Source organism: Cebus imitator, unplaced genomic scaffold (genome assembly GCF_001604975.1).
Source record: "Cebus imitator isolate Cc_AM_T3 unplaced genomic scaffold, Cebus_imitator-1.0 Scaffold35, whole genome shotgun sequence".
In the NCBI taxonomy this organism is placed as follows: Eukaryota; Metazoa; Chordata; class Mammalia; order Primates; family Cebidae; genus Cebus; species Cebus imitator.
This window is the reverse complement of record NW_016107350.1, coordinates 5,922,755-5,981,194: the sequence shown is the minus strand read 5'-3', so window position 1 is coordinate 5,981,194 and position 58,440 is coordinate 5,922,755. Positions and strand designations below refer to the sequence as shown.

The 58,440-nt window shown below is 36.9% G+C and overlaps 1 long non-coding RNA gene across 1 annotated transcript; it reads right to left on the bottom strand.

The window, feature by feature from the left end:
• Window positions 1-43,924: 43,924 nt before the first annotated feature.
• LOC108301510 lies at window positions 43,925-50,506 on the bottom strand. Its single transcript, XR_001823906.1, has 3 exons — window positions 50,317-50,506; window positions 44,986-45,133; window positions 43,925-44,051 (listed from the first exon to the last, which is right to left on the bottom strand). It is a non-coding gene; the product is annotated as an uncharacterized LOC108301510 (long non-coding RNA).
• Between the last annotated feature and the right edge of the window lie 7,934 nt (window positions 50,507-58,440).

The following is a 58,440-nucleotide window of genomic DNA, read 5'->3' as shown; positions in this document are numbered from 1 at the left end:
ATGGAGTCTTACTCTGTCACCCAGGCTGGAGAGCAGTGGCATGATCTCAGCTCACTGCAACCTCTGCCTCCCTGGTTCAAGATATTCTCCTGACTCAGCCTCCCAAGTAGCTGGGATTACAGGCACCTGCCACTATGCCCAGCTAAGTTTTTGTATTTTTAGTAGAGATGGGGTTTCACCATGTTGGCCAGGTTGGTCTCAAACTCCTAACCTTGTGATTTGGCCACCTTGGCTTCCCGAAGTGCTGGGATTACAGGTGTGAGCCACCATGCCCAGCCTTATTTTTTTTTTTTTTTCCATCTACTTAAGTTAGATACAATTTGGTCTTATATTTCAGGTTTCTGGGGAGAGCAACTTAGATTATGATGATATTAGACCTTTCTTTTTTGTAGTGTAGGAATTAAAAGCTAAAATTTTATTGTAAAGGCACTATATGCCACAATATTAATAAGTTGCCTTTTAATTTTATTTAGTTCAAAATATTTTAAAATTCCTCATGCTATTTCTTCTATTTCTATTTTATTTGGAATTATGTTGTTTAACATCCCAATACTAGGGATTTTCCAAATATCTTTATGAAATAAATTTTATTATTGTAAGAGAACATGTTGTATACAATATCAAACTTCCAAATTGAAACTCATTTTATTACTAATTATTATCTCTCTTGGTGAAAGTACCATGTGCATTTGAAAATAATATTTATTCTGAAGTTGTTGAATGTTCTATAAATGTCAATTAAAGCAAGTCAACTGATTGTATTATATTCTACGTCATTATTGTCTATAGGCTATGAATTACTAGAGGTGTTTGAAACCCCACCTAAAACTGTGAATTTGCTAGTTATATTTTCAATTCTGTCTTTTTTTTACTTTATATATTTAGAAACTCTGTTATAAATGTTATAAACTTTTAGGATTATTATGTCTTCTTGATTAATGATTAACCTCATTATTATGCAATTTCCTTCATTATCTGTGATACTATGTTTAGAGTATCTTTTTCCAGATATTAATACAGCTATCCAGTTTATTATGAATAATTTTGTACTATTATGTCATTTTCTTCTTTTTATTTTAGCCTATCTTAATCTCTAAATTAAAATGAGCTTCTTTTAGACAGCATAAAGTTAATTTTTATTTTTTAAATCCACTTTGAAAAGTTCTTTTAATTAGAATATTTGTTGCATTTACACTTAATGTATCATATAATTGGATTTTAAAGAATCAACTGGTTATTTGTTTTTTATCTGCTTGATTTTCCTTTTCCCCCTATTTTTGTCTTCTTTAGACAAAAAAAAAAAAATTGAGTATATTGTTTTATCTCCAATTGGCTGTTAACCTCCTACTGAGTTTTAAATTTTAGTAGCTGCTCTTGGGTTAATCATGTTCATCTTATCTCAACATAATCTGACTTCAAATATTAACATAGCTCTTCACATATAAGAAGCATACAATATTATACTGTCATTTATTCTCTTTATTCTTGTATAAATTGTATTTTATATTTTAGTTCTATGCATGCTATATATCCAACGATACATTATTATTTTTCTTTTCATTTTTCCTTTAAATAAAATTTTAAAAAATTTCCTTCATCCTCACCTTCAAATATCCCATATTTAGAGCTATTTTTTTCCAGGATTCCATCTGGTGTTATTTTTCTTTTACAAGAACTTCATTTAACATTTTGCATAGTGCAGATTTATTGGCACTAAATTTTCTTATAGATTCACCAATCATGTTTGGATTGACTAATGCTTTTCTTCAGTAGTTTTCCCCAAATAAAAGTTTGCATGCTCAAAACTACACAACTAAAACATTAATTTTTGAGGACTTACAGTTTGTCCTTGGCTTACACTTTTTTTTTTTTTTTTTTAAGGATCTTATAACTATCACTCCATTGTTATCTGTTCTTGAATATTATGGAGTTGTAAGAGCCTGATGCCATTTTCCCTTTACAAGTGGCTGTATATATACTTTTTTTAATTTTTAAGTTCTGCAACTTAAGTAATATATATTCCAGTGTTGACAAGTGTAGGTGAATATTTCCTTTATAATGATGTTCTTTGGAGGAGTTTCTTGGCATCTTTAATTTTAGAAAATGTTCCTAAATTATAATTATTATAGTAGTTGAATTTCACTTCAGAAACTCCAGCTATCCATATATTGAATCAAATTTTTGCTTTTTTTCTATTATTTTCTCTTAATTTTTGTAAAAAAGTATTTATTTTCAACACATTTTGTTTACTTGTCTCATTTCTAGCTTCTGAATCTCTTATTGTCCTTTCTCAATTTCAACTATGTTTGCTTCAATTTTACTTCCTTTCTGTGGCAATTTTACGTTTCTTATATATTTTTTCGGAATAGAGTGCTGTGAGTTCAGTTTCAGCTATCTGCTATCTTCAAACTCATATAAGTTCTTAGATTTATGCTTTGTGTTCTTACTTTTTAGAATTGATTGCTTTATACTTCACTAAAAAAACAAAACCAGTGCTTTCAATTGTCCTTTCCTACATAACAACCTTTATGTGGTGAGTAGTTTCTTATCTATTACTAATCATGCTCTTCTGCTTTCTTTATTCATACAACACTCTTATATTGATATTTAATTGGCTCCTCTTAGTTACTCATTATTGAATGGACTGGGTCTCCTAGAGCAGCTATTGGTTGCAAGGGCTTGTTATAGAGTAGGGGACAAGGAAGTATTTCAGGCTAATTGGTGTTCTTGAGCGGAGGGTCTCTTCTTTCCAGCTGCTGAACAGAGAGGTTGAAGTCTAAAAATACGGTTTGCTTATGTCATTCTTTGTATAGCATGAACCTCCATGCATTTGTAAAATACAACAGCTCTGGGGGGAAGGGTCCCCTTTCTATATCTATTTTGTAGATATGACACTTAGCTTTTGCACTGTGCTGCTTCCACTTCAGGGAATATAGTCCTGTGAATTTGTTAGAGACCTGTTAGCACTGGTCTTTCTCGTCAGCTGCTCTCTGCTTCCTACCATACATCTCCTGCAGACTCTTGACTTGGAATCCGTCTGTAGTTTTGCCAACCATTGAATTTGCATATATTTTTCAAATTACTAGGGGCATACAGGGGAAAGGCTGATTTTAAGCAGTCATGTATAGATAATTCCTTTTAAAATTTTTGTTACCAGGGGATTTCACATTACAAAAGAAATAATGGATAACAATTTAAAATCTGAAAACAATGCTGAAACATCACAGTGTATTTTTACTAATTCTTTCATCCTTCGACCTTTCCTCATATGCTTATTTAAGTCTCTGAATTATGTCACCAAATTTAGTGGTATTAAAGCCCCAGCAGCTCACAGAACTGAGTTAACTATGAAATCTTGAGACTGAAGTTGAAAGTTCTACACTGTCACAAACACTGCAGGTTGTCTTCTTGTATTGGACTATTTTTTTTCAGGCACATTTCAGGAAGAGATGTTACTGTCAAGGTGTTAGTGAGCTTTTTCTTTTTGTTTTCAAAACCCCCACAGCACATTTACATCCATTTGATTATTACAGAACAGCAGCTGAATGTCAAATGTTTCCGAAGCCTTATTTTTTATTTTAGAAATATTTGAAGATGGGGCTATGGGTGACTGATTAGCTTTGGTAGTGAGGGTTTTCTCCCTGGCTTGAAAACAGAAGATCACCTTATTGCTATGTCCTTATAAGGCAAAGACAGAAGAAGAAAGAAAGCTATGAGATGTCTCTTCATATAAAGGCATTAATCTCAGCATGGGGGCTCCAACCTCATGACATCACTTAAACTTAATTACCTCCCAATGGCCTCAGCTCCAAATACAATCATAATCGGAGTAAGGGCTTCAACATATAAATTTAGGGGAAACACAATTTAGTCCATAGCACATAATGAGCTAGAGTCCGCGGACATCACTTCATAAAACAGGCTGGCTAAAAGAAACACATTTGAGAGTTCCTGGTTCAAAGCTCCTGTGTGGGAAGAATTAGCTAGCTAATGTAAAGTCTAATTGTTGTGAACAAAATCTGCATAATTTGAAGATATTTGAAAATAGCTGTATTCATGTACTTTAAGTCTTATAATAATCCCGGACCTTTTCTCCTTCTTTATGCATATATTCATATGGCCCCTCTGAAAACATATTTCCCATTGAAGGCATTTTTCTAATTTAAGGTTGTCTTTGTGTGTGGGAATTGAAAGACACATCAGTGACTGGGTCATGGATTTTGAATGGAAATTGGATGCCTCTCATTTCCATGGTGATTAACAGAGTCCAATTTCCAGCCCATTAAATATAACTTACATTCAGCAGCTGAAACCAGAGCTACATTTCAGTTAACTGTAGTTCTGCTAGAAAGAACACAAATATGGTAGTGCCTAGTAAGACTTGGCTAGTTAAAACACTTGATGATACGACAGTTTCTTACTTTCCTCATATCTACCCCACCGCTTTCTCACTGTGCACATCAACCTCTTCAGTTAAGAGGATATGCAGTGAGCCTCAAAGGTTGATAACCAAGATAAAACATGACCATGGTCTTCATTTTCCTGCTCACTTACCACAGATTCTTTGTCCACCAGCTTTTAATTAATAAGTGGCAAAATATTTGGTGGTTTTGTTTTCTATTTGAAAGTCACCATGACTCATAAGAAATTATGAAATACTCATTTGGACTAGGATAAGGTAAACTTTTAATTTTTACAAAGTCCATCCAAGTTTACCAAAATAATAAGGACATTATTTCTGGTTGTAATTGGTGATGCCAGAGGGGTAAATTTGAACTAGAAACCTGCTTTCCTTTGGAGAAAAAAAAAAGATTGATTTTGTGTGTGAGAGGGAAGGGAAGATACAGGAGGGTAATTAGAGGTTCTTAACTGGGTGAAACCACACAGTACTAGAGAGTTTCGTTTATCTAACTAGATTTCCAAGGCTGAAACTCCACAATGCTTATAAACTTTAAAGCTTAAGCTTCAGCACATTCTTCAAACTAGTCCAGAGACATTAGAAAATGTGTTATATCTATCCAGTTTAATGATCTCAGTATATACCTAATATTTTATAGGAAAATGTCATGTAACTTATTGTACAATAACAGTAACTCTGTGAAGTAACTTGTTCCCATTTTACAACTAAGCTCAAAGATGTAAAGAGGGCAATTATAAATTTTGTACCTTAAACCCAGATCATGTGATCAACATCCAATTCCTGGTAACGGTATCTTACCCATTTACCTGATGTTCTGTTCATTCATTAGTGTTTTTTTCATGATTCCCATTCAATTACTCCTGCTTAGCTCACAGAGAGATATTACAAATCATGTATTCCAAACCTCATTTATGTTATAAATGATGAAACTAAACTCCAATAGAATTCTTAAAGGCCTAAGTGTACACAGGCAGTTAGTCACAGATTTGAGAACAAAACAGAGAAGAGACCTGATGTCCTGTTCAGTAGTGTCTTCCTCTCTCTCTCTCTCTCTCTCTCTCTCTGTGTGTGTGTGTGTGTGTATGTGTTCATCCTGGGCAATTGAGAAACAGAACTGGGAAGATAATGAAGAATGAACCACTTCATTGTACGTAAAAATATTTCCTGAAATATATAAACAAGAAATAATTTTTTTTTTACTTCAGTTCTCTCTTTGGGTAAAACTTTGTTCTTGTTTTTTGAATTTTGAATAAGAATCTTACTTGTTCTTATCAGGAGTGGTTCAATTTATGAGCAGTTGTTGTCTTTAGCAGGGTTCATTCTACCGAAAAAACAACAGGTCCTGACAGTGACAGCTTTGCAATGTAAAGAGGACATTTTCAGCCTCCATTTTTAAAAGACTTGTAATTGATATGGTTTGAATCTGTGTCCCCACCCAAATCTCATGTTGAATTGTAATGCCCAAAGTTGGAGGTGGGGCCTGGTGGGAGGTGATTGGATCAGGGGGGTGGTTTCTCATGAATGGGTTAGCACCATACCCTTGGTGTTGGTTTCATGAAAGTGAGTGAGTTCTCATGAGATCTGATTGTTCAAAAGTGTGCAGCACCTCCCCACTTTCTCCCTGGCTCATTCTGCTATGAGAAGTATTGCTTTGTCTTCCTTTTCTGCCATAATTGAAAGCTTCCCAAGGCCTCCCCAGAAGCAGAATCTGCCTTACTTCTGTAAAGCCTGAAGAACTGTGAGCCAATTAAACCTTTTTCTTTTTTAATTTATAAATTACCCAATCTTGGGTATTTCTTTACAGCAGTATGAGATTTGACAAATAACTCATGAACTACTCAAAACAGGAAACTGAATTTTTTTAGAGCAGTGCTCAAAAGATAAGGAAAATTTTCTCCTTAGGATACTTGTATTTTATATTTCTCTTAAGATTTCTTCCTGCTTCATTTTTGACTCTACAAAAGACTGCCTAATTTATGTGTCAAAGTGTACTGGTGGTAATGATCTGCCCCGAGTATAGATAAGAAGGCAATGCATTATTTGCAGAGAATATAAATAATAATATAATTGACTATAATCAGTATGATTTGTATGAACACCATGAATTGGCATTTGGGAACAATTACAGTTATTTTATGTTTTTGATGTGGATAAAATACTCCCTTGCACTAGGGTGAGTAATATCCACTATTTGTGGTTCCCTCAATATACCACTGCTTAAGAAATAATTATCAGTTTTCATGTGGATGTACCTCAACCATTTTGAGTTTCACGAAGCTTTTATTTTTCTCTGGAAAATTCATCAGAAAGTCTCCTGGAAATAGTATTCCCTGAGTTTTTCCACTTTCAAGTTTTAGCCAAATTAAAGATAAGTTGGCTAAGTGTAAAAATCTTTTACTCGCATTTTGCTCCTTTATGGAATAGAGACTTGCTGTTAGAGCCTAATGATAATCTGAACATTTAGGCGTTTTTGCTTGGATATACAATGATTTTTATTTTTTTAATGTGGGTAATTTTAATTTTTATGTTTTTCAAGTAATACATTAGTTTTTGAGCAGTTTTAAGTTCACAGAAAAATTGAGAGGAAAGTACAGAGAACTCCCATCTACACTTTCACACACTCCCTCCTTATTTTCTGTATTATTAACATCTTGCAGTGTTACAGTTGTTATAATTGCACAAATATTGATAAATTATTTTCACACTACAGACCGTAGCTCACATTGAACTTCACTCTTGACGTTATACATTCTATGGGTATGGACAAATGTATAAAAGCATACATCAACCACTACAGCATCACACAGAAGACTGTCTCTGTCCTAAAAACACTTTGTGCTCTTTGTATTCCTCCCTCTCTCCCCTCTAACTCCTGGAAAAATTGCTTATGACAACCACTGATTTTTTGCTGTGTCCATGGTTTTGCTTTCTTCAGAATGAAACATAGTTGGAATCATTCAGTATGATTGACTTTTTTTTCTTTCATTGACTTCTTTCATTTAGCATTATGCATTTAAGGTTTCTCCATATCTTTCAAGCTGTGGAGACAAAAGTGACTTCATCTTGAATGTTAATCAGCCATGTTTACCTCTGATTAGCCACAGTCCCATGAATGCCTCCTGATTCCTACTTTATTTAGTTTGCCTAGTGTAAGAACCAAGTAACCTTTTTTTTATTGCAAAAGTATAGTCCATGACACACATAGTATTCTTGCCTGTTTTGAAGAGTGCCTTTAACTGTCATGCTAGAGTACATACACCCTTTTTTATCTATATAAGCCCCGGCTTTGGGAAGTGCAGAGATCTACTTGTCTTGCATCTACTCAATACCATGCTTCTGCCTGCAATTTCCATTAATAAATCAAACAATACCAACAAACTGGATTCATCTGCCTCCATCTTTGGTTTCTTGGTACCATTGGCATTTAGGAGTCATTTGCGTAGATGGTCCTTTTCTATAATACATATCTTCATATCTAATTTCTTTCTGTGATAGATACATTATATTGTCTGGTTGTATTACTGATTATGTATCCATTCACTGAATTAAAGGTATTTTCATTTTATCCAAATTCAGGCAAATATGAATAAAGCTGCTATAAACATCTGTGTGCAGGCTTTTGTGTTGACATAAATTTTTAACTAATTTGGATAAATATAAAAAACTCAATTGCTGGATCAAATGATAAGATGTTTAGTTTTTGTAAGAAATTGCCAATTTCTGCCAAATTAGCTATACCATTTTGCTTTCCCATCAGCAATGTAGCTGAGTTCCCATGGTTCTACATCGTTGTCAGCAGTTTGGGTTGTCAGTGTTTTGGATTTTGGCCATTCCAATATGTTCACTGTGGTTTCTCATTGTTTTAGTTTGCCATTCTGTAATAACACATGACCTTGAGCATCTTCTCATATGCTTATTTGAGATCTATGCAATTTATTTGGCAAGTTTTTTGTTCAGATTGTTTTTTTTAGATGGAGTCTCACCCTGTTGCCAAGCTAGTGTACAGCGATGTGATATCAGCTCACTGCAATCTCTGCCTCCCAGGTTTAAGCGACTCTCCTTCCTCAGCCTCCCAAGTAGCTGAGGTTACAGGCACACACCCCCACATCCAGCTAATTTTTGTATGTTTAATAGCAATGGGTTTTCACCATGTTGGCCAGCATGGCCTCTATCTCCTGACCTCATGATCTGCCCGCCTCAGCCTCCCAAAGTGCTGGGATTACAGGAGTGAGCCACCAGCCCAGATCTTTTGTTTATTTAAAATTTATTTTCCTCATTGTTGAATTTTAAGATTTCTTTGTATATTTTATATAGCTGACTTTTATCAGATACATGTTTTGCAAAGATCTTCTCCGGTCTGCACCTTGTTTTTTAATTCTCTTAAGGGTATCTTTTTTGGAACAGAAGTTTTAATTTTAATGAAGTACAGCTTGTCAATTTTTCATTCATGGTTTGAGCTTTTTACATTTTGTCTGAAAATGCATTAGCAAACCCAAGGTCACAGATTTTTTTCAATATTATCATCTAGAAGTTTTTCAGTTTTGCATTTTACATTTGAGTATGTGATGAATTTTGAGTTACTTATTGTGAAAGGTGTAACACCTGTGTCTAGATTTTTTATTGTACATGTGGATATTCTATTGTTTTAGCAATATCTGTTGGGAAAGTCCTCTTTCTTCATTGAATTGCCTGTGCTCTATTGTCTAATATTAGTTGACTATATTTGTGTGATTTCATTTCTGGGCTCTTTGTTCTGCTCTATTGATTTGTTTGCTTGTTCTTTCACTAGCATCATACTGTCTTGATTTTTGCAGCTTTATAATAGGTATTAAAGCCGGGCACGGTGGCTCACGCCTGTAATTCCAGCACTTTGGGAGGCCGAGGCGGGTGGATCATGAGGTCAAGAGATCGAGACCATCCTGGTCAACATGGTGAAACCCCGTCTCTACTAAAAAACTACAAAAAATTAGCTGGGCATGGTGGTGCGTGCCTGTAATCCCAGCTACTCAGGAGGCTGAGGCAGGAGAATTGCCTGAACCCAGGAGGCGGAGGTTGCGGTGAGCCGAGATCGCGCCATTGCACTCCAGCCTGGGTAACAAGAGCGAAACTCCGTCTAAAAAAAAAAAAAAAAAGGCATTAAAATTGAGTAATGCCAATTATTTCCTTTTGTTTTTCTTCTATATGCGGTAAACTATTCTAGGTCTTTTTTTCCATATAAACTTTATTTATTTATTTATTTATTGAGACAGAGTCTTGCTCTGTCACCCAGGCTGAATTACAATGGCTTGATCTTGGCTCACTGTAATCTTCACTTTCTGGGTTCAAACAATTCTCCTGCCTCATCCGCCCAAGTAGCTGGGACTACAGGGATATACCACCATATCTTGCCAATTTTTGTATTTTTAGTAGAGGCAGGATTTCACTATGTTGGCCAGGCTTGTCTTGAACTTCTGACCTCAGGTGATCCATCTGCCTTGGCCTCCCAAAGTTCTAGGTGTGAGCCAATAATCTGGCTTCCATATAAACTTTAGAATTAGCTTCTCTATAGTCACAAACTACCTTACTAAAATTTTTATTGGGATTGCATTGAATCTGTAGATGAAGTTGGGAAGAACTGATATTATGACAAAATCGAATATTCCTAGCCATGTACAGGGATATATCTCCCTATTTATTTGTATCATCAGTTCATTTTTTAAAAATGTCTAATAATTTTCCTTTTAAAAATTTCAGAATTTTTTAGTTATATAGTCTGTCTTTTAAATATTTAGATTAGTGCTTATTTTTGTTATTTTAAGAATATTCCACTAAGCAATACTTTTTAGTATGAGTCTGTTCCAATGTTTTGCTTTTAGCTTTTGGGGATTTTTATTAAACATGTATTGAAGTATTTTGACTATCTTCCATAGTGTCACTTTATCTTGAATACATTTTTATTCCTCTCATTTATTTTTATTTATTTATTTACTTATTTTATTTTGAGACAGGGTTTCATGCCCGTCACCCAAGCTGGGGTGCAGTGACATGATCTCGGCTCACTGCAACCTCTGTCCCCTGGGTTTAAGCGCTTCTCCCGCCTCAGCCTCCAGAGTAGCTGGAATTACTGGAGGGCTAATCTTTGTGTTTTTAGTAGAGATGGAGTTTTGCCATGTTAGCCAGGCTGGTCTCAAACTCCTGGGTTCAAGCTAGCCACCCGCCTCAGCCTCCCAAAGTGCTGGGATTACAAGCATGAGGCACCACACCTGGCCTCCTCTCACCTATTTAAATTTTAAACATTATTCTTTCCATCTTAGGTAACTATTAAGACACTATCCATTATGTTTACTTGCTCCTGTATTATATTTTTTCTAGCTTTTCCTGGACTTCTTAAAATTTTATGGTTTCCTTTTTCCCTTAGTTTTGTACCCCTTCTTTTCTAGTCATCATTTAGACCAATCATCTCATTTTTAATTTGTAAAACTAATTCTGATTTGTGTGATTTTCTCATACCCCTTATTATCTTCTTAATGTCAAACACTCATTTAAAAATGTGGTTACCATTTTTAAGTTTTATGTAGGTTTGTTTCTTTTAAAAGTGTCCGTAAAAACTTGATGCATTACACCTGGTGTTTGTATATAGAATCTGATTGTCATACTTTTCTTAAAAATTTTAAGTAACATAAATTTTTCTGTACCTTTAAGCATGGAAAAAGACAAGCCAATTTTTCCATCTTCATTGATCTAAAACTCTCTTCTACAGTTTTCATTAAATGATCAAAAAAAAGGAAAAAATGTGCTCCCTGCTTCTTGAGACCTGCCTTCTCTGCATCCTCTCTCACTTCTGTCTTCATCTTTCATTTCCTTTATTCTGGATATTTCACATTATTCTCCCTTCAGTGTTGAGCACTGTTCTGGAAGAAAGCTTCAGATTGTGAGTTTCAAAAGTACCCAGAGCCCAAAGCGCTTTCAGAACTTACTAGGATCCCCTTCCGTTCCATTTGCCACCTGGATTCTTATGACCCTAGCCACCATTCCGAGCCAGTTTTTAGAGATGCCTGTGCACACTTAGCGAAAGATGGCTTCTCTTCTCACCCCCATGAGACACCTCAGACGCTCACAGCATGCAGGTCTTGTAGCTGCCCTGCCCTGCTCTGCTCCTGCCTATTCACATATCATTATTGAGTTTTATCATAGATACTTTCTTTTGGGTTTCTGGTTTTGCTCTATTCCTTGCTCTCCCTATTTTAATTTTACGAAGTTTCAGAAACTCTGCCACCCTTTCCACCACCTTTCCGGGATTCATCTATAGACTACAATATTTTCCAAATGCTACATGGCTTAATTTGGATAGCTCCCCTCAATAAATTGCATTCTTTTCTCAGGATACAGCATTTGTTCATTCACTCATTCAGTGAATATTTCTTGAGTGCCAGGCATTTTTAGGCGCAATAAATGTAGGAGAAATCAAGATTTGTAAAGCTTACATTCTCATTGTCAGAGAAAGCTTACATTCTCATTGTCAAGAAAATAATTACGCACCAACATAATATGTCAGACGGTGATAAAAACTATGAAGAAAACAATAAAATTGGGTATTCAGGATTAAGAATACAGGGAGGAAGGAAGCTTCTTATTTCAAACAGAATAGGTAGGAAAAATATTTTTAAGATTTTACATGTAAACAGAGACTTGAAAAAATAACAGAATGAGTCCTATGACAACTTGGGTGCACAGCAAATATAAATTTCAGAATGAAAAAAACAAAAAAGGAATCCAAGAGTCCCTAAGACCGATGCATTTTTGGAGAGTGGTGAAACAGCAAAAATTCCAGTAAGGATGAAGAGGAACACGTGAGAATCAGAGCGGTGGGAGAAAAGCCCATAGATGCCATCTGAAAACTATGCAAGGTCTCATCAGTCACTGCAAGGCTTTGGGATTCTTTTTTGAAGGAGGTGGGAAGCTACTGTACAGACTTTGTGGATTCAAAACATGATTTGGCTTATGTATTAAAGAAGCATTTTCAATTTTTGAAGAATACATTTTAAAAAGCAAGGGCAGAAGCATATGGAACAGGGAGACCAGTTACCGATCTACAGCAATAATGTAGAGAGGATAAAGATTAGAGGAAGGCAGAAGGTGAAAACAGAAGAGATAACAAGTGGTGAGACTGGGTATGTTTTTAAAGTAGCTAGTGAAAGTTTAAGACAATGGTCTTTGATATGGTTGGCTGTTTCCTTACCCAAATCTTATCTTGCATTGTAGCTTCCACAATTGTCGTGTGTCATGGAAGGAATGCAGTAGGAGGTAATTGAATCATGGGGACAGGTCTTTCCTATGTTATTCTCACAATAGTGAATAAGTCTCATGAGATCTGATGGTTTATAAAGGGGAGTTTCCCTGCACAAGTTCTGTTCTCATGTCTGCTGCCATGGGATATGCGGCTTTCACCTTCTGCCATGACCATGAGGTCTCCCCAGCCATGTGGAACTGTGAGTCCATTAAACCTCTTTCTTTTGCAAATTGCCCAGTCTTGGGTATGTCTTTATCAGCAGAGCAAAAATGGACTAATACAATTAATTGAAACCAGGAGTGGGGCGCTGCTGAAAAGATGTCCCAAAATATGGAAGCAACTTTGGAACTAGGTAACACGCAGAAGTTGGAACAGTTTGGATGGCTCGGAAGACAAGAAAATGTGGGAAAGTTTGGAATTTCATAGAAACTTGTTTAATGCCTTGGTGCAAAATGTCCATAGTGATATGGAAATCAAGTCTAAGCTGAAGTGGCCTCAGATGGAAACGAGAAACTTGTTGGGAACTTGAGCAAAGATAACTCCTGTTATGTGTTAGCAAAGAGACTGGCAGCATTTTTCCCCATTGTGGAGATTTGTGGAACTTTGAGCTTGAGAGAGATAATTTAGGGTATCTGGTCGAAGAAATTCGTAAGAAGCAAAGTATTTGAGAGGTGAATCGGGTGCTGTTAAAGGCTTTCATATTTATAAGGGAAGCAAAGAATTAAAGTTCAAAAAATTTGCAGCCCAATAATGCAATATAAAATAAAATCCAATTTTTTGAGGAGAAATTCAAGCCAGCTGTGGAAATTTGCATAAGTAACGAGCAGCTGAGTATTAATCCCAAAGACTATATGGAAAATATCTCCAAGGCATGTCAGGGATCTTCACTCAGGCCCTCCCATCACAAGCCCAGTGGCCTAAGAGGAAAAAATTGTTTGACGGGCTGGGCTCAGGGCCTCTGTGCTGTGATCAGCCTAGAAACTTGGTGCCCTGAGTCCCAGCTGCCCTAGCCATGGATGAAAGGAGCTAATGTAGAGCTGGATCCACGGTTTCAGAGGGTGCAAGCCCCAAGCCTTGGCAGCTTCCATGTGTGGACTTCTGTGGGTGCACAGAAGTCAAGAATTAAGGTTTGGAAACCTCTGCCTAGATTTCAGAGGATGTATAAAAATGCCTGAATATCCAGGCAGAAGTTTGCTGCAGGTTGGGGCACTCCTGGAGAACCTCTGCTAAAGCAGTGCAGAAGGAAAATGTGGGGTTGAAGTACCCACACAGAGTCCCCACTAGGGAGCTGCCTAGTAGAACTGTGAGAAGAGGGCTACTGTCCTCCAGACACCAGAATGTTAGGTGCACTTACAGCTTACACCTTGTGCCTGGAAAAGCTGCAAACACTAATGCCCTCCCATGAGAGCAGCCAGGAGGAAGGTTGTACCTGCAAAGCCACAGGGGCAGAGCTGCCCAAGACCATGGGAACCCATTTCTTCCATCTGTGTGACTTGGATGTGACATATGGTGTCAAATGAGATCATTTTGGAGCTTTAAGATTTGACTGCCTTGCTGGATTTGGGGCTTCTATGGGGACTTTAGTCCCTTTGTTTTGTCAATTTCCCTCTTTTGGAATGTACATATCTATCCAATGCCTGTACCCCATTGTATCTAGGAAGCAGCTAACTTCCTTTTGATTTTAGAGGGTCATAGACAAAAGGGACTTGACTTGTCTCAGATGATAGTTTGGTCTGTTGATTTCTGAGCTAATGCAGAAATAAGTTAAGACTTTGGGGCACTGTTGGGAAGGCATGATTGGTTTTGAAATGTGAGGGCATGAGATTTGGGAGGGACCAGGTGGAATAATATGGTTTGGCTGTGTCCCCACACAAATCTCATCTTGCATTGTAACTCCCATAATCCTCTTGTTTCATAGGAGGGACACAATGGGAGATAATTGAATCATGGGGGCAGGTCATTCCTGTGCTATTTTCATGAAAGAGAATAAGTCTCATGAGATATGATGATTTTATAAAAAGGAGTTTTCCTGTGCAAGTTCTTTTCTTTTGCCTGCTGCCATGGTTATGCACCTTTCGCCTTCTGCCATGATTGGGAGGCCTCCCCAGCCATATGGAACTGTGAGTCTAAGAGAAGTTTAACTCTTTCTTTTGCAAATTGCTCAGTTTGGGGTATGTCTTTATCAGCAGCATGAAAACAGACTAATACAATCTTCATCTGAGAGGTAGAGCTGACTGTTGCACATTCATACCCAAATTTTAAACAAATAATTTTCAGTCTCTGTTTTGATGCCCATTAGTGGGAATTGATCACCCAATTCCCACAAAATAATAAAAAAGTTATTGCTCAATTTAACTTGAATCATTCAATATCCATTTGGAAGATAAATGAATAAGCAGCCTGACAACTCTCACCTCATCCTCTTTACTTTCTTCTCAAATGTTTTCATGTCAGTGATGTTCAGGAGCCTCTAATGTTTCAACTTCCAAAAGGCTCTTTCCCCATTCCCCGATCAAGCAGATTCTCCTTTGTCTTTTTCCTTGCTCCCCTGTCTTTGCTATAAAATGGGGAAGACGGGAGTATTGTACACAGGAAAGTGGTGGAAGAAAGTGAACAAAATAGCTTTTCTTCATCCGGTGGCTAGATGTAGAACGGTCACATTTATTCCTTTCTTTTCTCCCTCCCTCTTTCTCTTTTCTTTGTCTCTATTTTCCCTTCCCTTTCTTTCTTTTTCTTTTTTTTTTTTAATTTTATTTTATTTTAGGTTCTGGGTACATGTGCAGGTCATACAGCGTTGTTGCATAGGTACATAGTATATTTGGCATTTCTCCCCATATTATCCCCCCCCACCCTTCCCACTTCCCTTTGTCCCTCCTCTAGCCACCCCCTCAACTGAGTCCACATGTTCTCATTGTTCCACACGCGCCTACAAGTGAGAACCTGCAGTGTTTGGTTTTCTGTTCTTATGTCAGTTCACTGAGAATGATGGTTTCCAGATTCATCCAAGTCCCTACAAAGACATGAACTCATTGTTTTTTATGGCTGCATAGTATTCCATGCTGTATACGTGCCACATTTTCTTTGTCCAGTCTATCATTGATGGGCATTTGGGTTGGTTCCAGGTCTTTGCTATGGTAAACAGGGCTGTAATGAACATAGGTGTGCATGTGTCTTTATAGTAGAATGAGTTATAGTTCTTTGGGTATATACCCAGTAATGAGATTGCTGGGTCAAATAGAATTTCTATTTCTAGATCCTTGAGAAATTGCTACACTGTCTTCCACAATGGTTGAACTAATTTACATTCCCACCAACTGTGTGAAAATGTTCCTATTTCTCATATCCTCTCCAGCATCTGTTGTCTCCAGATTTTTTAATGATCACCTTTCTAACTGATGTGAGATGGTATCTCAAAGTGGTTTTGATTTGCATTTCTCTAATGACCAGTGATGATGATCATTTTTTCATGTTTGTTGGCCTCATATATGTCTTCTTTTGAAAAGTGTCTGTTCATATCCTTCACCCATTTTTGAATGGGGTTGTTTGTTTTTCTCTTGTATATCTGTTTTAGTTCTTTGTAGATTCTGGATATTAGCCCTTTGTCAGATGGGTAGACTACAAAAATTTTTTCCCATTCTGTTGGTTGCTGGTTCACTCTAATGATGGTTTCTTTTGCTGCACAGAAGCTCTGAATTTTAATTAGATCCAATTTGTCTGTTTTGGCTTTTGTTGCCATTGCTTTTGGTGTTTTAGTCATGAAGTTCTTGCTTATGCCTATGTCCTGGATGGTTTTGCCTACGTTTTCTTCCAGTGTTTTTATGATGTTAGGGTTTATGTTTAAATCTTTAATCCATATGGAGTTAATTTTAGTGTAAGGTGTCAGGGAGGGTTCCAGTTTCTGCTTTCTGCACATTGCTAGCCAGTTTTCCCAACACCATTTATTAAACAAGGAGTCCTTTCCTCAATGCTTATTTTTGTCATGTTTGTCAAAGATCAGATGATTGTAGATGTGTGGTATTGCTTCAGAGGCCTCTATTCTGTTCCATTGATCTATGTCTCTGTTTTGGTACCAGTACCATGCTGTTTCGATTACTGTAGCCTTGTAGTATAGTTTGAAGTCTGGCAGTGTGATTCCTCTGGCTTTGTTCTTTTTGCTTAGGATTGTCTTGGCTATGCTTCCCTTCCTTTTCCTTCCTTCCTTCTTTTCTTTTTTTTTTTTCTCTCTCTCTCTCTTTCTTTCTTTTTCTCTCTTTCTTTCTTTCTGTCATCACATTGTTTCTTGGTGGCAAAATGAAACAATCTGTGGAAGTTTAACAACTTGAGAAAATAAAATATATTTTTACTCTCTCAAAATCACTCCATATATGGACTTCTGAGAGAAAAAAAAGTGGGACTCTGAAATGCTAGGTCAATGACACTTCATAAAATGTGAATTTTAAAAAATGAGGGAACATATGTAACTCTAACGAACTGATGTCTCTGTTCTCCTTCTGTTCTGTTTCCAACCGCCATATATTAAATGTGTTATTAACAAGCTCTAAGGTGAGAGAACAGATAGTTTTAGAAGCATGAGTGGGAGCAGGGTGGCATCTTTGTCCTTCAGACCATCAAATCGTAGAGAGGACAAAGGAATTAAGAAACAGAAAGGGGTCATTTCTGAAAGCTGGGACCTCTACATGGAAAATACTACTTTTCTCCTGTACAATTTTGAAAGCAGGGAACACCTTCAAGTGTGATATGACACAGCATGGAAAAAAAGGGGTTGGGGATTGTTCAATAAATTATCTCCAGAAAGGAATGCAGAACTGAGTGTTCAGACCAGAGGCCTAGTAGAGTAGAAAAGTGAAATCATTATGGAGGATATGAAGCTGATACAGCTGGTTGACATCAATATGGGACCTTCTCTGAATGTAGTTGGCCCAGGAATCACACAATTTTCTTCTTCTACTCTTTTAGCCCAAATTTATTCAAACGCTTAGCTACATTTACAAACTTTCAACTACAAAAAAAAAAAATTGTGAAATGTAATTTTTGTAGTTGACAGGCCAAAGTTTAACTCCTGAGTCCTATTTCTTAAGTGATCAAAAGACAGTATATAATATCCAGAGTTTCAGCCATGGCCATCACAAACAGGACTAGGCAGAGAAAACCTTAGATGGAGTACTATTATTTATGTTGCTTAACTCAGATCAAGTTATGAATTCAGAATCTTAACTTATGCCTAGTTTATAAATAAATGAAGTTACATTATGTTCACATCCTGGCAATACGTGTGAGGTACAGTGTTAAAGATGGGGATATCTTTACACTGATCCAAAGGTGTGGCTTGTTTATACAGCTGTGTCTCTCAAATTTCTCTTTTTGAGGGGGATGGGGAAGTAAACTTCTTGATCCCTTATGGAATACTAAGGTTACCAAGGCAGATACTCAGGTATAGTTCTTATCTATACTGAAGTCATGAAAAACCAGTGGAAAGAACTTGAATGTATCCAAAAATAGAGTGCAAAAATATGATGTTATCAATGGACCGGGGATGGGCCCAGGTAAAATAAAGTGAAAAGTAGGGTCTTTTGTAGACAATCTCCAGAAATTCTGGTAGCTCAGTTAGGCAAAGCTGTACTTCCTGAATATTGAAAAGGAATGTTGCTTTGAATAAAGAGGGTGTCTGTATGTGAACCTCTTTGAAGCCTTTGAACAACTCATAAAAGATCTCTATCACCCATCATCTCAGGACACTTTGTTGAATTTTCACTGACCCTTCCCAGAAGATGAGTGAAAAAGCTGTGTTATACACAGCCTCTGCTGAGAAGATTGGGTACCTATAGAGGAAGACCTATCCTTTCTCATCAGATAGAGAGTTGAATAAGATGTGAAGGGTCACATGACATGAGGATCTCTCATGAATGACAGAAGGGGGCAAGGATGAGTCATTGTTTTCACAGTAGAATTCCTGAAAGCATGATAAACTAAAAGGAATAGAGCTGCCTATAGAAACAGAGGTAGAGAGGAAGCTGGGTTCTCCTAACTGTCATTTACTGTCCAAGAAATTTGGACAGTTCCTTGGAATTCGCAGGATCACTGATTATAGGAGACAACAGGAGACACCTTGTAACATGATAGATGGAGTTCCTGTTTAAATTTGAGCTGGGATATTCAGTTATGATATAATGGCCTTGCCCCACAATTTTTCCAGGATTTCAATCTTTGTTCAAACTGCCTCTCCAACCTCTCTAATAGGTTGTGCTCGCCTGCATGGTCAATTCACATCACAGGACTCAGGAAGGGGCCACATCATGGGGATATGCAAATAAAACTCTCATTCCTGTAGGATAATGGGGGAACAGTTCCTGGGGACAACTAGAAATCTCTTTCTGAAATGTAAATATCTACCAGTAGAAAATTTAAAAGACATAATTTAATAACTGCTTAGTAGAATAGAATAGTCTGTATACATTTATAAAGGAATAATGTTATGGGAAACATTTCATATTTTCTTCTAAATGGGATAAAGAAAAGATATAAAACATTCTGCAGAATAAGAATCCAATATATAGCAAGGTGTAAATGCAATTGTAGGTTGAATCAGAATAGTGAGGTTTTATATATAGACATAAATTTTTTTCATTTTGTAAGAATAAAAATGTGTCTCTTTTATACTGAGTACAGTCCATGAATGTGTCTTTAATATTTCCACCTCTGCTTTTCTCCCAAATATCTGTTCAACAGACAATATTTTTACCATGAAAATGTAAGCTTATTTAACATGTTGTCATCATCCTGTTTTTTCATTCCTTGGCTTAGAGGAGCTAAAATATGAATATTTCATGTTAATGTATTTGGCAATTTTTACATATAGAACAGTTTCTTTGGCTGATCATTTGACATCTATAATTTTGGGCATTATAAACATCATAGAATACTTTTTTTCTTCTTAATCTCAATAAGATATACATACCCTTTGTGCCAGCCAAAAAAAAAAAGAAAAGATTAAAGTGGAAAAGGAAGCGATACATGGCTATCTAAGTGAAATAAATATACCTCAATTAGAGAGGCCTTAATTTAATTTTCACTGCTCTGACTATGCTGGCAGAAGCTGAAAGATTTTAGGATATATTGATATATTTGTAGAATTCAAAATACTATTTGTTTTGAACTCACACACATAGCCACTTTAAATGATTTTTTTTCCTCTGATTGGGAAGGACACGACTATCTCACTAATAGAAGTGTGGTATGTGAGAGTACCCTAAGTAATAGATAATTCCCATGCTGTCCAGATGCTTAAGTGAATTTGAGGTCTGTGTGCGGCTTGAAAGCCACTCGGAGAGAGCAACCAACCACACGCAATCACTAGCACATTACACAAGGGAAAATGCAGAAAGTGAAATTGTTGGCAAAGATAATTACTGTGAATGCAGACTCTGGTAGCAGGAGTCTTTATGAAATACCATACCATCTATTGTTAACCAGTAAAGAAAAGAAGCTGTGCTTTGGCTTCAATTTGGAAAAAAGGTGACGGTAGGACAAGCTATCTAACTGAGTTGGGTAATGAAGCTGTAAAGGTTGGTCATATTAAGGTCACCAAGAAATGATAACTCAAGAGAACTGGCTTAGTGGGCAGAATTGTTATGTGTGGCCAGGGTGCTGATCCTGCTGTTTAGAATGACATCTTTTGGACTGAATGTACAACTGTACTTCCCCTAAATGCTCCTTTCATTCATATGAGAAAAAAAAGTAGTGGGGAAGACAGAATAGCAACATTAAAAATATCTAATACAAACAAAAAAGTGCAAAGAAGAATAAACTTTTTAAAAATAATACCTTAACTCTCAGTATGGTAGAAAATGAAGTGATGAAACATTCAATGCAGAAAACAGAGATAGAGGTACTCATAGGTATTATATTCAGAGTATATTCACTCTGAGAATCCCGGCCAAAATGAGTTGGCATTCAGGTAAAAATAATCTGGCAGACATATCTAAAAATAAGGTACAGAAACTGGAAAATAAAATCTATTGTAAATCTTAATTAATAAAAACAATTTAGATTTTACCAAAAAATAAACTAGAAATCTATGTTCAGTTCATATCAACTTTCTGAAGTAAATACTAATAATTTGGTCAATAGTAAAATACAGAAGCCAATATCACAGCATCCAAAAAAAAGAGGATGGGTATGAATATAAATGTGTGTCATAGTCATGACCAACAGCCGGAGAAAAAGGTATCTTTTAAGGTATTAGATAGCCTGGTAGATTAAGAAGTGTGTGGTAAATTTTATGCAAGAAAGTTTTCGCAAGTGGTGGTTTGTATGTGGTCTCAAATATTATTAGGGCAGCTGTTGGGGGGATGATTTCAGGTTTGATGCCTGCTTCCCTCAAAGAATCAACATTTTTCTCATTGATACAAATGAGGCTCTTAGGAGTTTTTCTTTTTAAAATAGATGCATGTATCAAAAGTGAGTATTCAACATGCTTCCACATAAGGAAGAATTCTACCTACTGGAAAGAAACTTGGGCAGTTCCTTGGAATTCACTGGATCACAGTTTAGTATGTTCTGATTATAGGAGATAGTAGTATCTATCAATCCATTATTATACTGGATTATCCTATCTCCTGAAATATAACTGTATTATAATTGAAGTTACACTCTAAAATCGAATGGTTTACCATATCACATAAAAGGGATCTCATACATCAGTTTTCATTTTTGTTTTGAAGCAAGAGTGCATGCTAAAATATTTGCTAGTAGCAATTGCTGTAAAATGTGCTGAGTTATTTTGTTAAAACCATGCAGTCCCAGAGCAGAATTCTTCGATCATTCATGGCAGAATGAAAAAGGTTGGTGTGTTTCTTGTCCATATTACTCAGTTACTAAAATTTTTTAAATCGGCCAGGTGTGATAGCTCAAGTCTGTAATCCCAGCACTTTAGGAGGCCAAGGTGGGAAAATCATGAGGTCAGGAGTTCAAGACCAGCCTGACCAACATGGTGAAACCCTGTCTCTACTAAAAATACAACATTAAGCCAGGCATGGTGGCAGTCGCCTGTAATCCCAGCTACTTGGGAGTCTGAGGCAGGAAAATTGCTTGAACCTGGGAGGCAGAGGTTATGGTGAGCTGAGAGCGCACAATTGCACTCCATTCTAGCCGACAGAGAGAGACTCCATCTCAAAAAAAATTATTTCTTTTAATCATCATAAACCATTATCCTTTATGAGTTTACTTGAAGATGTTAAAGTTCAAAATTTTGTGTACAGGCGGAGTTTTCCTCCATTAATAGCGCCTTCTTAATTCAAGCTGGTGTTGACTATTACCAAATTCCAGTGAAGACAAAGAATCCCAAGATCTTTGTAAAAAAGAACCTTTTAGCATTCCATTGTCCCTTTGGAGATAATGTTGTTTTGATTTATTCATAAAGTGTTTTAACTGTCAAGACTCTTGAAGATCACAGGTAAGCAAGTGAGTCTCTTTTTTAACATGATTGGTTCAAGTAATAGTTTGAAATTCACTTAATTTAAAATTACAGAGGATTATAATCATGAAAACTGAATGTTTGTATCTTCCTGGCTACATTCTCTTAAGAAGATATTTCACAGGCAGATAAGGAAGGCCAAGCTGGGCGTCTGCACTGTAGAAATGCTTCTTACTTGGACTTCTGCTTTCATTTATGCTGTAGAAAATAAAATTCCAGCAACATTCTTCAATTCTGCTATTTTAGTACTTCTAAAAATTATTTGTTTTTATTACATTCTGCTTTTCAAAGCCACAACTCTAAACTTTGTTTTTCCATATTATTTCCTAATGCTTTATTTTAATAAACTTCAAAAGCTGTTAAAAAGAGAGAGAGAGGGGCATTAAAGGGGAGATAGGAGTTATCATTATTCACAAAGTAATAAACTTAAAATAAGTACATTTGAAAAGATATATTAACTCGCTCTATTTTTAAATACTATAATTCACAACAAACTGTAAAATGAGGGTTTTTTGGTCTCATAAGTGGAGAAAGTGGAAAATCCCATTATTTAACACTTGCTGGGTGATTGGAGATGCTATAAGGCAATATTATTATTTTTATTTTTCTTAAGGCCTTGCAGTTTTGAGCTGTAATGGTACGCCCTAATATTCTTTCATTTGAAAAAAAAGACTATTTTAAAATATTGTGTTAAGCTTCCTCCTGTTTACTGCTGTGAACTCTCATTACAACTGTCTTCATTCAACATATAACCTAATTATATAGTCAAAAACCAAGAACACATCCACCATAATTCTCATATTTAATAATAGAATGTGTGTTTTTTTAAATAATGACTATTTTGTTTGGTTCTAATTAGAGTAGAGGCAGTTGAGCATAAATTTTATGGGTAGAATTTGGACTTTAGGTTCTGAAAAGCTGATGAGTGCCAAAATCCAACTAAAATGAATGAAGTATGAAAGCAGGAGATAGGTTAGGCAAGGTGGCTCAGGCCTGTAGTCCCAGAATTTAGGAGGCCGAGGTAGGTGGATCACTTGAGGTCACGGTTTGAGACCGGCCTGACCAACATGGTGAAACCCTATCTTTACTAAATATATATGTATATTATTCCGGTGTGGTGGTGTGTGCCTGTAGTCCCAGCTACTTGAAAGACTTGGCCAAGAGAATTGCTTGAATCTGGGAGACAGAAGTTTGCAGTGAGTGGAGAGCATACCACTGCACTCAAGCCTGGGTGAGAGTGAGACTCCATCTCAAGAGAAAAAAAAAAAGAGATAATCCATGGCCACGAGGAAACCTTTATGGGTACCACTGGTGGACCTGAAATAGGAAGCTGCCCCAAAAATAGAAAACAAAATTAATTTGCTGAAACTGCAACCTGCAGATTGATATATGTACATATATACAGGAGAACCCCCAAATCAAGGACAGCATAACCTAGGGTAGAGCATGCCATAGGCCAAAGAGAGAAACTTTGGCAGATTTCAGAATTGCTGTTTCAGAATTCAGTCTCAGTTTGCCCCCCTAGGTATATCTGCAAGTACAGGTTTGTGAATGAAGTGGAGTAGCTTGCTTTTGCCAACATGAGAAATTGATGCCAGAAAGAGAAAAAGAGCAAAGTTCTTAATTATTCTTCTGCTGCAATACACAAGGAACACCTCCTTGCCAAAATATACAAGAAGCACTGCCTCAGCCAGTCTTCAGAGGGTTTCCACCCAGACACACCCCAAGCTACTCACTACAGCAGGCTCTGAAACCAGCAGATGGGTTGACCATTAGGTAACAGTAAGTGTTGCAGCAGCTGGGGAAAGCTGTGCCATCTGCCAATACTGATTGGACTTCCACATATGCATATTAACAGATCGACAAAGGACAAACACTATTTGAAGAAGAATAAGCAATAACAGAAAGGCAAAAAAGGAGCTACTGCAAGAAGCAGTAACAAACTTTTAAAAAGTTGTTATACTAGAGGAAGTTCAAGGATATATCATAGTTCTAAAATGAGAAAAGCTGCTAAAAATAACAAATAACTGTAGAAATCAGATGCTTTATACTTTAAGAACAACAACAATTATAATGACTAATTGAAATGCTGAATGTCAAAATTGATGTGGTAGAAGGATTAATTATTGATATGATTTGGCTGTGTCCCCACCCAAATCCCACTTGAATTGCAGTTCCCATAATCCCCATGTGTCATGAGAGGGACTCAGTGGGAGGTAATTGAATTTTGAAGGCAATTAGCTTCATGCTATTTTGTGATAGTGAGTTCTCACAAGATCTATGGTTTTATAAGGGGATTTTCCTCCTTCACTTGGCACATCTCTCTGTACTCCTGCAATGTGAAGACATGTTTGCCCCCCTTCCACCATGATCGTAAGTTTCCTGAGGCCTCCATTGCCATGTGGGACTGTGAGTCAATTAAATCCCTTTCCCTTTTAAATTACACAGTCTCAGGCAGTTCTTTATAGCAGTGTGAGAACAAACTAACACAATTATCATGAAGAAGGATTGAGTGATTTGCCTAGAAGTCAGTAAAAAAGTAAATAAAGCAAATAAACCCCCAAAGAAACACACACACACACACACACACACACACACACACACACACACACACACAGAGAGAGAGAGAGAGAGAGAGAGAGAGAAGTTATGTGAGGTATACGGAAGCTGTAATATTTAATATCAACTCTAGAAACGGAGAACAAAGACAGAAGAGAGAAAGCAATAATCAAATAACTGACTGAAAATTCTCCAAGTAAAAATGAGTCATTTTTCCAGATTACAAGTGCTCACATAGTCTCTTCCCAAAGGTTTTGCCTTTCCCAGACAGATTTTTGGTGTCTGGAGAATTTCAGATAGGTTATTTGGTTTTACCGTGAGAAATCTCCACTGCCGCTTGTGTTGAGACTCAGACCAGAATGAGAGCTGAGGCTACAGAGACAACTTTGTTACTCCCTGTATTAGTCCATTCTCACGCTACTATAAAGAACTGCCCAAGGCTGGCTAATTATAAAGGAAAGAGGTTTAATTGAGTCACAGTTCAATATGGCCGGGGAGGCCTCAGGAAACTTAAAATCATGGTGAAAGGCTAAGGGAAAGCAAGGCACCTTCTTCACAAGGTGGCAGGAAGAAAAAGTGCTGATCAAAAAGGAAAGAGCCCCTTATAAAACCATCAGATCTCATGAGAACTCATTCACTATTATGAGAATAGCATGAGGAAACCAACCCCATGATTCAATTACCTCCACCTGATCTTTCCCTTGATACATGGGGATTATGAAAATTACAACTTAAGATGAGATTTGGGTAGGGACTCAAAACCTAATCATATCATTCCTACGTGCTGCTCACTCTCAGGCTGGAGATTGATATGAGATATCAATCATTTTTTTGAGGCTTTTGCATCTTTGAAGTAAAGCTTCTCCCTCCTTTGCAATCTTCTCTTGTTATCTGTGGTCATCTGAATAGTAATTGGCCACTCAATGGTACCCTACCCATTTTCTGCTGCCTGCTGCTGTCTTATCCCTTTCTGGGTATGCTTACGCATTTATTCCCTCCTATCCTACCATATTTATTCAATTGCCTTTCTAGAAAGGAAAACATCAAAGTGTGAAGCATCATCCTTATATGACTTGATAATGCTTGATTGTGACACAGCACAATTCACTCTTAGGAATGGAAGGCAGAGTCAGAGGCCACTGTATCTGCTTTTCAACAATTCAGCATTATGAGATACATAAATTTGGAAAATATAAACCTTGAGAAAAATTTCCTCAAGTCTATCTGAGAAAAAATCATAAAATAAAACATGAAAAAATATATAACTCTGAGAATTGTGTTTTGAAACAGTCCAATTTAGAGAAATAAATAGAAATTATATAAAATTAAAGAGAAATTTTACAGCATATTATAGTGTACTATAGCCACAGGAAATATATTAAACACTTTGAATTTTGTTACTATTTGATTTTTGAGAATTTAACAGAGTTTTATCTCTTTTTTTCCAAAAGCATAAAACTAACATTAAAATATGCATATGTGACAAAATATAAAATATATTTGAAAATTTACCTTGGTTTTACAACACCTTGAATGGTTTAATGTAATTAATAAAACACTGAGTTATTGATAAAACAGTTGAATAAAACTGACTAAATATTCTACAAAAAAATCTGAGTTGTAATACCTATAAACTGCCCACATCTAACTATATAATTGTCTAACTAGCATTTTAATCTTTTTCCCAGTAATATAATAAAATTTCTTATTGAATGCTTTGATGAGCTTAACAAAGAAAGCATGCTAAGCTATAATAAGCATGAGATACAAAATTAGAGAAATTTGTGCTGAAATTCCATTACAGTATTTACTGTCAGTGCAACCTTTAGTGTAATATTTACCTTTCCCAAAACCTTACTATTCCTGTCTATAAATGGGAATTGAGTCTGAGCTGGGCCAATAACTTTCTTTAACCAATAGAAATAAGTAGAAGGAATGCTGCAGCAGTTCGGGTTTAAGTGTTCAGGGGTCCTGGCAATTCCTATACACAACTATAGTGCCTAGTTTTCCACTCGTAACGTTGTTTGTTTTTGTCTAGCCCACAAGTCTTGGGTCTAAGACCTTTGATAAGATCAACAAACCTCCTTTTTATCAGTCCTGTCCTGGTCTTTATGGGAAGCACTCGATGCCTTGTCAAGAAATTATCTCTCTGATGTCTCATGTCATAGTCCAGAATATCAAATTCTGTTTCTTGAAACATACAAACCATTAGGTCTATATTCACCATATTTCCTTTTAATTATCAGAAAAAAACAAAAAGCAGACAAACAACAACAACAACAACAACAACAAAACACCTTTGAATTCCTACCTGTGTCTCTGTTTTCTACTCTATGAGAATATTAACCCTAAAGAACATATACGCCTCCTCCTACCACACCCCTCACAGCTGTGGAGACTGGGAAGCCCATGATCAAGGCACCAGCAGATTTGTTTTCTCCTGAGGGCCTGCTGTGTGGTTTATAGGTGGTAGCTTCTTACTCAATCCCCATGTGGTGGAAGGAGCTACTAGCTTTCTATGCTGTCTTTTATAAAAAGACTAATGCCAAAAATGAGAACTCTACTCTTATGATCTAATCTCCTATCAAAGCTTTCACTTTCTAATAGCATAATTTTGAGGTTAAGATTTCAATATTTGAACTTTGTGGGGAGCGAAGCCTTCAGTTCATTGCCAGTTATTTCACATGCAGCAGCCTTCAATTAGCTGGATGTCCCTTCTCTTGGCTGCTTTTCCTAACTGCTTTACTGATAGGAATTCTAGGCATTAAGGAAGCAAGTGAAAAGAGAACTTTTAGTGAGCAGTGAGGGCTAGAAGGTAGAGATGGTTTTAGGAACTCCACAAATATATTCGCTAAGGATTTGCTTTCTGGTTGATGGTACAGCTTCCCAATCAGTGTGCTCTGAATGGGTTATACCACTGGGTACACTGTTAATATTTGATACATTCTAGCCCTTGGATGGTTAGATGGGAGCTGGAGAAGCTCAAGTCCATAGGACTAGTCACCTCCAGCTATGGGGACTCCATCCAGGGATTCTCAAAGGAGCATCTAAGTAGAAACCAATCTAATGGTACTTCTCCTACATGATGCCAACAACCTGCTGCTGTTTAGCCATACACAGAGCCTTGCCAAGTGTGCATTACCAGCTGGTCATCTCTACAGCTAGCTGCAGAATAGATGGTTGCCAATTATGGGTAAGGAGCTCATAGAGCTATTGGAAGATATTGTATTCCAGGTGTCCAGGGATCAAGGTACACAACTCAAGGTAGAGCCAATCAGAGGGAAACTTGGGAAAATCTACTGGCCATTCTGGGATGTCTTAGTTCATGTAGGATGATATAACAGTGTGCCATAGACTGGGTGGTTCATCAACAACAGAATTTTATTTTTGACAGTTTTGGAGGCTAGGAAGTCCAAATCAATGCCCTGGCAGATTCAGTTTCTGGTGAGGAGGAACTGTTTTCTGGTTCATGGATGACCATCTTCACCCTGCGTCTCCATTTGGCAAGACAGGTCTCTGGGAAGAGTTCACTCTCATGATCTAATGATCTCCTAAAAGCCCCACCTCCTAATATCATCACATTGGAGATTGGGGTTTTAACTTATGAATTTGGAGGAAATACAAACATCCAGTCTATAGTATGGAGGTACAGCTCCAAACAAAATGACAGACACTTCTCTCCAATGAAGGCGAATAGGGACTTTCAGTGAAATCTAGCAGACTGTAAGGTAACTGTACTAACAGTGCTCACATAGCACATTAATGAGAGCTCAGCCATTATTTTAAGATAACTATGATTTCAAAGTTTTTGATTTAAAATTAATGAGTATTTAAAAATTTCAACACTCTGTACCAATAAAAGAAAATGAGGAGATGCTGAATTCATTAAATGTAATTTCAGCTATTGTTAATTTTGAAAGAGTAAAAGACAGATTATAAAAATGTTATTACCTATTTATGTAAAAGAATTTCTTATTGATGCCATCCAGAAATTGAAGAAATCATTGTTTCTGGTCAGTCTTGCCTAGGAATTGTATATACCTGCTGCAAATGGAAAGCTTTGAACAAAAGTTATGTTCATAGATTCAGGTTTACATTTCTGTCAAAACTTTGATGAGGCTTTATTTGAATGCTTTATACTAATAAAACATTAATATATTTTCTAACCTTTTATATTTGATTTTCCCTTATAAAGAAAAACTAACTTCTAAACTAAACTCCATATATATCCTTGTTTTACCTGAAAGATTATAGAAAATGTTTATTTTCTATGTGCATGATTTATTGGAAGACTTTGAATATCACTAATCTCAGTATAAGCCTTTCCCTGGAGGCTTAAGTCTAAATGTCATATTACCCAATCAAAAATAAAAATATTTAGATTTGGACTTATATGCAAATAATGAATTTGATATTATTTTTTAAAAGGAAACTTCTGCAAAACACAAGATTATGGAAATCTATTTTTTTGTTTAAGCCTTAGGAAATCTCCAGCAATAAACATATGCCTTCAACCTAAGGATTCTCAACACCAATTCGGGAAACTTTGATTATAAGTACATTTTCTCTATCTCCTGACAAAATCAGTCTTGCTGCCACTTCTATTCATCTTTTCCCTCATGGTACAAAACATCCATGAAACCTCTCCACATGACAGAACTTCAGCTAGTTGATGATATCTATCAGGGTCTCCTGGTTCTTGTTTATTCATAAGCAGCACCAATAGTTTCCTCAAGCACGCCTAATCTATTATTTCAAGTTCCTTCATCATTATTCCTGAGCCCCTTGGATAATGACAGGAGTCACTCGGGAAAGAGGCTGAGTGGTGTCCATAGAATGAGTCATCCTAACCACTTGATTATTACAATCCTCTTCTGCTTAGGTCATCCTTGTGAGACACAAATACCTTCACATTTTGGACCACTTATGGAGGACCATCCACATGCCTATTCTCCAAATTTTCTTGTCACCAATTTTCCAATCATGCTCCTACCAAGTCCTTGACCAAGCTAAACCATTGTACAGTCCATGAATCAGTATATGATCGCACATCTGGCCATTTCTTTTTCCAGGCAAAGTATACAACCAGGCACACTACTCGAAGTTCTGTCCACTGAGAAGATTTCCCTTTGCCACTGTCCTTCAGGGATGTTCTAGAAAGGGGCTCTGGTGCTGCAGCTCTCCACTTTTGGGTGGTGCCTGCATATCATGTGGAACCATCTGTAAACCCATCCCCACTCTTCTCTTCCTCCATCAACCAATCACAAGGAGCTACATATGAGGTCACAGGTGCAGGGTGGGAGAGAGAAGGCAGGGTGGCAGGAGTGGGGACCATGGGCATTTGAGCCACTCTTCATGTAACTTATTTGTGCCTTCAGGGCCTGCTTGATCCCGATCATTTATATACCACTTCCATTTGATGATGGAATGCATTGTATACGCTCAACCTTATGAGTCAGAAAGCACCCAGTTCATGGTAGGCAGTTTAGGTCACATGGTAACTTGGTGACCCAAAGTTAAATGCTTAGTTTCTGCCAAGGCCCTTTAATGAGCCAAGAGCTATCTCTCAAAAGGAGAGTAGTTATCTGCAGAGGGTAACAGAGCCTTAGTCCAAAATCCTAGCAGTATCCGCTGTGATTCACCTGAAGAAGTGTGGCAGAGGGCTCCTACTCATAGAATTCACTGGTCTTACCATGTTCCCCAACACCTTGTAACAGCTGGATTGACAGAAAAGTGAAATGACCTTTTGAAGTCACAATTACAATATCAACTAGGTGACAATATTTTGCAGGGCTAGGGTAAAATTCTCCAGAAGGTTGTGTATGTTCTGAATTAAAGTTCAATACATGACACTGTTTCTCCCATAGCCAGGATACATGGGTCCAGTAATCAAGGCGTGGAAGTGGAAGTGGCACCACTCACCATCACCCTTAGTGGCCCACTATCAAAATATTTGCTTCCTGTCCCCACAACATTGTGTTCTGCTGGACTGGAAGTCTTAGTTCCAGAAGAAGGAATGCTGTCACCAGGAGACACAACAATGATTCCATCAAACTGAAAGTTAAGATTGTCACCTGGCCACTTTGGGCTCCTTCTGCCTCTAAGTCAACAGGCTAAGAAGGGAGTTACAGTGTTAGATAGGGTGATTGACTCGAACTATCAAGATGAAATCAGACTACTACTCCATTATGGAGTAGTGTGTATGGAATACATACATGCTAAGGAAGAGTGTGTGTGAAATACAGGAGACCCCTTAGGGCATCTCTTAGTATTACCATGTCCTGTGATTAAGGTCAATGGGAAACTATAACAATCCAAATCAGGCAGGACTACAAATGGCCCAGACCCTTCAGGAATGAAGATTTGGGTCACTCTACCAGGTAAAAAAAATCACAACCCACTGTGGTACTTGCTAAAAGCAAAGGGAATACAGAATGGGTAGTAAAAGAAGGTAGTCATCAATACCAGCTATGACCACATGACCAGTTGCAGAAAAGAGGGCTGTCATTGTCATGAGTATTTCCTCCTTATTTTGTTAAGAATACGTTTGTGCATGTATATACCTGTGCTAAGAAAATATCTTCATTTTATTTTATTTTTCCTCTATCATGCGATATAAGATGTAATGACTTCGTATCAGCATTTAAGTGTTGTTAACTTTATGTAATAGCATTTAGGTTAAGAATTAGTGTGCTTCTGGTTGTACAAAGGATAGTTGTATTATGTTAACCATAATTATGGCTTTATTATTGACTTAATTTGGAGATTAAGTATAATTTCAAGAGATGTGCATGGGTTCAAGTAGATGGGGGTGGACTTGTGATGGTTAATATTAAGTGTCAACTTGATTGGATTGAAGGATGCCTAGATAGGTGGTAAAGAACTGTTTCTGGTTGTGTCTGTGAGGGTATTGCTAGAGGAGATTAACATTCAAGTCAGTGGACTGGTGGAGGAAATCCCTCCCTCAGTGTGGGTGGGAACCACCCAATCAGCTGCCAGCATGGCTAGGAACAAAGCAGGTGAAAGAAGGTGGGATAAACTGGCTTGCTGCATTTTCTGGCTTTCATCTTTCCTCCATGATGGATTCTTCCATCCATTCCTCTTGCCCCTGACATTAGACATTTTTCCCTCCTTAGCAGTCTCTCTCTCTTTCATTCTTTCTCTCCTCTCTCTCTCTGCATGCGTGTGTGCTTGGATACATGGGTAGATGTATATGTTTAATAAATTAGTTTTCAACTTTTATTTAATTAATTTTTTTCACAGACAAGGTGTCACTTCATCACCTAGGCTGGCATGCAGTGGCACAATCATAACTCACTACAACCTTGAAATCCTAGACTTAAGCCAATCCTCCCACCTTGGCCTCCTGAGTAGCTGTGGCAGCAGGCATGTCCCATTATGCCCAGTCAATTTTTTTTTTTCACAGAAATGGGGTCTTGCTATGTTGCCTAGGCTGGTCTCAAACTCCTGGCTGCAAAAGATTCCCCTGCCTTGGCCTCCTTAAGTGCTGGGATTACAGACATGAGCCACCATGCCTGGCCCATTATTTTAAAATAATTACCTCTAGTGTGTGTGAGGAATGCTCCTCGGTACTGGAAACATGGTCATGAGCAGACAGACAGTATTTTTGCTCCAAAAAGGGCTTATTTTCTAAAAGGAAATGGGATAGAATAAAGATATGATAAACCATATGTTCTTGAAAGAGAATTCATTCAGCCAGGTGCAGTGGCTCATGTCTGTACTCCCAGCACTTTGGGAGGTAAAGGTGGGCAGATTATGAGATCAGAAGATCGAGACCATCCTGGCCAACATGATGAAACCCTGTTTCTACTAAAATACAAATAATTAGCTGGATGTGGTGGCATGTGCCTGTAGTCCCAGGTACTCGGGAGGGCTGAGGCAGGAGAATTGCTTGAATCCAGGAGGCAGAGATTGCAGTGAGCTCTGATCCCACCACTGCACTCCGGTCTGGTGACAGAGCAAGACTCCATGAAAAGAAAAGAGAAGAAAGAAAAGAAAAGAAATAAAGGAGGAAAGAAAGAAAGAGGAGAAAAGAAAGAGGGGAAGAAAAGAAGGAAGGGAGAAAAAGAAATAAAGAATATGTTTTTTGAGTAAAAGAGGTAGGATAATGTGCAGGAGCATAACCGAAAGTGTAATGGGAACTGGGATGGGATGCATTTGCATGGTCAGGGAAGACCTCATTAAATGGTGGTAAGAGAAAAGAACTTAAAAGAAGTTGTCATCGATGATCTCTGACCCAACGACCCTGCTTCCTCTTCTTCTGTGTGCTGATTCTGTCTACTTGTGATGAGATCATGTGCTGCAGGAGTCCAGCCCACCAGGAGAGAAGTATTATTTAATTTAAGCAAATCCTAGTAATGCCCATGCCCAAAGTCCTTGCCAGAGATGATTTGGACACTCTTACATAAGCTTGAACAATGAGATATAAAGGAACATTTCCTGAGGGCTTTATCAGAAACGTTTCTTAATTCATGGGAGGGGACACAGAATCGGAAAGTCAGCTGTGTGGACAGGCTGTATGTGGAAGAACTACATCCACCTGTGACCACAAGGGTTGTTGCTTACAAGTTGGATGGAACAGAGGCAGATGGGAAGAACACCAGTCTTGATAACATGATTAAGCACTGAATCAATCCATGAAGAGTTAATGTCTGGACTTTTTACTGTAGACAAAATAAACCTACTCTTGCTCAAATCTTTGTTATCTTGGACATCCTAACTGATACAGAAGTGATCTAATGGCTGGTCTATTTCTTTCTGTGTTTGTGATTGTGATTGTGATTGTGATTGTGTGTGTGTGTGTGTGCATTTTTATTACATATGGAATGAGAGTACTGTCATAGGGATCATGCCTCTATTATAAATTGAGTATAAACATTTTTAAGAAGATTATATGGTATAACAGAGAGTTAGAATTAAAGAAATATTGAGAGATTGGGATATTTAGATAATGAGAAGTCAGTGGAGCGGTATGATTAAGGAAAACAACCGTGGAGGAAGCTAGCTAAAATTCTGTGTGCTGCTTTGTCATTTCTTATACAAGAAACCGTTATGAATCTGGAATATCTGTGTCTTTGGACCAAACGGAGATTTGTTCTTCAACTCACATATTTGTTTTGTGGTTATTAGCAGGCATTCAGCAACGAATGGCCAAGATTTTAGTGGGACTATGTCATATTTTTAATTCTGTGTGTTTAAATTATGTGTATTTAAGAATCATTAATTCTTTACTAATATGTATACACGTGTGTGTACATCTATCTATCTACATGTATGTATATACTAGTAACTTTTCATTCCATTCCCATAAAAGCTCTAAAGTGTCCAATAACAAGTAGATGAACAGACATTTCTCTTTAGAAATGTTCAGGCCTAATTCCAAATCAAGACCTATAGCAGTTTTTTCAGCAATGTCTGAGAATGTACTCGCTCCCTCCTCCTGTCTGGAGAGCTGCAGCATCCTTCTCATGGTTATGAATGCTAATCCACATCTGGGATAGAGGCGTATTTATGCCACCTACTGGCTATTTTAGAAAAATGCATTTCAAATACCAGATGTCTTCTTGCAAACATTTAGAATGTAGGCAATCTTGGTTTGTTTTCAGAGTATGGAGCTCTCTTTCATGTTCTTTGAAAACATGAGAATTGTCATGTTGCTATTCAATTTTAAATGTACAGCTCAGCTTTCTCTTTGTAGCAGTGGAACTAAGAGTTATGAGAAAGCAGAAAGTCATTCTTACCCATTTGCAAAAGTATGAATGTACCTAAATTATCTCATGTGTTATATTCTCTTTGTCCAGGTTAAAATGGTCACTTATAAAGTCATGGACATAGACTTGGACTTGTGTTACTTTTGGAGGCAAAGGGATCAAAATGTTTTCAACGATTAAATAAAATGTCACTTCCGCTGCTTAAAAGTCCAGCTCACCATAGATATGGTCTATATGAGCATTAGTTATATCCTCTCAACATTAGTTATATTCTCTGGAAGATATAATGTATTCTTTTCAGTTATCTTTCTACACAAAAAGCTTCTTTTCACTAACTCAAAAAAAGTCAGTTGTCTTTTTCTGGGTCTTTTTTTCTTTGAAAGTCAGTAACAGGAACTTCAATGAGAAATTTTAGAAACTGCTTATCTTTCTCTTAGATAAAAATAGCATGGATATGGATGAACATGAAAATTAATACCTTTACTGTATAAAAATTAGTATTACTAGAAGAAAAAAACACGCCATGGGCAGATTTTCAAATTGCCTTTCTCACAAAGGACCTGTATCAGAAAAAAAGAACACCCAAAATATAACAATAATTTAAAAATTAAAATTAAAAAACAAACAAACTATCTAAACAGGCATTTCAGTAAATAAGGCATACTGATGCCAAATATGCATACAAGAAATGCTCAAAATCATTTGTGTAAGTACAAATTAGAATCACAGTGATAGCCCAAGACTCACTGAGTAGAATGGAAAGTTTAATTAAAACATACTGACAGACCAGGCGTGGTGGCTCACAACTGTAATCTTAGCACTTTGGGAGGCTGAGGCAGGTGGATCATCTGAGGTCATAAATTCAAGACCACCCTGGCCAATGTGGCAAAACCCCATCTCTACTAAAAATACAAGAATTAGACATGTGTGGTGGCAGGTTCCTATAATCCTAGCTACTCGGGAGACTGAAGCAGGAGAATCACTTGAACCCAAGGGGGTGGAGGTTGCAGTGAGCCAAGATCATGTCACTGAACTCCAGCTTGGATGACAGAGTGGAACTCTGTCTTGAAAACAAACAAACAAACATACTGGCAATAGCAAGTGATGGTTAGGGTACAAAGCACCTCTCATACACTCTTGCTGGAAATGCAAAATGACTCACCCTTATGGAAAACAATATAGTAATTTATCATAAAGTTAAAAATACTCTTGTCATATGGCCTAGAAATCCCATTTAATATTTACCAAAGTGAAAGTCACACAAAAAGTTCTGCACACGTTTATAGCAGCAATATTCACAGTCATCAAAAATTGTGTATGACAAAGATGCTGAATATTTGGTGTATGAATAAATAAACAATAAATGTTTACTGTATAAACATCTATACAATAAAATGTTATTCAGTTAGGAAAAGAATTAGTTATTGACTCATCAAAATATTAAACTTAAATTCATTTTGCTACGTGAAAGAATTCAAGAGCTACATAGTACTTGATTCAAAATATATATGTTTTACATATGTGTGTGTGTATATATATAACCTTACAGAAGAGGCAAAATATAGGGATAGAAAAAAGATTACTGGTTTCTCAGGGTGGAATAAGAGCTTGATTAAAACTGAGCAGCCTAATAAAATATTTGTGGTGATAGAATTGTTTTTAGTACAACCGTGATGGTAGATGCAATTCTATACATTTGGCAGAAACAATACACCACCACAAAAAGTGGATTGTATACTGTATGTAAACTTTAAATGATTAACCAGAATTTGTAAGAAGTGATAAATAGAATACAAATATGTGACATATAAATAAACATAAGCTAGGGCAGTGGCTCACACCTATAATCCCAGCACTTTGGGAGGCCAAGGCAGATGGATTATCTGAGGTCAGGATTTGAGACCAGCCGGGCTAACATGGTGAAATCCTGTCTTTTCCTAAAAAATATAAAAAATTAGCCAAGCTTGTTGGTGGGTGCCTGTAATCCCAGCTACTCAAGAGGCTGAGGCAAGAGAATCACTTGAACCCAGGAGGCAGAGGTTGCAGTGAGCCAAGATCATGCCATTTTACTCCAGCCTGGGCAACAAGAGCGAAATTCCATCTCAAAGTAAAAAAAAAAAAAGAAAGAAACATAGACACATTAAGGGTGGGGAAAGGTATTAGCCTGTTTTCACAATCCTGATAAGAGACACACCTGAGACTGGGCAATTAACAAAGGAAGGAGGTTTAGTTGATTTACAGTCCCACATGACTGGGGAGGCCTCACAATCATGGTGGAAGTTGAAAGGCATGTCTCACATGGTGGCAGACAAGAGAAGAGAGAACTTGTGCAGGGAAACTCCTCTTTCTAAAGCCATTAGATCTCACGACACTCATTCACTATCAGAACAGTATGAGAAAGACCCATCCCCATGATTCAATTACTTCCCATGGAGTTCCTCTCACAACAGGTGGGAATTCAAGATGAGATTTGGGTGGTGACACAGCCAAATCATCAGGAAGAAAATAAATCACATAACTTTGGAAACCCCTATTTTGATGGGATACTTTAAGGCTAAAGGAAAAAAAAATACTGATACAAAATGTATACTCAAGTTAATAAATCTATTTTTTCCAGCAATATGAGTCAGCAATTCTGAAAGTACTTTTTGTATAATAAGAATGGACAATTAAGTGAATATATTGTGTTCAATGAAAGCCATTTCCTCACTGTTAGAAGAGGTACAAATAAGAAAATGAGAAGGGCTAGAATGAATGGATCTTGTTTAGGAATAGACATAGATGTTTCATTATAAGAGGTATCATAAGCATCATGCTTTTTAAAGCTAGATGGATCGATAGATGGAAAGAGAGAAAGAAATGATAGATCTATAGACAGCTCTGTGTCTACATTGTTTGGTTGTTTGCATATGTCTCCTTGCTCTGTCTGCTGAGCTCTAGATACAATGACACTCCACTGGAAATATACATACCTAGAGCCCTCATCTGGGTTTCTAAACGTAATTCTTCAATGAAAACAACCAGAGTTGCTTAGAGGGTTGGTTAATTCCAGGGCTGGGGTGGGTTAAATACAAGATGAACCTAGAATAAAATGTTATTCTGGAAAATAAGGAAGGGGAATGTTGAAAGAGTACAAGAGCCAACCTGAGACAAGCTCCTAATGGCCAAAACAACAAAATCAATAATATTGGATAAAATCCACAGAATAAAATGAATATCCATAAGTTTATACTAATCAAAGTAAATGTTTAAATAAATGAATAAATGAGGAAGAAGGGACAGTTCTTCCTTACAGAAAAACTTCCATTGATAAATAAAAAAATGTGGAAAATGGAAAACTGCCATTAACAAAAGATGAAATTATTGCAGGCAAGTTATACAAAGGAATAGTAATATGAATAAGCAAAATCACTGGAAAAATCAGGACATTTACTAACTGGAAAGAGAAAATTAGTAATTTCCAGTACAGAAACCCAGCGGACACCTTCTTAACCAAGCGGTCAAGGTTAATGCCATCAATATCAGCATCACATATTCCCTGACAGATGCACTGAGAAGAGCAAATTATTTCTGTGACATTCTTGCCAAAAATGCTTAGCCTCAATTGAGGCTTGAGAAAAGTCTGACTAACCCAAATTGAGAGACATTCTACAAAACAGCATACTGGAACTTTTCAAAAGTGTCAAGGTCATGAAATATAAGGACAGACAGAAGCCCTGATGACAAATTGGAGAAGACTAAGAAAACCTGACAATTAAATGCGATGTTTAATTTGTTTTTTTTTGACCCTGGAACCAACAAAGTGGAAAAACTGGGGAAATCCAAATAAAGTATTTGATTTAGTTAATGTTGTTTTACCCATGTTACTTATTTAGCTTTAATTATACTATTATGTCAGGCAAGATGTTAACGTTACGGGAAGCCAGATGAAGGGCATATGGAAATTTTATGTATTGGTTTTGTAATTTTTCTGTAATCCTAAATTATTTCAAAATAAAATTTAAGAATATTATCTCCTACTATTTTAAGGTCGCTGTTTTATCACATTTTTTTAAACCAAGGTTTGTGTGTGTGTGTGTGTTTGTGTATGTGTGTTGTCATTCCAAATTTAGAAGTTTGTATGTTCTTTTTTAGTCATTTCATCTATATTTTCAAACATTTCTGGATTGAATGATATGGTTTTCTTTGTATTTAAAGTATTTTTATTTGTCATTATGTTTTATTTTTCACTCAAGATGACATTTTTTTACTTCACTCAATTGTTCTTGATCGTGTTGAAAGGTCTACCTGAAATAATGGCTTTTTTTTTTTTTTTTTTTTTTTTTTTTTTTTTTTTTTTTTTTTTTTTTTTTTTTTTTTTTTTTTTTTTTTTTTTTTTTTTTTTTTTTTTTTTTTTTTTTTTTTTTTTTTTTTTTTTTTTTTAAATAGTGGCTTTTTAGGATAAACTTTTTATTGTATTGATGTATTTATTTTATTTGTCGTATTTTAAATCTATTTTTACTTTTTTTTGAGATGGAGTCTCACTCCATCGCGCAGGCTGGAATGCAGTGGTGTGAACTTGGTTCACTGCAACCTCCACCTCCCGGGTTCAAGTAATTCTCCTGCCTCAGCCTCCCAAGTAGCTAAAATTGCAGGCACTTGCCATCATGTCCAGCTAATTTTTGTATTTTTAGTAAAGACAGGGTTTCATCATGTTGGCCAGGCTGGTCTTGAAATCCTGACCTGAAGTGATCCACCCACTTCAGCCTCCCAAAGTGCTGGGATTACAGGCATAAGCCACCACACCCAGCCTATTTTACATATTTATTAATTATGCTGTAATCCTTCATACTTTCTTTTTATTCATTATATTAAATTACAAGCTATAAATATTCCTGTTATTTTTATCTAGAAATTTTGATAAATATAATAATTGTATATTATCTCTCCTACATAACTTGTAAATTTTCATTTTTAGTGAACCTTTAAGTCAAGTGTGATTTAGAAGCGTATTTTTGAAATTCTCAAGTATGTGGCTTTTTTGTTATTATTTTTCTGACTCCTAAATTTTATTTCTAAATTCATGCCACTGTGGTCAGCTAACATGCATTAAATGTGTTATTTTGAGAGATACAATAAATTTTCTTTTTGACCAATTACATAATCTTTCTGTGAATATTTTCTTTGTGATTGTTAATACATATATAATGCTTTTTAACTGTGTTAATTAAATTCTGCAGAGTCATGCACTTGACTTTCTTCTCCTAGAGCTACATGTAAAAACATTCACAATGATTCCTAATTCTTCAGTGTTTTATTCTAATTGTATTTCTTTCTGTTTTGCATGTTTTGAGGTTATGTTATTTTCTGGATGTACAGATTTATGATTTTTATAGCTTCTTTCTGGATAGCTTTTCTTTCTTTCTTTCTTTTTTTTTGCCAGACTTTAGTGGTCAAAAATTGACTAGGTATAAAATTCTGGATAAGATTTTTCAAAAGTATGTTTTAACCTCAAGTCTTTGAAGATATTACACTGTTGTCTTTTTTATACAGTATTACTGAAAAGGAGACCTTTGTCTGTCTAGCTTTTGCTTCGTTCTGGGGACTTTTTTCTCCCTTTGGAAGCTTCTCAGTTTCCTTTCCTCCCTCTTGTTCTTTATCCTTCAGTACCTGTCAAGGTGCTAGTTGTTTTAATTTTCATATCTTACTTGGCCCTCGGCAGATCCTTTCAATCTAAATACTCAGGTATTAGTTCTTCATGATTCTTACCTATTATTACTTTTAACGCCAATCCCTTTCCATTTCTCTTCTTTAATTTTGCAAGGATCAAGTTGCCGGAACTTCTGAGCATGTTTTATCTCACTCAATTTTTCTTTTTACCTTTTCTTCTCTATCAGTTTTGTATTATCAGTAGTTTTGTATTCTGCGAAAACTACTCAGCGTGATCTTCCAGGTGGCATTTTTTTTCCCTTATTTTTATACACTTATTTGTACCATCCCTTAAGCTTCAAAAAGTTATTAGGAATGCATGTGTATATGTAAATGTTGACATAGAATACCTATATTATTTTTAGTTGGCAGCCTGATCTTGTTTCATTAATGTGACATCCTCACTTATCTTCCTAAAGATATTAATTATTTTTAACTTAATGTCCTATTTTGTTGGTTCTATTGAATTTTTTAGAGATACGGGTTCCTGCTCATCAAGCTTTTTGACCCTATTTGCCATTTTGTCTTTGCCTAAATATCTGTTGACCACACCTTTATCTTTGTAATTGAGATTGTCTCTGCTATCTCTTGTGTCTCGGCCCATGGAAATGTGGGAAGTCCCTTTTACTCTGAACATAGTCACCTGAGATATGTTAGTGTGAGAATATACCACAAATGAAATAACTTAGTAGCTATTTTTCTGGATGTCAGTGATCTTTTTATTTCCATCCTTTACTGCACATCAGGGACATGCCGCCCTGTATGTCTAACACAGGTTTCATCCTGCTGCAAGCAGATTCCTTGCTGCTTCTGCCTGGACCAAGGGCTGAAGGTATCAGTCACTTGCTGCCTGACCTGGGGCCTGTCCTTTTTCCTCACGTCTGTCTCCTCTTCATTGAGGGGCTGTACTCACTCTTAGTGGCTATACCTGGCTCTTAATTCTGAGCTTTTGTTTCCTTATTCTTTATTTTCTATCACATGCACATTTCACTTCTTGTTTACTAGTTTCTTTCTCCATGAACATATGGAGAAGTAACTGTATGTAGGTGTTTTTAGACTTTACTATTGTTTCAACAACTTATTTTATAGGAATGAAAATGTTGCAGAATGTGTTCAACTTGGATCACCTTGAAAGTTTTTCTGGAGTCAAACCATAAGAAATTCCCATTTCTGGAGGTCCAAAACAGTTGAATGTTGGCAATTTTATATGGTTCTATTCCCATAATGTATTAATCACACTCTTCCTTACAGCATGTATTTTGTGTATGGTTGTCATGGCCTTCCTAAGTTACTAGTAAACACAAGTGCTGTTGTGTATTATTCAGTGTTTTATTTTCTGAAGTGGTTGTTAGGTCCTTGAGCAGAATAAGTTCTCAAAACACACAATAAAGAAACACAACATAAATTCCTTCTATGTATCTTTGTGGATATAGCTGTGTTACAGCTCCATATTTTGGATGTAATTTTTCCAAACATAAAACAAGATGAGTAGATGTGGGCTTATTGTTTGCAGATGGATGGGGACAGAAATGTACCAATAACTGTCTGTGTATATCATATGTGGTTTCAGCCTGTGCCATTTTCAGGAATATATCTATAACTTCAGTTGACCTAAAATTTCAGGGATCTAAATATTAGGGAATCCTATTTTCCATGGGATATTATATGGATGTCAAATTTAGGCATTAGAAAAATTGTCATTATTTTAATTTGCAAAAATTCTGGATCCCAACCAAAGGCAATTTTTATTTCACTCCCAGAAAGTTTACAGTGTTCTTTGGATAAAGATCCTTTGAGCTTTTTGTTCTCTTCCTCCTGTAGCCTTGAGGTTGAGGTTCATCTGGTTTCCCCTTTGGGAAACTCTTGGAAAAATTTTCCAGCTAATCTTTCATATTTGTCCTCCTGGAAGAGTGTCCCCTCTTACATACCTGGCACTCCCTACCCACATTCAGGGGATTTAAGACAATGGTGGACATATTTTTCACCAGTTCTTGGCTTACTCCATCCTTCTTTCTGATAACTTTTTTTTTTTCTTTTTTAGTTTCCTTGGGTCTAAATAAAGATACACATTACTCAAGCCAGGGAAAATCATGCCTAAAAGTGTTTGTTCTTCCTTCAACTCAGAAGATGCAGAGGCCCTGGCTTCAAGATGAGATTCTTAAGTAACTGAAATAATTTAGTCACATTACTATTCAAGGCTACCCTTGAAGAATAAATTTCTGATAACATTTGCTTGGAGTTACTGGTGTCTTCCCCTTATATTTCAGTTGGCACTATCTAAGCAGCCTAAATGAAATCATTCCAGAAACACAAAAATTACTTACCACAATAGCATTTTAATTTGGTATTTTTAATTTCCTTATAAAAGTCACTTCTTTTTAAGAATACTGTTTTAAGATCCAGATCTCCAGCTTACAGTTCTCATTGTCAGAAATGAATTTTCTATTTATTAAACAACAATAACAACACAACAACTAACACACAGGGTAGATTCAGAATTTGTGGAGCCTTGAAACTTTTATGATTTTAGGAATTCTCTTCAAGGAAAAGAATACAAAAAGGGAAGGAGTATTTATTCCATATGAGAAAAGGAATAAAATTACAATTTGTGAAAAGCTGACAGACAAAGACAACCACTGAATCTGGAAAAGCATCACAATATTTTTATTAATTGCTGCTTGACCTTTGTTTTCCCCTAATACTTTGGCTCAATCCTCCTTTATAACTTTTCCCTATGATCAGTATTTATTTTTTATTATTGCTAGTTTGGAACATTTTTCTTTCACCCTCACCCCTCTTAAATGGCAATGCCACATGTAATTCTAGAATTGCCCATTTGAGAGAAAATCTAAATGGGTTTTTTCATGTGTGAACTGTTTTCATGTGCATTGCAGGTTTTGCAGTTCCTTCCCAGAATTCCAGTTGATCCTGTTTTGCAAGGTCGCCGTAAAAATATTTTTTTAAATGTCGGAAACGTTCTTTATACACCTATTTCAAAATAGATTTCTAAGAGGAGTGAGCTTCTGTGTGATGAGATTTTGTTGGGAAACAAATTGGCCATACATTTTTACATTGCTGAGGATGGGAAGAGTCTTCTTCAGGCTACCTTCTGGTCCTATTGATTCCAAGTTTTGCTGCCCCTTTTCTGTTCCCATTCGGTTGGTGAGAGGCACTGCTGGGCGTGCTTCATTTCACGGTGCTTCCTCTGCGCCACGACCTGCATGTCCTCTGCAAAGAGAGTTGGAGTAAGACGTATAGGCATGTTTTTGGAAGCCCTTGACACACTGGGACGGCTAGCAGTAAATTCATAATACTCAAAGTGACTGCGAATCATGTAAATATATTCCACTGAATCCAAACTTAGCGTGCCCCCGGTCACCCTCTTCTTTATTGGATTTCAGTAATGCATATGGGCATGGCAACAGCAGCAAGCAAGAGGGGAAACACATCAGCACGTGGGGGTGGTCAGATGAGAGGAGGCAGTAGAGGTAGGCAAGAGCGGTTAAAATATCGTACCCTAACAAATTTATCAGAAAACCTTTGGCCGTATCACACTGTCCCAGTCACTTTCTGGAATTTTCTTTTCTTTTTTCTTTTTTTTTTTTTTGAGACAGAGTCTCACTCTGTGGCCCAGGCTGAAGTGCAGTGGCGTGATCTCGGCTCACTGTCCCCTCTGCCTCCCGGGTTCAAGTGATTCTCCTGCCTCAGCCTCTTGAGCATCTGGGATTATGGGCACACACCACCACACCCGGCTGGTCTTGAACTCTTGATCTCAGATTATCTTCCCGACTCGGCCTCCCATAGTTCAGGGATTACAGGCGTGAGCCACCGCACCTGGCTTCTTCCTGAACTTTGAGAGAAGCCTGTGCAAATAAGGTACATGGGCTTGGCTCAGTACCTCATGGCAATGCACTGGAGTTAAAACAAAGTTGTTCATAGTTAAAAGTCGTACTAAGACTGTACATTTCTTTTTCTGTTGTGCTGTGCCTCCCCATTTTCAGTCTCCTTTATTTTGCCTCTAGAAAGACATTTTCAGTAAGAGTTAAGCACATACACTATAAGAATTTAACCAAAAGGAATGTAATGTGAACTATTTTTGTAGGTAGCAATTTCCAGCCTTCAAATGACTCTTTTCAAATTCTGGAATTCTCATATTACATTGGCAGCGTTGTATGTAGGGCTTTATTACTATTGGCTATTCCTATGGTACATTTGAAAGGCACCACCTTAAGCTAATGTCATTAGTAGATTGTGGATGGCTTAAAAGAACACCTGAGTATGTTGGGGAAAGCCACAGAGGCACCATTGTGTTGTCTCTTTGAATTAATACTCTTGCTATGACTTTTGTGGTTACTATTGTGAAGATAAGCAATGAAAATTCATTCGTAATTTTTCTAGAATTGTAGATTTCTAGAATTGTAAATGTCCAACATTATTGTAAATATGCATCAGTTTTCAGTGGGCATAATTCTACTCCATTTGACTACAATGACCATGGAGATGCTGTGTAGCAATGCACACTTTCAGCGGCCTGCTCTAAGCTTTTGAATAAGATCATGTTTAAACACCTTGGCATGAAGCGATTCCCGATAGCTGTGGCAACTTGAAATGCTTAAAAAGAATGTAGAAAACATATATATCTAATTTCAAAATGAAGTTTAGCATCATTCCGGTTTTGTAATGGTGTTTTGTTTTCTTCTAGATTGTATAATCTTACAGATCCGTTAAGCCTTTGGAATCTGTTTTTCTCTTTTATCAAAAACAACAATTTTGCAAAAGCTGCTTGTTTGGGGCTACATTTAAAGACGTATTTTCTATGTGTGGCCCAGTGGGAATTCAATGATACCTTCCAAATAATGGATGTCTATTTTATTCAAGGTTGTGTTCTATACTATGAGAAATTAGATTATGATTTTCGATTCTCATTATCTTGTAACCAATGGAAGATAGATAACGACACGAATGAGAACTTGCTTTCTCCAGAGGAGTTCATGCTGTTAAAAAAATAAAGAAAGAAAAAAATGTCAAAATGCTTTTGATAATATGCAATGTAAGTCCTCTCTCTACATAATCTCTCATTCTCTTACACAAACACAAACACAAACACACAAGCATTCACACAAAAAACCACTATCAATAAAGCAATGCTTACTTAGCTTTATTATTATTTATTATTAGCTTTATTATTTAATAGTTAGTGAAAGTAAAAGCCAATGCAAGGTGGCAAAAAAAAAAATCAGAAGTGCAGTATTAGAAAAAGTAATCCCACTTATTGACTGCATCTGCTTTTATTTTATACCTGTAAACTCCTAAAAAAAAGTATTGCAGAAGAGAAGGTGACTGTGTGAGTGAGGTTCTCCAGAGGGAGAGAAGTAATAGAAAATATGTACATATGAAAGAGAGGTCGTTAAGGAGACTGACTCACAGGGTCACAAGGTGAAGCCCCTCAATAGGCCATCTGCAAGCTGAGGAGCAAGGAGCCAGTAGTGGCTCAGTCCAAGTCCAAAACCTCAAAGTCGGGAAGCCGACAATGCAGCCTTCAGTCCGTGTCTGGAGGTCCTAAAGCCTTTGGCAAACCACTGGTGTAAGTCTAAGAGTCCACAAGCTGAAGAACTTAGAGTCTGATGTTTGAAGGTAAGAGGCATCTGGCACAGTAGAAAGATGAAGGCAGAAAGACTCAGCAAGGCTGCTCATTTTACCTTCTTGACTGCCTGCTAATACTAGCCATGCTGGCAGCTGATTGGATGGTGCCCACCGAAATTGAGGGTGTGTGCCTCTCTCAATCCACTGACTCAAATGGTAATCTTCTCTGACAACACCCTCACAGGTACACCCAGAAACGATACTTTGTATAATTTAATTCAATCAAGTTGACACTTAACCATCAGAAGTTCCCCCTTATCAACTTGAACCCATAAACATCTCCTGAAATCACACATAATCCCTAAGTGAGACAATAATAAGGTCATAATTATGCCTGACATAATACAGTTATCTTTCCTACAACCAGAAGCTCACTAATCCTTAACCTAAATGCTATTACATAAAGTTAACAACACTTAAATGCTGATATGAAGTCAATAAATCTTATGTCAAATGATAAAGGAAAAAGAAAGGAAATACAATAACGCTATTTTCTTGGTACAAGTGTATACATGCACAAAGATATTTTTAATAAAATAAGTAGGTAATATTTATGACAATTACAGTTCTCCTTTCTGTAGCTGGTTGCATGGCCGTAGCCGGTATGGATGACTACCATCTTCTACTATCCATTCTGTATTACCTTTGCCTTCAGCAAGCACCTAAGTAGGTCGTGGTTTTTTTACCTGGTAGAGTGACCCAATCCTTCATCCTGAAGCGTCTGGTCTATTTGTAATCCTGCCTGGATTGGGTTGTTGTAGTTTCCCATTGATCTTAATCATAGGGCATGGTAATACTAAGAGATACCCTAAGACATCTCCTGTATTCCACACATACTCTGCCTTACCTCCATTGTGGGGTAGTAGACTGATTTCATCTTCATAGTCCTAGTGAATCACCCCAGCCAACAGTGTAACTCCTTCTTACTCTGTTGACTTAGAGATGATAGGAGGAGCCCAAAGTTTCTTGGTGGCAATCTTAACTTCCAGTTAAATGGAAACATTGTTGCGTCTCCTGGTGGCAGCATTCCTCTCTTTGCAGCTAAGACTGCTAGGCCAGCAGAATGTAATGTCATAGGAACAGGAAGCAAAAATATGACTAGTGGTCACTAGGGTCGATGGTTTGTGGCACCATTTGCACTTCCATCCTTCATTCCTGGACCCGTGAATCCTGGCTATGGGAGAAATAGTACCATGTATTGAATGATGATTCAAGGCGTACACAGATTTCTGGAGAACTTTGCCTATCCGCATATCTCTTTCCCAGATTTCTTTGTCACCAATTTTTAAATCATGCTTCTTCTAAGTTCCTGACCATCCAGCCAAACCATTGGCTACAGCCCATGAATCAGTATATAATCACACATCTGGCCATTTCTCCTTTCAAGCAAAGTGTACATCCAGGTACACACCTTGAAGTTCTGCCCACTGGAAAGATTTCCCTTCAGCACTGTCCTTCAGGTATGTCCTAGAAAGGTGCTGTAATGCTGCAGCTGTGAACTTTCGGGTGGTGCCTGCATGTTGTGCAGAACTCAGTATACCAGGCCCTAGTCTTCTCTTCCTCTGTCCTCTGATCATAGGAAAACCTCCATGAGGTCATCGATGCAGGCTGGGGGAGAGAAGGCAGGGTGGGTGGGGACCACAGGCATTTGAATCTCTTCCTTGAGTAACTTAATTGTGCCTTCAGGACCAGCTCAAACCCCATCACATATATACCACTTCCATTTGATGATGGAATGCTGCAGTGAATGTCCAACTCGATGGCTTGGTTGGTAGAGAAAGAACCCAGTTCCTGATAGGCAGTTCAGATTGCATGGTGACTTGTTGACTCATAGTCAAGTGTTCAATTTCTACCAAGGCCCAATAACAGGCCAACAGCTGTCTCTCAGAAAGAGAGCAGTTATCTGCAGAAATGCAAGACCTTACTTTATATTCCTAGAGACCTCCGCTGTGATTTATCTATGAGGGCCTGCCAAAGGCTCCAAACAGCACCCCTATCTGCCATTGACACCCCAAGCACCATTGGGTCTTCTGGGTCATATGGCCCAAGTGCAGCTTGCCCAGCAGCCTAGGCCTGTTGCAGAGCCTTCTCCTGTTCTGGACCCCACTCAAAACTGGCAGCCTTTTGGGTCACCAGCTAAATGGGACCGAGTAACATATCAGAACTATGAAATATGATTATGACCAAGGAGAAAAACTAGCAAGATAGATGGGTAAAAAAAATAAATGTAAAGGTTAATTGTACTATTTCTAGAAATAATGAACTAGGAATATAATAGAAATAATTTTATATGCAATAGGACAGAAATATAATAAAAATAAGTCTAATAGATATGGGTAAAACCTATATGACACCTAAGATATATTTGAATAGTTAAGGAAATAAACAGAAGCTTATTTAAGAAAATCCAAAATTGTGTTATCAATTCTCATCAATTAATCTCTATCTTCCAGAGGTCATTTGTAAAAATTAAATACTAAAATAATCACAAAATCATGAAAAAGGGTAGTAAAGTGTGAAATTAGTAGTTACAAAATTAGAACATGAAACTATAGTGATTATAACTCTTGGATACTAAAAAAGAAATACATTTACTGAGAAATAGATCTAGAATTTAACAGTAAATCAATAGACAGATAATTTCATCTATAAAATATTGTCATGTTATTATCAGTGGAAAATAGAGGTTAGTTTTTTTACCCACGTCTTATTACAAAATAAATATTAAAAAATGAAATCATAGGTTGGGTGCTATGGCTTACGTCAGTAATCCCAGCACTTTGGGAAGCCAAGGCGGTTGGATCACCTGAGGTTGGGAGTTCAAGACCAGCCCAACCAACATGGAGAAACCCCATCTCTACTAAAAATACAAAATTAACCGAGCATGGTGGCACATGCCTGTAATCACAGCTACTTGAGAGGCTGAGGCAGGAGAATTGCATGAACCTCGTAGGCAGAGGTTGCAGTGAGCTGAGACCATGCCATTGCACTCCAGCCTGGGCAACAAGAGCAAAACTCTGCCTCAAATTAAAAAAAAAAAAAAAAATGAAATTCTAATGGTACCTGAAGAAAAAGGGATGTATCGAAGTCTGGAAAGCTTTTTTTTTTTTTTTTTTAGCAGAACCATAAATCTAGAAATCACAAACAAACAACAAAAACGTTAGTGATTTTGAAAGCCTACATACTAGCATAAAACAAAACATAACTTAAAGCAATGTTGAAGATTATTGGAGAAAAGTTGCTATTTCAATAGTTTATTTAAAAATTACCGCAATTATCATCACCTCATCTGCACCTGATGAATAAAAATAAATTATTTCAAAGTTTATAAAAGTGCAACAATTATTTACAAGACAGGGTAAACACACAATAAAAGTTTTTATTCCGGAGACTCAAGTTGGGTAGGTTTACATTTTCATCAAGGAAAACAGAAGTATGATGTTAAATTCAAGTTCTATTGACTGTACCTTGGGAGATTCCCTCCACTATTGGTAAAAAGTTTTACTATCTAAAATCACACATATTACATATACTTATACAATGGCCATTTTGCCAAAGATATCTTCCCTAAAATTCTAAATTTATTTTCTCCATCTTCAGATTGTTCAAAACATTGCAACAAAAATTACAGAAAAAGGTAGTTGAGAGTAATGGGACAGTGAAAGAGATGACCAAACCCTGTCCCAGATCAAATGACATTAAGGAGTGAAAAAGTTCTATAATTTCTCATAAATCACCAAGAAAATGGGCTATCGTGACAAGAATTTTTTGTCATGGAACCCTTAACATCATCCTAGTATCTTCACTATGATCAGTATATTTCGCCACCGTGCCAAAGAACACCTATAATAGTTGAAGACATAATAACATTTTTCCAAAAAATGATTCTATTGTCCTAAATCACCTGACCAGGCTACTTCATAACTGTTTCTTCAACTGAGTTTCAATATTGGCAAATATACTTTTGTTTTTCTCATTTATCTTTCTTTCCTCCATAAGACACATAATTTATAATTAGACAAAATGTGTCTCTATTAAGTTGAAGTAATGCCTTCATTGCTTTATCGCTCTTCACAAAGACAAAGGAGACAATCAACTGCCAACGACCTCCTCTATAAACCCTCGTTTATATTCCTAATTCTTCCTTCCTGTTGGGCCTGATACACTTTCAACATCTTTTAGGTAAGCCAGCCTGATACATGGTCAATCTAAATGAGAGAAAACTGTTCTGTAACAATCAGGAAGATAAATCAAAACCTTGTCAATTTTCCCTACAAATTGGAGCAATACTATGGTTTCAACAGTTTATCAAAGTTAAGAGCAATGATTCTTATTCTTAGCTGTCCATTACAAACACCAGATGGGGGGAGTGGGTAATTTACACCTTGAATCTTAGGCTTTCCATTAGTCCATTCTCACACTGCCATAAAGAACTACCTGAGACTGGATAATTTATAAAGAAAAGAGGTTTAATGGACTCACAGTTCCACAGGCTGTGCGGGAGGCATGGTTAGGGAGGGCTCGGCAAACTTACCGTCATGGCAGAAGATGAAAGAGAAGCAGGCACAATCTTCACATGGTAGAGCAGGAGGAAGAGAGAGTGAGCAAAAGGGAAGTGCCACACACTTTTAAACCGTTAGATTTCCTGAGAACGCTTTCATTATCATGAGAACAGCAAGGGGGAAATCCATCCTCAAGATCCCATCACCTACAACCAGGCTCCTCCCTTAACACTGGGAATTACAATTCAACCTGAGATCTGGGTGGGGACACAGAGACAAACCATATCAGGCTCCAACTGAGAATAAATTAGTCAGAATCCCCAGTACTTGGACTCAGGCTTGGGTGTTTTTTTTTTTTTTTTTTTTTTAACAAACAAACAACAACAAAAAAACCCAAAAACACCATTCCAGATTATTTTAATGTGTAGCCATGGCTGAGAACCAGTGAATTAGATAATCATTTAATAGTACATTGCTCAATTAAGATAATTATGCCCATAGAGCATAAGCCATACCTGCTCCACACTTTCCATATCTAACTTTTATACCACCATTCTCTCCCTCTTCTTAATAAACACATTGTCATTATAAATCATCACTGCTTTGTCTGTATCTTTAACAATAGGGAAGGGTGTGAAGGAATGTGAGGAATGTTAATCCATTTTTTATATCTCTAGGGATAATAAACTTATAGCCCTGTGATTGTGACACCCCTGTTTCATACATCCCACCTGCAATGGACAAAAAGACCATATCACTTAATATTACCTGTGTAGGTGGTATTGGCTTCTTAAATGATTAGCCTCAGTTTTCCCCGAGGTCCCTTTAAGACTAAATGTAGTTGCCAGTGAAGCTGATATGACCTCTATAAAAGGAAACTCTGGCCTTTGTGGTATTTTTCCTTATTTAATTTCAACTCCAAAATAATTCACATCTTGTGCACCCATTTACTAATTTAAATATGAATAATTTGCTTTTATTTTGTGACCTTTTCTAAAATTGTGTCCTTATGAATATACATCCCCAAATATATATTTCGTGCAGCAGGTGAAAGCTCTTGTCTGTCCAGGTGTAGACTGCTTGAAGTCAGTTTTAATTTTATCAGGCTGGGAGATTTACTTGGAAGTGTGTTTATTTACCTAGCTCATGAAATACTTCTTGCTGCTTGTATTGAAGGAAGGGAAGGAAATCTGTTGACATAAGTTTGATATCTAGCAAGAAATTTTCAGTTAATCTTGACACTCAGAGATAGTAATTCTTCCCCCCTCTGCTGCCCACCCCCCTTGTATTTTCTTTTGCAGACTTCAAATGACTGCTCTGCAGCCAGGAGTAACTGCAATATTTGGCTTCTTAAAAGTGATGATGTATTCAATGAAAAGTTGATACAAATAAAGGTAAGCCAGAATGTTCTTATTAAAATATAAATAGAGGGGGTGATTTCTTAAATGTTTTTAAGTATTTAAGGGTTCACAAAGAGGGAATTTTTAGAACAGAATAGAAATTCCCCTAAAAGAATTTTTATTTTTTTCATTAAAATGTGCATCAATATCATTATGAGCATGTTTTTTGATGTTGCCCTTTCCTGCTTCGAATGGTTATAACAGACTTTGTTTTTCTGTTTATCACATCTTCAGAGGAATGCCTGCATGCCAGAAACAAGTACAACTGAATGTCCTTAAACTGAAATTTCTAAAAAGTGATATGCAAATAAAATGAAAAAGAATTACAGGAATGAAACAAATTTTATAGAAACCTTTGACTTACATTTGTGCATTTTTTTTTTTAATTTTCTGATGTTTTATAGGCTGGGCCTTAGATCAGATCTTTATTTTCATGTCTGGTTATGACCACGTGACATAGTTTAAGGTAGAAACATACTGTCTATCTGAGAAAAGCAACACAGAACAAGTTCAATTAGTTAATTCATTGGCAAGTTGAGTTTTTCCTGATGCTAATACATGGATGTTCATTCTATCATTCATAGAGAATCACAAAACGAACTCTTCCTCAGGAAGCAGTTTGATTGTAGGAAAAAAAAAAAAAAAATTATGTCAAGTAGATAAATATCAAAACCCAAATCATTTGCTAAGAATAAGAAGGAAAGTCAGGAAGGGATTAGGTCTTTAAGAAAAAAAAAAAAAAAACTTCAGAAGTAGTTATGAGGGAGTGTGTTAAGGAAAACCAAGTCCACAAGGGGTGTGGTTTCAAAGTCCACAAGGGGCGTGGAATTTTCCAGTGCCATGTCTCCATCCATGTCCCCATCCTGGAATGTAAAGTTCTTTGTCTGACTTTCCTGCGGCAGGCTAGGTAGAAATTCCAGGTGTGCTTCTTTGTTCAGAAAGCCCGCTAAAAGTTCTGGGAGGAAGGGCCTCCGTTGCAGACCTAGCAGCCAATCCAGTATCAGAGTCCAAGATCAATCACTCCAGAGGAAGTGTAAAAGAGCTCCTCTCATTGGACGAGAACCTGAATGGGGTGGGAATGACTCCTGGGTTAAAATACCCTCGCCCCTTACCTGTGCAGATTCCTCCCTTGGATCCCCTCCCACAGTGGCGTGGGAGCTCTCTCTCCTCTCTTTCATCTCTCTCCACCTAATAAATCGCTCTCCGCTAAACTCTTTGGGTCTGTGATATTTATTCCAACGGTAAACTCACCATGCCTCCAGGTCCCCTTTCCCCTATTCCTGGAGCAAGAGGGGCCAAGGACCTAGGCACATAAGATGAGGGAAACTGAAAGCATCTTCCGGGTGCCTCTGCTCCCTCTCTGCCTTATAGTTAAGTCCCAGCATAGAGAATTATTTATTTATATTCATAGTAGACATTCATTTTAAATATTAGGAGAAACAGTGAAGTAACGACTATAATGAAAAGTCTTATTGTACTGAAATAACATTGATGTCTACTACATTGGAAGGGTTTGAAGCTTTTTAGCTTGTTTTTAATACAACAAACCGAAAGTGGAGACTGAGTGAAGATTGAGAATTTATAATCATTTTGATTCAAATGGTAATGTCACTGAGAAGAAACATTTGTTTGAGAATCTCAAGTGCTATTACCATTTGAGTAAAACGATAATTTTATTTTGTTAGCTAAATAGAGTACACATACTATTTGTAATTATTTTGTTATTAAATATTAAAACTAATTTAATTTCCTAGCCTCTTTCTAAAGTGTGTAGATCAATATCTAATTAGAATTTTAAAAATGAATTATTGAATCTTATGTTTAATAAGATTGTCAGTTGCCATAAGGAATTATAACCTGTTTCACATCTATTTTCTTTTCTTCTTTTTCAGCTTTTTTTTTAGATCCAGGGGGTACATTTGCAGGTTTGTTACCTGGGTATACTGCATGATACTGAAGTTTGGGGTTCAAATGATCCCATCACCCAGGTAATGAGCATATTACTCAACACTTTTTCAACCTTTGCTTCCCTTACTCCCTCTCCTTTCTAGTATTTCTGATTTCTGTTGTTACCATCTCTATGTCTTTGAGTACTCAGTATTTAGCTCCCACTTACAAGTGAGAACATGTGGTATTTGTTTTTTTGTTCCAGTGCTAATTCACTTAGAATAATAGCCTACAGCTGCATCTATGTTGCAGCAAAGGACATGATTTCATTCTCTTATGACTGCATGGTATTCCATGGTGTAAATATACCACATTTTCTTTATACAATCCACCATTTATAGACACCTAGGTTGATTCCATGCCTTTGCTATTGCAGAATGGTGTTGCAATGAACATGTAAGTATATGTGTCTTTTTGGTTGAATGATTTGCTTTCTTTTGTCCATATACATAGCAATGGGATTGCTGGGTCAAATGGTAGTTCTACTTTAAGTTTTTTGAAAAATCTCCAAACTGCTTCCCACAATGGCTGAACTAATTTACATGCCCATCAACAATATATAAGTGTAAGTGTTCCCCTTTCTTGACAGTCTTGCCGGAACCTGTTGAGTTTTGACTTTTTAATTGTGGCTATTCTTACTGGTGTGAGATGGTATCTTATTGTGGTTTTGATTTGCATTTCTCTCATGATCAGTGACATGAGCATTTTATTTTATGTTTATAGTCCACTTTTGTGTCTTCTTTCATGTCTTTTGCCTTTTTTCTTTCTTTCTTTCTTTGAGAATGAGTCTTGCTCTGTCACCCAGGCTAGAATGCAATGGCACAATCTTGGCTCACTGCAACCTTTGCCTCCCTGGTTCAAGCGATTCTTCTGCCTCAGCCTCCCAAGTAGCTGGGACTACAGGTGTGTGCCACCACGCCCGGCTAGTTTTTCTATTTTTAGTAGACACAGGATTTCACTGTGTTAGCCAGGATGGTCTCGATCCCGTGGCCTCATGATCTGCCCACCTTGGACTCTCAAAGTGCTGGGATCACTGGCATGAGCACCCGGCCCTTTTGCCCATTTTAAAAGAAGGTTATTTGGTTTTTGCTTGTTAAATTCCTTATAGATTCTCGATATTAGAATTTTGTCAAATGTTTGGTTTGGGAATATATTCTCCCATTCCATAGGCTGTCTGTTTACTTTGTTGATAGTTTCATTTGTTGTTCAGAAACTCTTCAGTTTCATTAGGTCCCACTTACCAATTTTTGTTTTTGTTGCAATTGCTTTTGAGGACTTTAATCATAAATTCTTTTCTGAGGTCGATGTTCAGAATGATGTTTCCTAAGTTTTCTTCTAGGATTCTTAAAGTTTGATATTTAACATTTAAATCTTTTAAATTTTGAGTTAATTTTTGCATATAGTGAGAAGTAGGTGTACAGTTTTATTCCTCTGCATATTGCTAGCCAACTACCGCAGCACTATTTTTTGAAGAGTCCTTTCCCTATTGCTTATTTTTGTCTATTTTATCAAAGATCAGATGGCTGTAGGTGAATTTCACATATTTTCAGGAAGAGACTATGTTTTAGAGTTGATGCTATCAGTAAAGCACACACTATATAAATTAAAGTAGTATCTAGTCTTATGATAATATGTTTATTATATTTAACAATAAGCAGATACAGCAATTTGTGTGACCAAATGCTACATTTATTTCATAAGTATTGTTCATGGCATTGAAAGACATTTAGTTTAACTAGAGAAAGAGCATGGAATTATTGAATTCTAGTTCTGCGACTAATTTTGTGACATTGGACATATTTAATCTTCCTGCTTTATTATAAAATAGAGGTGACAATGACGATGTATATCCCACAAGGTCTTTCTTAGGAATTGATCTGATAATGCCTAGAAATTCTCAGAGCACCGTGAAACTCAGTAGCTTACCCACCACTGTAATCTTAATTTTATTATCCAGTAAAACAAATTCTGATATTGGATAATGCTAGATACCAAGTGTTGTCTTTTTTTTCTTCTTCTTCTTTGTTGGTAGCCTTTCTTATTGAGAATGTGGCATGGTATTTTTTTCTGCAAAAAGATAGAAAGGAAAAATCTGAGCTGATGTATGTATGGTATGTATGGGCTTTTTTCATTTTCTTTTAAACATGCAATCTTCAATGTACCCATATATTTCCCCCTTTAGCGTAATTATTATTATTATATGATTTAAAAAACCCCACTAAATTGGCAGATGACCCATCACACACACACACACACACACACATGCACACGAGAGAGAGAGAAAAAAGAGAGAGAGAGAGAGAGAGAGAGAGAGAGAGTCCCTAGGAATTTGGTCCAAAATATTAGCTAAGTGCATTGTACAGAGCAAATGTCCGACAACTCTGTCTAGGTGGTAAGCATCAAGTAGGTAGAGTAGAGGCTGCAATTCCAACTTTTTCTCATTAAACTCTTAAAGTTTTGCTCAACTGAAAGTTTACTACAATATAAAGAGATAATATTCGCTTTATCTCAAGGGCTTGGCTCTAAAGAATGATGACCTGGATTCAGGCAAAGCTCTTAATTTAACATAGCTCCCTACACCTGAATGAATCCCATTAAATTCCTCTGAAGCATAAAAGACTATGTAAATATTCAATTGGTGTATTAGCCACTGATCATCTGAAGGATAGAAACAGTCAAAGACTCAACAACAGAATCATATTCTTCTACCTGAGTCAGCTTTCAGCATTTGGAGTTGGAATGGCCTCTGTTCCTAGCATGGGTGAGATGTCTGTACTTAGCCATTCTTTCCTGGTATAAAGGACTCTGTGCCTTCTATGATTCGGATGACTCTTGGACTCTGTAGTTTGTATGCAGGGGCCATCAAGCACCCTCAGTCTCACTCAGTGTCCTACTACTTCTCCTTTAGGCCCTTGAATGAAAAGAGCTGGTCCTCTCTCCTGGTAAGTGTTGCTCTCACTTCCACTCACTTATGAACAAGGTTATCTTAATTTCTGTATCCCCTTTTCCTGTGAGTAACTATAGTAAATCCCAGTAGAATCACTCTTCTAAGAGAATTGCCTTTAGTATCTTAAAGGAGAATAAGCAAAATACTAAATAACTTCCAACTGTAGCTGTAATTTTGGAATTACAGCTTTAATAAGCACTGCTGTTTTCATTAGGGAGACCTCAAGGCAACAAGCAATGTGTTTAGTTTTCTTCTCTATATAACATTTTCTATTTTTTCCACTAATGCTTCATTGCTGACCCACCTTACCAAGTCTACTAAGCTTACTATATGCACACCATCCACCCACCCCGTCTCTCCCTTCTTTTTTCTCTCTCTTTCTCCCTTCCCTAGAAAAATACGGATGATGACTTCATGCACATTAGTATGTAACTCCATGAGAATTTGTATCTAAGAAAGTTGCACATTTCTTGAAATTTATGCCAACAGATAAAATTGTTTCTAAAAACCACTTCTGGTCCAGTGTGGTGACTAACACCTGTAATCCCAGCACTTTGGGTGCCAAGATGGGAGAATCACTTGAGACCAGGAGTTCTACCCAGCCTGGACAACATATTGAGACCCCCATCTCCACAAAAACTAGAACGGAAAATAAATTAGCTGAGTGTAGTGGTGTGTGCCTTTAGTTATAGCTACTTGGGAGGCTGGGGCAGGAGGATTGCTTGAACCCAGGAGTTTGAGGCTACAGTGAGTGACCTGTGATTATGCCACTGCACTGTAGCCTGGATGACAGAGTGAGACTCTGTCTCTAAATAGTAATAATAATAATAATTTCTGATGACAACTTGATTAATAAACAATATTGATAATGCAGACACCAATGCATTTTATATTCTTCATTTTTCAAAAAGCCAAAAAGAAAGTCAGTACACATTTAAAATTCTGATTGCAAGAACATTATGATTTAGAGCAAAAAATTTAATCCCCTGGGTCAAAATCAAGAAGATAGGTGAATTTGTTGCTGTACTATTGCTGTTTTCAACCACTACCACCAAAAATTACCCCTAAAATATTAAGTATTATGTTAATGCATATGATGAATTTTGTATTTCAGGATATAAAAATATATGATGAATGCTTTTCAATGGAACGTGTTAAATATCAAGATTGAAAAATACTAGATGGTTTTGTATCTACCAAAGCGTTTTTAAAAGCTGACTTAGAATTGCATAGTTAGCTGACTTAACATTGCATGGTAAACAGACCCTTACACAACAAAGAGAATCCTAATACATCTGACATAATGGCATCAGAAGACTCATTTGATGCAGAATCTCATTCCTGATCCACATGTCCACATTATTGTCCCCATTACCTAAGCTTCTGCCCACACTTTGTTAGAACACACAAAATGTTAAAAGTGCATTATGGTCATTCAATTTTGTAACAGAGATCATCCTTTGCAGATGAGGAATGGAGACTCAGAACACGCTTGCCACCTGGTGTGCATTCGGCTGCATTACAACTGTATCCAAAAATGTAAAATGTGAACGCATGGAGGGTAATGTAAATAGAGGATTTACAAAATGCATAACAAGAACACATTTTTAAATTAGTTGGCAATAATCCAAAGCATATAAAGTATTTCTGAAATGGCTGTCACCTTAGATATTTATATTAGTTTGCTGGGGTTGATATAACAAAATAACACAGCATGGCTTAAACAAGAGGCATTGATTTTCTCACAGTTCTGGAAGTTGAAAGTTCAAGATCAAGGTGCTGGCAGGGTTGATTTCAACCAAGGACTCTCCCCACTTAGCTTGCAGATGGTCATCTTCCTATTGCGTCCTCCCGTGGTCACT